General features: G+C 40.1%; 1 long non-coding RNA gene across 1 annotated transcript; it reads left to right on the top strand.

Annotated features, from left to right (window-relative positions):
• The first annotated feature begins 11,409 nt into the window (after positions 1-11,409).
• On the top strand, positions 11,410-50,223 carry LOC137637637 (uncharacterized). The gene is made up of 5 exons (XR_011043735.1): positions 11,410-11,519; positions 14,101-14,319; positions 33,374-33,536; positions 43,456-43,697; positions 49,526-50,223. It is a non-coding gene; the product is annotated as an uncharacterized lncRNA (long non-coding RNA).
• Positions 50,224-71,857: the final 21,634 nt, after the last annotated feature.

Here is a 71,857-nt window from a genome sequence, read left to right as displayed (position 1 = left end):
ACCCTAGTTGGAAAAGCAGGATGCTATAAGTCCAGGGGCCCCAACAGGGAAAATAGCCCAGTGAGGAGAGGAAACCAGGAAAAATACAATATTTTAAGAATAGTAACATTAAAATAAATATTATATATATATATATATATATATATATATATATATATATATATATATATATATATATATATATATATATATATATATATACAATAAAAACTTCAATAAAACAAGAGGAAGAGAAACTAGATAGAACAGTGTGCCCGAGCGTACCCTCAAGCAAGAGAACTCTAACCCAAGACAGTGGAAGACCATGGTACAGAGGCTATGGCACTACCCAAGACTAGAGAACAATGGTTTGATTTTGGAGTGTCCTTCTCCTAGAAGAACTGCTTACCATAGCTAAAGAGTCTCTTCTACCCTTGCCAAGAGGAAAGTGGCCACTGAACAATTACAGTGCAGTAGTTAACCCCTTGGGTGAAGAAGAATTGTTTGGTAATCTCAGTGTTGTCAGGTGTATGAGGACAGAGGAGAATATGTAAAGAATATGTCTGTCTATTCGGTGTGCGTGTGTAGGCAAATGGGAAAATGAACCGTAACCAGAGAAAAGGATCCAATGCAGTACTGTCTGGCCAGTCAAAAGACCCAATAACTCTCTAGCGGTAGTATCTCAAGGGGTGGCTGGTTCCCTGGCCAATTCCTACATCGTTCACATACAAAAGATAAAATACTATGGAAAAAAAAAGAGTCCAAAGAAAGAAAGGTAAACGAGAAGAGAAGCATCACATAGTTTAATCAAAAGGTGAAAAGGTGCAGCTTATGCCAAGGTAACCAAATATAAGTAGATTACAAAATGGAACTCCTTTTCTACTTTACTTTACACACACACACACACACACACACACACACACACACACACACACACATATATATATATATATATATATATATATATATATATATATATATATATATATATATATATATATATATATATAACATCACATATTTATCAAAGAAATTGTAACAAGATACTTTTACATTTCTGTTTTTTTCTTTAAAACCCTAAATACGTTTTTATTATTCAGGTGCAAAAGTGACTTACCAAAGCATTTTATATCTTAGAAAATACGAAGAAGAAGACGAAGTAAGGAAAACAGAGGAGGAGGAAGAGGAGGAATTCCCCGAGGAGGGACAGTTCTTGGCTCAGAGCCCACGAATGCAGTTATGTCTTCCTTGACCTTCCAGAGGCCATCGGCCCCTCTGGAGAAGCTAGTGCATTCCATCAGCGGTTCGGCCACACTCTCCTCCACCTCGAGAGATGCATGGCGACTGGCCAGTGTTGCAAGTGGAAAAAATATAATTGTATCCAAAAACGTATCCAAATAATTTGAAATAGCATCCAAAAGGTATCCAATATATTCTCTTTAAAAAAAATGCATTATAGTTAACACTAGAACGACCAAGCGGTCATTTTGACCGCAATTTGAGTTTCGGATGCATAGAGCTATTATAATCTTTCCCAAACAAACATGATACTCATTGACTTTTCCTAACTTTTCATGATATATAATTATAATAAGTGAAAATTAAAATATGCTATAATTCTTTGAGATATTTTTTTGTAATACCTAGAACGACCGAACGGTCATTTTGACCGCTAGGCAGAAATGCAATGGTAATTATGACAAAACGTTTGGTGGCAAGTATTCTCGGCGCCTGTAAGTCTGGCAGCGTCACGGTGTTATTGTTTTGGTCAGTTTCCCCTGCTGTACTAAAGGGTAAACGTGTCGTACAATCGTTCTCTGTCGAATGATGAAATTGTGACATATTTGTCGACACTATCTGAATCCTAGTCTGAAGGAGATCCAATATCTGAAAGTGAAGAAAAGGAGGATATCCCCAATAAAGAAAGTTCACCTGAATCTGATGATTATCATGAGTATAATGAGTGATGAGTATCATGAGTGATAATGAAAACGAACCGTTGTAAAGCACTGTTGCTCTTGCAAACAAGAAGATGCTGTAGATGTGCAAACAACTTGTACTATTATTCTTAGTGGCAAGGATGGAAAGTTATTGAACAGGATCTTGTCAATGCCGGGAGAATTACCGCCGAGAAATACCGGGACATACATCCTTTGCCAAACGTCAAGTTTTTTTTTCTGGACAAGTTCTGAACGTTTTCAGATTATTGATAGATGACTTCATTATCAAACACATAAAAAAAGTGTACAGAAACTGAAACGAGAATGAAATTGAATGATGAGAATTGGAACATATCATTTGAAGAGATTTATGTTACTGTAGGCATTATGTATGCCAGAAAAGTGCTTCCAAAGGGACAATCTGTTGAAAACCTTTGTTGAATAAAATGGCGGCCTCCCTGTTTCCGAGAGACCCTATCAAGAGCACGTTTCAAGGAAATTATGAAATTCCTAAGTTTTGACATTCGATCATCACGATCCATTCGAATGAAAACTGACTAATTTGCTATGATTTCAGATTTTGTGACAGATTCATCAAAAACAGTATTTCTTGTTTTACGCCAAGTGAAAATATAACCGTAGATGAGCAGTTATTTCTAAAAAAATGCAGGTGTCCTCTTACCCAATATACCAAACGAAAGTGGCGGCTGAGAGAAGCTCTTTTCTCAATGCCTCATATCTACATCAAAATATTTCGGACAGCATACCTTCAAGACCCCCCTCTGAAGATATGAAGAAGAACCTGGCCTGCGTGTCTGTCTTATTAGTTTGACCTAAGAAAAATCTTCTCTCCACTGCATCAGAAGAATGAGGCAAAACTAAAAGACAACATAAAATTTGACAGATTTGGGAACAAATGTGTTCTAAGTGTTTGAACTGAACACCAAAACTCAGTGGGGTTATTGGAAGTAGTCAATTATTCTGTGCAGATCTGGTATTATTATTACTACTTGCTAAGCTACAACCCTAGTTGGAAAAGCAGCATGCTATGAGCCCTAGGACTCCAACAAGGAAAATAGCCCAATGAGGAAAGGATACAAAGAAAAATAAAATTCTTAAGAAGAGTAACAACATTAGAATAAATATCTCCTATATAAACTATAAAAAGTTTAACTAAACAAGAAGGAGAAAAACAAGACAAAACAGCGTGCCCGAGTGTACCCTCAAGTAAGAGAACTCTAACCCAAGACAGTGGAGAACCATGGTACAGAAGCTATGGCACTACCCAAGACTAGAGAACAATGGTTTGATTTTGGAGTGTCCTTCTCTTAGAAGAGCTGCTTACCATAGCTAAAGAGTCTCTTCTAACCTTACCAAGAGGAAAGTAGCCACTGAACAATTACAGTGCTGTATTTAACCCCTTGGGTGAAGAAGAATTGTCTGATAATCTATGTTGTCAGGTGTATGAGGACAGAGACGAATATGTAAAGAATAGGCCAGACTATTCTGTGTATGTGTAGGCAGATGGAAAATGAACTGTAACCAGAGAGAAGGATCCAATGTATTGGCCAGTCAAAGAACCCCATAACTCTCTAGTGGTAGGATCTCAACGGGTGGCTGGTGCCCTGGCCAACCTACTACCTACTTAGACTCTTTCTATCTTGGATTGGTACTTCACACTTTAGAATCCAAAAGATGATGGGGGATTTGAATAGGGAAAGCTGAAATGTAGGAATGAAAATTGATCCGAGTAAAACTAAGATAATGTTGAATGAAAATTCAGAGAGACAACAAATAAGGGTTATGGGTGAGCATCCAGAGATCGTTAATGAATATACATACTTAGGACAGACAGCAAGTGTTTCCCCAGGACACGAGACCGAAAATAAAAGTTGGATAAGCAGGGAATGGAGAGCTTTTGGTAAATAAGACGAAAACATAGAAATTGTCTTTACAGACGAAGATTAAATTGAAAATACAATGAAATAAACTTAAAAAGAAAACTAAAAAAGGCAAAACAATATAAGGATAAGGAATATGGATGAGTATTCCCCGTAGATGGAACAGATGTTGCCATTAACAAATTAGGCCCAACATCTGATTAGGCCTACCACACGACGTAGGGGCGAATAAGGACGAGGAGAACGTAGATATAATGTTGGTAGGAATTGCTTGTGTCAACAATATTAAGAAGAAGAGACAAAGCAAAACAAAAGAAGAAGAAGAAGAAGGAATCGAAGAATAGGAAGGATTCCTCTTCTCTAGTCTCCATGGAAAAGGAGCGGTGGGGGAGGTGTGGGCAGCCTGGCGGAGTTCAGCAACCCCTGGAGACTTCTAGCAGACAATTGCTTCGTTTTTACGAACAATTTAGCGTGAGATGATTTAAGGTTTCAGTGTAGCATAATTATGAACGGAGTGCAGTCCCAACGGTCACCCTAATAAAATTTATCAATTTCAAAATGAGATGTATCATCTTTAGATATTTGGCAAATTGAAAAGGACCAAAGAATGGATAGTCGAAGACTACTATCGTTTCCAGAGGCCGTGTAATAGTGTTTTTCCCAAATATCTAACAAACCGGCTTATGAATTTCCATGAAACTACAGCAATGAATGTTTCAAACATTGGCCTAATTTTTGGTGGTACAATGAACTGACAGATGTGCTTAATTAACCCGTTTACTCTTAGAAAAAAAGAGGAACTTCTTCCCTTCCTTCAGAGCGTTTCGAAGAAGTGTTACTTAATCACGTAACTGTGACGCAGAGGTTCCCTCAACACTCCTTCGGTGTTTACACCTATGGCTATCCTAGTACTCCCCCCCCCCCTCCCTTCTTGCCTTCTTTCCTTCATTCCCATTGTTATTAGGCTACCGAGTAAATCCCTGTTAGGAAAGACTGTGTACTGCACATATAAAATGAGCCGGAAGAGCAATAAAATGTTTTATGGTGGTAGATAATGATTAGATGGTTAACACAAATTATCAAACATAATAGAAGAGGTTTAAACCAGGGGTGTGGAATCGCACTGAGAGATATTCTACTCGGACTCCTGCAAATTTTAGATTTGCGACTAAAAAATAAAATAAAATAAACAAGTAAAATAAAAACATTAGTAGAAATAGAAAGCAATTTTTTTCCTTGAGAGTGATGATGAGTAAAATGTATAAGTGTCCATTTCTTGTTTTTTTATTTCATCCCTCATAAATCTATGGTTTCCAGCAATTGGTGATATCATTATTTTGGAAAAGCAAAGCTAATGAATACTTTGATACGAGTATATCAGCTTGGCATGTTGACAATGTCAATGGATTTCTCAAAGTAAGGTTGATTGGTTCATTAATTGAAGTCTGGTATAATTCCAGTGACAAAGTCACAATGATATTTGTCACATACCTTTTAAGTAACAAAAATAGGTACTGGTACTTATAACGTGAATAAATATATAAAACTATAGGTTGAAATATAATAAATCTTATGTATGTATGAACACACCACACACACACACACACACACACACACACACACATATATATATATATATATATATATATATATATATATATATATATATATATATATATATATATATATATATATATATATATATATGATTTCAAAACTTATCAAATGGCCGATGTCAATGCCCTTATATGAAACATCTTTTAGAAGTCTACCTTCTAAGGAATTCAAGCTACTCTCTCTGGTGAAATTGATATGATAAATTATATCAAACAATGCTCTCTGTCATTTTCTTCCTGGCAATTGATGTATCGAGTAACCTGTGTTGTATGGAAGAATGAGTCCTACGGCTTAATCTAAAGAAAACTATATTTCTATTGCTTTACCAACACTCGCTTGAAGTGCGAAGTGTAGGGTTAGCATGGCTTCTTTCGTCTCCTGTCATAAGTCTCATTCCTGATCTTCAATGTAAGTGAGTGGGTAAGATATAAAACGTTAGTCTTGTGTTTAGGTAAAGTCTAAAGTCACGAATCACATTACCAGGTATGCTGAACTTTTACTGACAAAGAATTTCGTATTGCTTGGGGTAGGTCATATGACAATTATCTATTGAGTTAAACAGACGTTTAACAATTCGGGGGATGGGAGGTACAGGGGAAGAAACGTTATAACAACGTCACTGAGGGACGTCATCACTTTAGCGAATGTGTGGGTGGCTAAGACTGGCTTTAGCCTCAGTTTCTTAAGTAAAAAAGTTAATGAAACGTAATTGGCAATGCACAGTATTTCCCAAAATTAGGCCATTGTATGAAGCGCTCCCTGCTTTGATATCATGGAAATCCATCAGTTATTTTAGGAGTTATTTAAAAAAAAAACACTATCACACGGCCTCTGGAAACGATAGTAGGAAGGTTTCCTCTTCTTCGGCCTCCAGGGGTGTAGGCCAAGAGATGGTGGGGGGGGGGGGGGGGGAGTGCTGGGAGCCCAGGTGGAGTCGAGCTTCGCTGTAAGGCGAATTTTTCTTTCCTAAAACGGGACTGGAGTGAAACCGTTGGGACAGAAAACTGATTTGACTAGGAACTGCTTCATTAAATATACGATCAGTAACTGCATTCGTAAGGAACTAAACTTTTTATAAACTACTTATTGATAATAACAACAGCAACAACAACAACAACAACAACAACAATAATAATAATAATAATAATAATAATAATAATAATAATAATAATAATAATAATAATAATAATAATAATAAATTTTTAAGCATTAAACAATATCAAAGGGCTACAGCATTGACATTTTGTGAGGTTTCCGAATAAGAGAGATGGTCTGTTTGGACCTTTGATCTCCTGAAGGAAGATCTTCGGTATGATTAGTTTGAAACACAAACGCAAATGTTATTCCAATTGAAAACTTCGAAAGGTTAGAGGAGTAAGATGCTCTGAAATGGATAAGTAACAACTTCTTTATCAAGAATGTATTACATTGATTAAGGTACTTTTTAAAAGAAAAGTTGAATTTTTGTATATATATATATATATATATATATATATATATATATATATATATATATATATATATATATGTATATATATATATATATATATATATATATATATATATATATATATATATATATATATATATATATTCATATAGACACAAGCATACACAAGTAACAATAAGCAACACGGATACGAGAGCAAACTATATTCGAGAACATTGTCACAAGTAAGAATAAGAAATGTACATTGGCAGGATATAGAATGAGAATGACAGATAATAGATAGACATTAAGAACAATAACAAATTGGGTTCCTAGAGATTGCAAAAGAACCAGGGGAAGGAAGAGAAGTCGATGGATTGACGAGCTAAGAAAATTTGCATAAAAAGACCATAAACAAAATCGTGTCGTCCCAAATGGGAAAAGGAACTGACTCTCAGAAATGTCTATAACTGCAAATTCAAAGACTTTTTATTTGGTTTTAAATAATAATTGCTGAAGTCATCGAAAATCAGTTAGAGTCAAATGGTGATCATTACTTTAGACCAATTGAAATCACTTCTCTAATGATTTCAAAGTAACACAATAACTATATTAATATTCCCAAAAATGCCTGGAGTCTGCATCCCAGAATCATGTGCTTCTGGTGTGAGATTTACTCCTTATTCATTGTAGGCAATTAAAGCACTTGTATCCATGACTCTCATTTCCTTGAAATCACAAACGGACACGAGGAAGAATACCAAATCAGTGCTTTTAGAACAACGAGAAACGTGGACTAATTTCTTGTCTGCAAACAGATCTTGGCTTGCCTAATAAAACCAACAGTTTATCTTTAGACTGGAATAATTATCTTGTAAATAAGATGGTAATATTGATCAGTTTCTGATAAGCCAGACGTCCAAAGAAATTCGGATAAAAATATCAACAGTGCAACAAGAAGAGAAAGACATTATAAAAAGGTTTGTTTTTTCTTCAAACAATATTTGAAATGAACCCACCTCTCTCTCTCCCTCTCTCTCTCTCTCTCTCTCTCTCTCTCTCTCTCTCTCTCTCTCTCTCTCTCTCTCTCTCTCTCTCTCAGCCATATCCATTGTAAAAATGAGACCGAGAATGTGGTTATTGTTAATATCATGAGGTAATTTCTTCAAAGAAGTCAGAATAAACATTGAATGAATGTTTTCTATTAATTTTCCCAAACTTTTTCTTCACTGAATTTATTTACAAACTAACAAAAGACCTTAATTTTTTAAAAATTTGAAATTTATATTTTCATAATTTTTTTTTAATCAAAATCAAACTTCGATAAAATCTACGGTAATTACACTGAAAATTTCACTATGTTTTATCCAAATATGCCTTTTCATTTTTTACCATGTGTTCTTGCTAAAAAGTCAGCTGATTTTTATTTCACCAATTGATATTTGCAATGTACCTTTAATAAATCGTGTTTTTAAGGTAAACAGAGAATTATTGGAATAGAATATATAATAATACAAATTTTTAAGATTCATATACTACATATCCTATAAAATAAACATTTATTATTATTATTATTATTATTATTATTATTATTATTATTATTATTATTATTATTATTATTATTATTATCCGACAATAAATTTAATTTTAAAATCAAATTTTGTATAAGATTGATTTGAATTAAAATTACTAGTGAGAGAGAGAGAGAGAGAGAGAGAGAGAGAGAGAGAGAGAGAGAGAGAGAGAGAGAGAGAGAGAGAGAGAGAGAGAGAGAGAATATATATATATATATATATATATATATATATATATATATATATATATATATATATATTTGTGTGTGTATATATATACATACTGTATATATATGTGTGTATGTATGTATATATATGTGTATATGCATATTTATATACATATATATACCATGTATATATATAATTATATATATATACATATACTAGGTGTATAATATATATATATATATATATATATATATATATATATATATATATATATATATGCATACATATGTGTGTATGTGCACATATATATATATATATATATATATATATATATATATATATATATATATATACATATATATATATATATATATATATATATATATATATGTGTGTGTGTGTGTGTGTGTGTGTGTATGAGTGTGTGTGTGGGTGTATGTGCATATATATATATATATATATATATATATATATATATATATATATATATATACTGGGTGTGTAAATATATATATATATATATATATATATATATATATGTACTGTATATATTTACATATATATATATATATATATATATATATATATATATATATATATATATATATACCTACATACATATATATGTATGTGTGTGTGTGTAAATATCAACCCAATGGCATTTAATACCGAATTCTATCTTGGGAATTTATATCCACTGGAATTAATTCCATGGTAATAGCATCAGGCAGGGCAGATATTCGAACCCCTGCCTAATCAGACGAAACCATGCCAGCATGGTTTCGGCTGATTAGGCAAGGGTTCGAATCTCTGCCCTGCCTGATGCTATTACCATAACAGCGGGCCCGACTGTACCCTCGAGTAAGAGAACTCTAACCCAAGACAGTGGAAGACCATGGTACAAAGGCTATGGCACTACCCAAGACTAGAGAACAATGGTTTGATTTTGTAGAATCCTTCTAGAAGAGCTGCTGACCATAGCCAGAAAGTCTCTTCTACCCTTACTAAGAGAAAAGTAACCACTGAACAATTGCAGTGCAGTAGTTAACCTCTTGGGCGAATAGAATTGTTAGGTAATCTCAGTGTTGTCGGGTGTATGAGGACAGAGAAGAATGTGGAAAGAATGGGACTATCCAATGTCTGTGTAAGCAAGGAAAAATAAGCCGTAACCAGAGAGAGAAATCTAATGTAGTAATGTCTGGTTAGTCAAAAGACCCAATAACTCTCTAGTGGTAGTATCTCAACTGGTGGCGGTGCCCTGGCCAACATACTACCTAGAATTTTTATTTGGATGTCTTTTAAGTTTCTTTAGCTTATTTTTTTTTTTACCTCCCAATCGCCATAAACTTAGTTTTATTTTCATTTAATTTTAGTTAGTTATCTATTATCTATTCCATAAACTAATAAGAATTTGGTTTGAAGTTTCAACAGTATCGTCTATGTCATTTATGTAGAAGTAAATTTGTGTATCATCCGCAAATAGTTTAAACATCACTTTATATATATTTGGTACTTTTTTATAGACCTTTAGTATAGACACAAAATAAGATAGGGCCTGGTACACTTCCCTGAGGTACCCCTCTGTTTCCAATTCGTACAGAGTAGTTTCTGTAAACCAGGTAGTCTTTTAAGCAACAGTTCATGCACAATTATATCTAAAGTAACACTAAAATCGAGTAATATCAAAATGCACTTGTTCTCATCTATCATTTCTAGTAGATATTTTACAATAGAGCAAATTGCTGTCTCCTTAGAATATAATTATATGCATGCTGACTAGCTGTTCAATAATTCTTCTAAGTGGCTAATTAGCTGTTCAAGAATTATATATCTATAGGAGTTTAATTCCTGCTCATTTAGAGCTCTAGTCTCATATGGAATAATTAGACATAACTATAAATGAAAAATTTTATTGGCCATACAGTATAAGTTTACATTTATTTGCCTTTTTAGCCTCGTTTTTCATTTAATTAATTACTTAAATACCTTACACAATTGAGCAATCATGAAATCTATGGGTTTATTTAGATAAAAATAGGCCTAGAAATGCATAAAGTCATTAGTTCATGGTATTATAATTGATAAAGTATCATGAAAAGTTTAGTTCAATTAAAATGAAATATGAATATCGACAAAGAAAGGTCCAGTAAAATCTATCGAAGTCTACCATAAATCGTTTTCTTTAAAAGAATCAAGATGTCAAAAGTTCTTGGTCAGACGTACGATAAAAAATAGTTTCAAAATTCTAAATAACAAAATATCAGATTTAATTAATATGAAATTGATAAAATATGTATATATTTTACATCTTATATAAGAATTATTGTAATTTAAAAGCAATTCTATACCGAGTTTAATATTTTAGATTTGACAATGTACGATAACTTTTAATTTTCTTCAACCCGAAATGTCAAGAATTCTTTGTCAGACGTACGATAAAAAGTTTTCAAAATTTAAAATAACAAAATATAAAATTTTACTAATATAAAATTGATAAATTATGAATATTTTACATTTTATATATGAATAGATATAATTGAAAAGCAATTCTATACCGAGTTTCGTATATTAGTTTTGACATTATACGATATCGAATGTCAAGAATTCATTGTCAGACGTACGATAACTAATAGTTTCAAAATCCTAAATAACAAAATAACAGATTTTATCGATGTAGAATTAATATAAAATGTATATTTTACATTTTATATTAGAATTATTATAATTTAAAAGCATTTCTTTACCGAGTTTCGTTTATTAGTTTTGACATTGTACAAATGTACGATAGTTTCTCATTTTCTCCAATCAGCTGCTGATGTAAACAAACATGGCGGCCTTCTTGAATCGCCCTCATGTTAATTCTTCGATTTTCGTCAATTCTTCGTTAATTCCTCCTTTATTATCTACAAAAGTAAGTTTATATTGTAAATAAATCTCTTTATTGTTGTTTATAGTTAATTAAATACGTTTTCTAATGTACAAGTTCATTTTATGACAGGACCGGCTGAAGCCCTTCCGGTGACCCTAAGCAAGAATGGATTTGTGGCGTCCATTGGTCCACACCATCACCTTTGCTTAGTTATGACTTGTGATTGATTGTTTCATACAATTTAAAGTCATGAATAACCGAATGGAGGTTGTGAATTCACAATATACTCCAGAATTAATTTTTCACAATTGATATAATTAATTCGTATTGTGTACATATTGTAGTTTAGTACAATATCAATTAGAACATTGGAACTTACATAATATAATAGATCTCTCGAAATACAGCATTTTGAATCCCATGGCCTACTGTCGGCGGCTACTCTTAATGTAGATACAGAATTTAATAAAAAAAATGTTTTAATTCATTAGGTTTATTTTCCATTAACACAATTTTCCCAAAACTTTTTCAATAAATCATTTAAACCGATAACCATGAATCTTTTGGTTATAATTATCGAGGTAATCAAATTTAAGTTTCTATAATTGATAACGCCGAAATACTACCCCACTGGGCTGACACGGGTAGCGATACGTTCCGCTTGCCAGAACATTCGAGCAATGAAGTCATGTTTAACCACTAGCAAAGCGAGCTTGCAGCAGAGTAAAAAACGGTAGAATTATAGTTATGGACGGGACAACATTTTGAACGAAAAGTAGATTTTCCTGTAGTGAATAATGTGATTTCAATGAATACGACATTAATTTCAACAGCAAATAAACCAATATCCCGTTGGACTGTCTAAGGAGAAGGATATTTTTATAGAAATTTAATGTTTTTTGCTACGTCGTGCGATCGCTCCGCTCGCGGAAAAAGAATAACATGAAGCTCCTATGTACTGGCAAGCGGTACATGCTGAACTGCGCAGGGTAAACCAATTGATTATTATTTCTTAGTTAATGATGTATTTATTTTCAGTGAAAATAAGTGTCATTTTCAAAGAAAACAGATGTTTTTCTATAGGAAACATCAATTTTTTGGTAGAAAAGCTTTTTCCATCCGTATCTATAATGAAACCACAAAAACTAATAAATCATTAGCTTGCTCAAGTAAGGAGGTATTTGTAGTACGATGAAGACTCACGAACGACTCCAATGAAAATGGGATGGAAAGTCACGTTTTCTATGCGTCCAGGTGTCTGGGCGAACAAAAACTCCTGCGTTTCATTAATTTTACTCTGATTTTGATTATGACGACAGGTGTTTCACGAATACGAAGTTTAAAAGATTGAGATGATCATTGGGTGTGAACTCGAGTGTCCAGATAATATTCTGCCCTTGAGTCAGACTTCTCAGATTTTCCAACACCGACGAGTACAAAAAGAAGACTGTATTGGGAGACACAAGGTCTCCCTTCCCAGAAGAGTCCATAGTCCTTCTGTGTTTGTTTTATGTCATTGATACTAATTTGTTTAAACTTGTTAGTTTCCGGAAATTTTTGTCATGAAAGACGTTCAAGACAATGGGGCCTTTGTCGGCAATACATTCTGAATGCACTGAAAATATGGATTTCCTTCTCATTTGGTAGACAATCATTTGAAGCTCTTAAAACAGCCCTTACACGTACACTGAATAGTCTGGTGTGTTCCTTACACATTCTCCTCTGTCCTCATACACCTGACAACACTGACATTACTAAACAATTCTTCTTCGTTCAAGGGGTTAACTACTGCACTGTAATCGTTCAGTGGCTACTTTCCTCTTGGTAAGGGTAAAAGAAACTCTTTAGGCATGGTAAGCAGCTCTTCTAGGAGAAGGACACTCCAGAATCAAACCATTGTTCTCTAGTTTTGGATAGTGCCATAGCCTCTGTACCATGGTCTTCCACTGTCTTGGGTTAGAGTTCTCTTGCTTGAGGGTACACTCGGACACACTATAGTATCGGTTTCCTTATTTCCTTTTTTCACGGGCTTATAGTATCCGGTATTTCCAAATAGGGTTGTAGCTTAGCTTGGAATAATAATAATGTCTTTGGGTAGTGTTTTCTTGTTTGAGGGTACACTCAGACACACTATTCTATCCGTAAACTTATTTCCTTTCCTCACTGGGCCATTTTCCCTGTTGCAGACCTCATAGGGCTTATTGCATCCTGCTTTTCCGACTGTAGCTTAGTTTGTAATAATAATAGTCAGATAAAAGAACAATTAAGAAAAGATTAAAACCTTGGAAATGGAACTGTACACATTTATATCATGACCTTGGATAACTGAAGATTAAAAAATGAAATTATGAAACATCCAATAATTTAAACTTTTCCATATGATATTTATAGCAATGTATCTTAATACATATGTGGCTAGATTATATTAGTGGATCTTTGGGAACACTGATCTCATTATTTATAGGCATTGCATGTACTGTGTGGCTTGTGGTATGGATTCTGGTCATTTGACATTATCCTGGGGATTGGATACCGGATTTTCACACTTTCAGTTTATAGGTATGATTAACAAAGTGATGGTTTTATTACCAGCAGTTTTTGATTTTATTTATCCTTTTTTCAGATATCACAGTAAATTGGATCGTTTAAGTGATTCTCGTCAGGTGATGTTCGACGGGGAGTTTGAAAGTCTGAAGGCCATGAATGCGATGGGGAGGGTGAAGTTCAGCATTCCACACACAGTCGTAGATAACCCCACCGGTGGAGCTGTGCTATGCATGGAATACTTTGACATGCGCATTTTGAATTGACGGAGGGGAATGCTCGGAAAAAAGTTAGCCGAGTGAGTATTTCCTGCGTTGGAAACTTGAATGTTTTCATTATTTGTTCCATAACTGGAATACAAACCTTAGCCATTTATTTAGGGTTATTACTTTCTACGTAGCTGAAATGACGAGCCATTAAAATTTAGCGAGGGTTAACTACCCATACCGCTAGTTAGCGGGGGTAGGGGGTTAGCTTGCTACCGCTCCCACTCGCACACCGATTATTTAGCTCACTTTGCTTTTGGCTCGGATGGTGTACGGTCATTGCCATTCCTCATTTGGACTTCCATTAATTCTTTTTTCCTTTTTCTTTGTGTAAGTGTATGTACAGTATTGACTTCTGTGAACATGCGCACCTGTCCTGGACTCGATGGACGGCCCTGCGGAACCTATATGTCGGCGGTGGAGACTGATCACCACACCCTTTGTCCCGTCTGCAGAGGTCAACGGTGTGATAGCAACAACCAGTGTAGTGAGTGTTGGGAGTGGTTTGCCTCCCAGTTGGAGAGGTTTGGTAACGGCGGAGGGAGTAGTCTAAGCGGGATATTCGAAGGGGGAAAACCCAAGGCCTCCTCTTCCGTCTCCTGACCTTCCTCTAAAGCTCCTACTCGTTCGGTCTCTTCCGAGAGACCGTCGATTAGTAGCGTAGACCCTTTTAATTTCGGCCAACCCCGGTCCTCGAGAGATGGTGTTGCTTCCCCTAGTGAAGCTGCCCCACCTCTCCCCCCAGGTGAGGCCTTGTCTATGTCTTCTGTGTTACAGGTATGGTCGTCCTTGGGGCTTCCGGGTCCGCCCTCCAATGACTCCTTGCTGCAGCTCATCCTCCGGGGTGCAAGTGTGCAGCCTTCGTCGTCGACTTTGGAGGTAGATCCTCTTGCGCTCGTCGACGTCTTGGTGTCAGAGGTGTCTTCTGTGGTTTCTGCCGACACCCCTCCCCCTCCAGACTTTCCAGTTGTTCCTGCCGACTTAGTTTTCCCCGGTCCTGATCATCCTTCGAGGGGGAAACTTAGTCCTACGTCTCTCTCCTGCGAGTGTTTCTCCCTCTCGGGGGAGTTCACTCATAGAGACTCTTCTTCGGAGGACTGCTGCTGCTCATGATCAGCTTGCTGATCCAACGGCCCCTAGAGGGCGTCTCTGTCGCAGAGCTCGCACGCCGCTTTGCCTTAGAGGTCGTCCTTCACCATCGGTGAAAAGGCGCCTCTTCGGCACTTCAGCCTCGTCATCGCAGCCGTCCCCCGCAGAGTAGTCTCCGCTTCAGTCGTCTCTTGGCCCTAGACCTTTGCCCGTTCCTGGACCTTCTCCCGACAATGCTGCTGCTAGTCCTCGGACTTCGGTCTGTGAATATTCGACCTTCCAAAGGGCACATCCCTGTTCCTGTGCTACCTACCAGCAGACCTGGTGACCTACCATCACCGTTCCTGTTCCCGGTACAGCCTTCTGAGGCCCAACCTAAGTGTGCAGCTGCGCGCCAATGCTCTTCAGCTCGCCAGCTCCCTGCGGTGCACCAGCGCTCACCAACATCTCGTCAGCGCCAGCCTGCTCCGTCACGCTTTACAGAGTGCCCATGCTCGTCAGCGCTCTACAACACTTTGGCGCGCGCCTTCACCTGCTCACCCTCAGTGCCTTCCAGCTCGCCAACGATCACCGGCGTGACAGAGCGCACCAAAACTTGAACGCTCTCCAAAATCTCAGCGCCTGCAACTTTGATCTCCTGCATGCCAACGCTCTCCTATACGGCAGCTACAGCCTGTGCTCCAGCGATCTCCTGCGTGCCAGTACTCCTCCTATGCACCAACGATCTCCTGCGGGTCATCACTCGCCCACGCGCGCCAATTCTTTCCTACACGCCATCACTCGCCCGCGTGTGCGCCAATCCTCTCCTACACGCCATCACTCGCCCTCATGCACGCCAATCCTCTCCTACGCGCCAACAAACTCCCGCGCGTGCTCGCCAGATCTCGCCCGTGCGCATCCCAACACGCGCCCGCGCTTCAACTCTCGCCTGCTGGCCAGCGCTCACCTGCACATCCGTGCAATAATCAGGAACAGTACATTGACAGGTCACCATCGCCTCATTCCCCTTCCCGCAAACGCTTTTCAGCGTGCCCGCTGGGGAAAGGAGAACGGGCCTCCGCAGAAGGGTTCAGGATTCCAAAACTGCCTTCCTCTGTGGCGGACCCACCTCAGCAGAGACTCCTCGTGGGGAACCTTTTGTCCCTATCCCTTCAGGGTATCTGTCAGACAGTGCGTCAGTCAGTCAACAGTCATGGTTCAGTGCTATAGTCAGAGCAGTGGTACAGGCCTTCAATCCTGCTCTGTCTGGCTACTCTTTGGAGCAGCCTATAGCTCCAACAGATCATTCGCAAGGAACGATGACTTCTTCCTCTCCCCTGAAGAGGAAAAGAGGAGTCTCAGATGCGGTCACTTCCTCGAGGGTAAAGCTGACTCCGGTTAGACCATCAAGGCCAGCTACTCCTGTATCTTCCTCGGGGTACTCTCCCACCTCACCTTTGCCAAGGGAGTCCTGTGAGGAAAGGACCTCCTCCCTTCCACCTTCGGAGGAAGCCTCCCCTCACACGGAGAATTTCCCACCACCAATAGAAATCAGGAGTGACACATCATCTCGGCCTTCGATGCTGGAGTCCTACCTCCTTCCTCGGAAGGAGTCAAAAGACTCCAAGACTCTGCAAAAGTCCTCTTCTAGGACCACCAAGTCTACAGAGACAGCCAGTCACTCAAGGGATGTCCCGTGACCCACCCCGGGAAGATCTCTCGGTGGTGGAAGAAGGAGACTTCGCTGCAAGTCGGACGTCGGAAGGAGATCAAAAAGTCAGAACATGCATTCTGGCAGGTTCTGACTCTAAGGGTTCTCAATGGGTTTACCGACCCAGAGATATCCCCACGGGAGGGTGAGGACACGGTCTTAGACCGTGTCTTTGGCACCCAGAAACCCTCAAAGACCAGTGCAGCCTTGCCTTGGTCTCAAGGGCTGAAGGGTGCCAGGGCTAAGATTGCCCTACAGATCGCCGAATATGCCTCCTCCCATCGTTCTGGCTCTACCATTAAGCTTCTCCCATCTCCTCGTGTTCAACAGAGGAGGTATTTTGAAATTCAGGAGGAGCCTCGTCCAGCTCTTCCTCTCCACCACTCCTTGGAAGAGCTCACCAAGGGAATCTCTCCAGAGAGACACTCCAATCGACAGGTCTCTTTCTCGGCAACCGAGATCCTTAACCAGGAGAAGGTTCACGAAGTACGTCATGCAAGCTACTTCATGGCCACATATCTGGTTAGGGACCTTGGGAATCCTGGTACGAACTGAGGATTTCTCCAAGGAACGTACCAGGAAAGCAATGGAGACTTTCCTGCTCTCAGGCACTCGCACGATCGAGTTTCTCGCCCACTAAGTTTCAAACTTGTGGGTGAATACCATCCAGAAACATCGGGACGGGGTGTCTGAGAGGTTCTATCAACAAATACCTAAGGCTGAGACCATCTATTCGAGCCTAAAGAAGTGGAAAATGCCGCTGAGAGATGGATGAAGTCCCATCAGGACTCCCTCCTCCATTGGGCTTTGACTTCCATGCCCTATAAACCACCAGCTCCTCAGCAGTTCGCTCCAGTCAAGATCACGATGACCAAGACAGCAGTGAAGACTACGGTATCTAAGAAGCCTTTTCTTGCCAAGGACAGGAAAGGCACTAAGTCCTCCAAGGGAGGAAAATATCCTAGAGGGAGCAGCCAAGGCCGCAAATGCTAGGATAGGCACTCCCCCTGCTTGTCCACCATTAGGGGGATGCTTACAAAGTTGCTCGGACAGGGGAAGCAACTCTGGGCCGAACCCTGGACAATCTCTGTGATTCGTCTAGGATATCGCGTCCCGTTCATAACATCTCTCCCTCCCCTGACCAGGAATCCAGTGTCTATAGACTCCTTTGCCATGGGATCAGCAGAGGGGCTGGCTCTTCGGGCAGAAGTGCAGACCCTGTTGAAGAAGGGCGCTCACCAGGAGGTTCTCGACGGGTCTCCAGGCTTCTTCAGTCGACTTTCTTTTAAAAAAGGTGTCTGGAGACTGGAGACCAGTCATCGACCTCTCAGCTCTGAACAAGTTTGTCAAACAAACTCCTTTCAGCATGGAGGCTGCAGACACGGTCAGACTAGCGGTAAGACCACAGGACTTCATGTACACACTGGACCTAAAGGACGCGTACTTCCAGATCCCAGTCCATCCGTCTTCAAGGAAGTACTTGAGATTCAACCTAGACAACAGGAAATACCAGTTCAAGGTGCTGTGCTTTGGTCTTTCCACAGCACCTCAAGTTTTCACCAGAGTGTTTGTCTTGGTGTCATCTTGGGCTCACAGGATTGGCATCCGTCTCCTTCGTTATCTGTACGACTGGCTAATCCTAGCAGACTCGGTGTTAACTCTTCTTCAACATCAAGACAAACTTCTGAGGCTTTGCCAAGATCTGGGGATTATGGTAAATCTCGATAAGTCCTCCCTGCTTCCTACGCAGAGACTGGTGTACCTAGGCATGATACTAGACACCAATCTCCACAAAGCCTTCCTATCAGATGACAGAATAGCAAGGCTGAGGAAGGTCGCAAGACCCTTTCTCAGACGAAAAGAACTTCCAGCCCAGACATGATTACGTCTCCTCGGTCACCGTTCATCACTGGCCCGTCTAGTTCCCAACAGCCACCTCAGGATGAGATCTCTCCAGTGGCGACTCAAGTCCTGGTGGATTCAGACACTCAATTCCAAGGACATCCAGATCAGCAGAACAGACGGACATCGAGTGGTGGGTGGCAGACGAGAATCTACGATAGGGAGTGGATCTTCCCGTCCTCCCCCCGGATTAGATGGTGGGGGGCTCACTTTCTGCACCACACGACCTCAGGCCTCTGGTCAGAGTAAGAAGAGTACCTCCACATAAATCTCCTAGAGATGAAGGCTGTCTTTCTGGCCCTTCAACAGTTCCTGGCGGGCCACTCAGTGGTAGTGATGAGCGACAACACCACAGTAGTGGTTTACATCAACAGGCAAGGAGGTACTTTTTTGCAGCCCTTATCCCATCTAGCAGTAGAGATACCGAGATGGGCTGAGATCCACTCGATACCACTATCGGCACGATTCACTCCGGGCAAGAGGAATGTGCTCACCGACAACTTGAGCAGAGCATCTCAGATAGTTAGTACGGTGTGGTCTTTGGATCATCCAGTAGCCAACACAGTCCTGACTTTGTGGGGTTCTCCGACGGTGGACCTCTTCGCAACGCCCCTGAACTTCAGGCTCCCGTTATACTGTTCCCCAGTCCCAGACCCCAAGGCTCTCTGGCAAGATGCATTCCAACAACAGTGGGACAACATCGATGTTTACGCCTTTCCCCCGTTCTGTCGGATGAGGAGAGTGCTCAACAAGGCCAGAACATCGGTCAACCTTTCAATGACCCTCATAGCTCCGCTATGGCATCACGGGGAATGGTTTTCAGGCATTCTTCAATTCCTGACGGAGCCTCCAAGAAAACTCCCTCCACGACACGATCTACTCAAACAGCCACATGCCAACATATTCGCTACGACTTCACGCCTGGAGACTATCCAGCATCTCCTCTCTCAGAGAGGATTTTCGCAACAAGTTGCAATCAGGATGTCTGAACACCTGTGAAAGTCATCAGCAGCAGTCTACCAGGCAAAGTGGAAGGTCTTCTGTGGTTGGTGTCGTGGAAGGGGTATCTCCTCTCGATGCCACTATTCCAGCAATAGCGGAGTTCCTCGTATATTTGAAAGAAGAAATGCACCTGTCAGTCTCGGTGGTAAAATGCTATCGCTCAGCCTTAAGCCTCGACTTTATACTTAACGGAATGGACATTTCTTCATCGCTAGAACTTTCCTTACTCATACGAAGTTATGAACCTACCTGTCATCAGTCTGAAGTGAGACCTCCCCCATGGAAGGTGGTTCGAGTTCTCAGGTCTTTTAAGAGACCTCCCTATGAACCATTATGCCAGGCAACAGATCGCCATGTAACTTGGAAGACGGTATTCCTGCTAGCTATGGCTTCGGCCGAGGGAGTCGGTGAACTTCATGGTCTCTCATACGACATCGCCCATTCAAGGGGATGGGGAGAGGTAACGTTCAGCTTCGTCCCCTAGTTTATTGCTAAGAATCAGAACCCGGGAGTATCGGATCCAAGATTCGACTCCTGGATTTCAAGTCTTTGTAGTGTAACAGATGACCCAGACCATCTTTTACTATGCCCAGTGAGGAGTTTGAGGCTGTACCTTAAGAAAACAGCCACAGCCCGTCCTCGTGTGCCTGCACTCTTCTTCAGCACAGGAAGGACCAAGAGGAGGGTCACCAAGAACATAATCTCAGCATGGATTTGCAAGGTCATAGATCACTCATTGAATCCAGGCCCTCCTCCTTCACGTCGCCCCAGAGCTCATGATGTCAGGGTCGTAGCTACGTCCCTGGCCTTCAAGAGGACTTCTCAGTGACGAAGGTTCTTCAGGCTGGGGTGTGGAAACGACAAACTACATTCACATCTCACTACCTGCAAGACGTGACCCACAGGAGAGGCTGTATGTTTTCTATCGGTCCTGTGGTGGCTGCACAACAGCTGTTTTAATACCTCAAGTTCCTTATTGGACAAGTAGCAGACGGTTGAGGGCACTGTTACCCAGTTTTAGTCTGCATGAATGGAAAGATTTGACTGGCTCTTATTCTTTTCTTCATCCTCCCCTCTCTTGGGGAAAGCAGCATCCTGGGTTCTCTGCACAAGCTGACCTCAAACCACTGTAGGTAAACCATGCTTCCTTGTGTACCTAGTATTAAAACTAATACTGATGCGTCCCCATACCCAGGCAAGGTGGTATTGGGAAAGTCTTGGTTACAAAAGTTTTTCCTACTAAAGACACTGAATAACTTTACCTGGACGGTCACACTTCTATATATCTCAACACACAGCTTGTGTAGGCCGCGGACCTTTCGTAGCAAGGTTTTAAAGAGGCGCAAGGACCCCTTATTTTTGAGTACTAACATACTCGGATAAGGAGCCCCCAGGTAAAAGCCAAAAAGCCAGATTGGCAGGGACGTCCACCCTTCCTAATGGGTGAGTCACCCCTAAATAAATAGCATAGGTTTGTATTCCAGTTACGGAACTAATGACAGATTCCTAGATAATTTGTATTTTTCCTAACGATACAAAACTTAGCTATTTATACAAACTTGCCCACCACCCCTATCCCCCTTGAAGTTCTAACTCCAAGTAAAGTGAGCTAAATCAATGGTGTGTTAGTGGGAGCGGTAGCAAGCTACCCCCCCCTACCCATGCTAACTAGCGGTATGGGTGGTTAACCCTCGCTAAATTTTAATGGCTCGTCATTTCAGCTACACAGAAAGTAATACCCCTAAATAAATATCTAAGGTTTTTATTGTTAGTAAAAATACAATTTTCAATATCAAACTTACCCGATGATCATATAGCTGCATCCCTGCTGCCCGACAGAAAAAACCTACGGGAGGAATACGCCAGCGATCGCTATACAGGTGGGGGTGTACATCAACAGTGCCATCTGTCAAGTAGGTACTCAAGTACTCGATGTCAACAACGAACCAATTTTCCCTCTGTCGTGCCACAGGCAAGACCTACTAAATACGCCGTCCCTAACTGGATTTGTTTTCACAACGTTTTGGTGAAGTACACTATTCCAGTTTTGAGCTTTCGCTATGCAGGGGTTTTATCTTCATTTCAAAACTTGAACTCGTTTTGGATAGATTTAATTTTGGTGACGAAGAGAGTATGGACTCTCTTTCACTTTTAAATGGCCGACCCTTCCCTTAGACGGAAGTGTGTTTAGGTTTTTGGTAATTTTGCTTAACAAATTATAGATCTATTTATTTTATATCTCTCCGCCTTTATAGGCCTCTTCGATTAACTTTCCATTTATTATAAACTTATAAAAATTAATTTTTATGTTTGTTTATATGCGACCTTTCCTAATAGTAGGCGGTCCTTACTTGGAACCGAAGTTAATTAACATTGAGCCCGTCATATCGTATTTTCCTTTTAAGAATTTATACTTTTTTAATTTTAATGTTTTTGAAAGAATTTCTTTGATAGTCTCGTACTGTTTTCAAAGATGAACTAACGTTTAGTTTAGTCTCCGCAATTGTTGACGTTCAGAACGTTCAACATGCGCTCTATCGTTACGATAGAGAGAGAGTATTTCACGGTTTCACGTTGCAGTAAGAGTAAACCAATTCTAGCGTTTCGTTCATTCTTTCTTAGCTTAAATGGTTTTAATTCTAATAAAGGAACTTTTTATTTGGGAAACCTTTCAGTTTTTTCCTTTAGCAAATAATATGTTTTAACGATATATAATTGGGCTCTTCTCTCAGGTTCTAAGTCTAGAGAGAAGAGAGAGAGAGATAGAGACGGAGGGAGAGAGAGGAGAATAAACGTTTCGTTCAAGCGGGTAACGTTGTTCTCGTTTTTTTTTTACTCTTCTCCCTAGTCGCTGTAGGGGATGAAGGTAAAACGTTTCTAGAGTTTTATTCTTGTTCCCAGGCTTTATGCGGTGAGAGATTTTAAACGTAGTTTATTTGATCTAGTGTTTAGTCTCTTTTCCAGCCACTGAATTCTTTATCTTTCATTATGTTTTTCTGTTGCATTGTAAAACTGTTTTCGCAATTACTGTACTACCTTTTAATGAAGGATAGGATTGCGTGTTTCAGGTACAAATCACTTAAAGTTTCGATTTCAGTGAAATAAGTGCAAACAGAAAATCAAAAGTGATAAAGTGATATGCGCAAAGTGTTACAATGTTGCGTTCGAGGGTTCGTCTGTTCGTGCCAGTTGTTCACCTAGTCCGATACCTCTTACAAGCTCCCAAGCCCAGGGGAGAAGTAATGTCGAAGGACTTATGGGTTCCACAGGCCTTGATCGACGAACAGACGTTTCCCTCGGTGGTTTCGGGTGTATCTACACACGTTGCCGACGTGATCGCCCCACCCACATAAAGACGAGAGAGCCCATTTATTCCTCGTCTGCGGAAGAGGTTTCTCGCAGAAACCATGGACCAAATCTTGCAGCTTTAAGTGCAAGTCGGTCCCTTCCGCGCAAGTCCAACGGCCTAGGTGTAGCCACTGGGTCAGTTCGGACTCGCTGCTGTCATCCGACGACTGCACACCTCCCAAGAGAGGCAAGGTGGTACCGCAACAGGCAGTAACTCCGTCTGTTGCCGCACCAGCTGTTTTAGACCCTCAGTCACAACGGACAGTAGCTCCGTTTGTTGCCGTCTTTGGTAGACCCTAGTGGTCCATGCGGCAGACTATGCAGTCTCAGCTTGCTTCCTTCATGCAGGAGTATCCTGCTGAGAAGGTTGACACTGCACCTGTTAACCTACAACCTGCCACGGTTGTGCGCTCAGCAGATACTGCGGCTGCCAGCTCCCACACTCCACCTGTGAGAGCTCCACCACCGATGCGCAGTCGACCCTGCCAGACGCATGTTCATGCTGCACCCTCCGTTGACATGCGTGAGCTACCGCATCAGCAGTGGGAAGGTGCTGTCAAGCTGCCGTGTTTTGACGCAATGCGGCATGCTCCGCAACCCACAGCAGTCCCTCCCACGCACCAGCACTCCGCTTTTGTTGTTGCCAGCTCCCACACTCCGACTGCGGAGAAGGTTGACGATGCACCCGTTGGCCTACAGCCTACCACGGTTGTGCGCCCGGCATGGCTGCTTGCTCCCACACTCTTGTTGTGAGAGCTCCTCCACCCATGCGCAGTCGACCCTGCCAGACGTATGCTGACTCCCACAGACACATGGAGCACTCCGTTGCCGTGCGTGAGCTACCACAAGCTGCCGTGTTTTGACACGGTGTGTCAGCCTCCGCAACACACTGTGGTTACCGCCACTCGCCCGCAGCAAACTAGTCAGTCAGGAGTTAAGGCTTCCCCACACAGCTTTGGTTGTTGCCAACTCACAGACTGTCAAACAGTTACATGACGTTGCCTTCTGGTCTGCTACTAATACACCAGTGCTGTATGTCCTCACGCACCTGTTGTGGTTGACAGTTCAGTTTTTGACAGTTCACAGACTGTCAAGCAGTTTCATAACGTTGCCTTCTGGTCTGCTGCTTATGCACCAGTGAAACCCTCACTGAGATAACCTAGCTTTTCTCGGACATGGTTCCTGTAGATGAGAAAGTGCTGTTCTCCCTCCTTCTGATATTCCCTTGAGGACTCTGTCATTTGGAGAGGAGCCTTAAGCTGCTTAGCCTCCTATGGACTTTAATTAAAGCATAACATGCTTCCAGGGAGGGTAAATGGTTCCGCTTCAGTCGCTAACCCAGTGTGTTGCCACACCTGCTCCCATAGACCTTGGGCTTTGTTGCAAGACATGCAGTCCAAGCTTAGTCCTTGCTAGAGGATTTTTTACGGAGAAGAACCTTCTTGCCAACAACCTTCCTACCGGTTGGTTGTACGCCCTGTTGACGCTGAGATATCCTACTCACGTCCGCCAGTTGAGATGGTTCCTCCTCCGGTGCGACCCAGTGTGGGTTGCCAGTCGCACGTTGACATTAAACGACTCTCGGAGGTGGTTGTGGACGTTCAGTGTGTCACTAGGAAGACGTTCAACAACCAGCAGAGGTGGCTTGTTGTGACGCAGTGCGGCAACCTCAGCAACCCGATAAGGGGTTGTCTGCACAACCCAGACAGTCTAGACAGTTTCGGGTTGTCGCTGTACTTCCTCGCTTCCCCATGGTTGACAGTTCACAGACTGTGCAGTACCATGATCTTGTGTCCGGCTCCGTCACGCATCCACCAGTGCGACCGGATTCAGCGAGTCAGACGTTGCCCACTCCGTTGCCGTTTCCTCATCAGTTTCGGATGAGGAACCCTCTGATGAGGACATGGCTGAACAAGACGATCAACCCCCAGCCCTGCTATCCATCCAGAAGATGCTGAAGAAGGAATACGGCCCTGTCAGGCTGTGGATGAGTCTGGTTAGGACACTGTCATCCGTGGTTCAATTGGTGTCACTTGGAAGACTACACCTCCGTCCTCTTCGGTTTCATCTAGCTCTTCACTGGAAAAGGACAAGACGCTAGAAGCGGTCTCGATCCCGGTTTCCGTAAGATAAGTCTGGTCTGACTGGATGAAAGGACTTTATCAACCTTTGATAGGGTCTTCCCCTGACTGTTCAGACTCCCAACCACGTTCTCTTCTCAGACGCATCGGACGTAGGCTGGGGTGCGACCTTAGGCGGTAGGGAATGCTCGGGATTATGGAACTCGAGTCAAAGGACAATGCATTTCAACTGCAAGAAGCTTCTGGCAGTACGTCTGACCTGGAAAAGCTTCAGGTCTCTCCTTCAAGGCAAAGTAGTGGAGGTGAACACGGTCAACTCCCTGCTTTGATGTACATCTCCTAGCAAGGAGGGACCTACTCTTTGACATGGTACGAGTTCGCAAGTGACCTCCTCTCCTGTTCAACAGGTCTAGACTTTTCACTAGTAACAAGTTTCTTCCAAGGTAACTTGAATGTCTTAGCAGATTGTCTCAGTAGGAAGGGACAATAATTCCAACATATTGGACCCTCCACAAGGATGTATGCAAGAGACTTTGGGTCACCTGGGGCCAGCCAACCATAGATCTCTTCGCAACCTCGATGTCCAAGAGGCTCTCAATACTTTGCTCACCTATCCCGGACCCAACAGTAGTTCTTTTAGATGCATTTCAACTAGATTGGTCTCATCTAGATCTATATGCATTCCCTCCGTTCTAGATTGTCAACAAGGTACTGCAGAAGTTCGCCTCTCACGAAGGGACAAGTGGACGCTAATTGCTTCCCTCTGGCCCGCGAGAGAATAACTTACCGAGGTACTTCGATGGCTGGTAGACGTTCCCAGAACTCTTCCCCTAAGGGTGGACCTTCTACGTCTGCCACGCGTAAAGAAGGTTCTCCAAGGCCTCCACGCTCTGCGTCTCACTGCCTTCAGAGTATCGAAAGACTCTCGAGAACTAGAGGTTTCTCGAAGGAGGCAACCAGAGCGATTGCTAGAGCAAGGAGAACATCCACCCTTAGAGTCTACCAATCGAAGTGGGAAATCTTTCGAAACTGGTGCAAGTCAGTATCCGTATCCTCGACCAGTACCTCTGTAACTCAAATAGCTGACTTCCTCTTATATCTGAGGAAAGAGCGATCTCTTTCAGCTCCCACTATCAAGGGTTACAGAAGCATGTTGGCATCAGTCTTCCGTCACAGAGGCTTAGATCTTTCCAACAATAAAGATCTACAGGACCTCCTTAAGTCTTTTGAGACCACGAAGGAGCGTCGTTTGGTTACACCTGGTTGGAATTTAGACGTGGTTCTAAGATTCCTTATGTTAGACAGGTTCGAACCACTTCAATCAGCCTCCCTGAAAGATCTCACCTTTAAGACTCTTTTCCTGATATGCTTAACCACAGCTAAAAGAGTCAGTGAGATTCATGCCTTCAGCAAGAACATCGGATTCTCATCCGAAACGGCTACATGTTCTACATCTTGGTTTTCTAGCCAAACACGAGCTGCCTTCTCGGCCTTGACCAATATCGTTCGATATTCCAAACTTATCGTATGGTTGGAAATGTACTAGAAAGAGTATTATGTCCTGTAAGAGCTCTTAAGTTCTATTTTAAAACCTTTACGAGGCCCGTCTGAAGCTTTATGGTGTTCAGTTAAGGATTCATCTTTGCCTATGTCAGAGAATTCTTTATCCTTTTTTTTATCAGACTGTTAATACGAGAAGCTCATTCCCTTCTGAATGAGGAAGACCAAGCTTGGCTGAAGGTAAGGACACACGAAGTTAGAGCTGTCACAACTTCCGTGGCCTTTAAACAAAATAGATCTCTGCAAAATATATTCGACGCAACCTATTGGAAAAGCAAATCAGTGTTCGCGTCTTTTATCTTAAGAATGTCCAGTCTCTTTACGAGAACTGCTACACTCTGGGACCATTCGTAGCAACGAGTGCAGTAGTGGTGGGGGCTCCACCACTACAATTCCCTAATTCCAGAACCTTTTTAATCTTTCTCTTGAAATATTTTTGGGTTGTCCGGAAGGCTAAGAAGCCTTTCGCATCCTACTTGATTTGGCGGGTGGTCAAAATCATTTCTTGAGAAGCGCCTAGATTAAAGGTTTTGATGAGGACCTTTAGTATGGGTTGCAACCCTTCATACTTCAGCTCCTAGGAGTCGCTCAGCATCCTATGAGGATCGCGAGGCTCAGTAAGGAAGACGTACTTAAAAAAGGCAGAGTAATTGTTCAAGTCGTCTTCCTTACCAGGTACTTATTTATTTTATGCTTGTTATTTTGAATAACTGCTAAAATGAAATACGGAATACTTAGCTCATAATGTCAACTTGTTATGCTGGTCTCTACCCACCCCCCTGGGTGTGAATCAGCTATATGATCATCGGGTAAGTTTGATATTGAAAAATGTTATTTTCCTTAGTAAAATAAATTTTTGAATATACTTACCCGATGATCATAAATTAAAGGACCCACCCTTCCTCCCCAATAGAGAACCAGTGGGACAGAGGAGAAAATTGGTTCGTTGTTGACATCGAGTACTTGAGTACCTACTTGACAGATGGCGCTGTTGATGTACACCCCCACCTGTATAGCGATCGCTGGCGTATTCCTCCCGTAGGTTTTTTCTGTCGGGCAGCAGGGATGCAGCTATATGATCATCGGGTAAGTATATTCAAAAATTTATTTTACTAAGGAAAATAACATATTATCTACAAATTTGTCATTTTTCAGTCTTAAATAGCTTCATTGACTTTAATGTATTTCATGAATGGGAATTGAGACTGAGATCTGGTGATAATTGATTTATTTTGAGTTGCACCAGCAGAGAATTCCACAGATAATGATAAGCAGACATCAGCCATGAATGTAGAACACAGTAGACCAAAATGACATCAGATGTTGTGGGACACAAAACAAACCAGATCATAGTTTCTTATCTATTTTGCATATCTTGTATGGAGAGGGACTCACAAGAAATGGTTTTTAGTTTATCTAAGGACATTGAGACAACATGAGTCTGGCTTGAGTTAATAAGTGTTTAAAGGTTTAAAGGTCGCTCATGAATGGCAGAGGCAAGGTACGGGACAATGTCCTAGAGACTGACCATATACGCTTATGATCAGCACCCAGAACCCCTCTCCATCGACATATGATAAATCTCAGAATGTCCACATTTGTTACTTGTTAAGGAATTGTATTGTTAATGTCATTGAATTCATATGTACAATGTAAATACATTTTTCCTGACTGCATGCAACTAATATTTTTAGTCTCTGTTTTGCTGTCAGTTGTAATCTCTTAAGAAAGGAATTTATTCTTCTTTGTTTCAAGTGATAGAAACTTATGACGTTGGTTTGCAGTAAGACATTAGAGGAAGAGGGACGTCTACTAATCTTGAGACAAACATTTAGCTACATGACATTTTGAGCCGGCATTCTTGTCTCTTATTTTGCAAATTATAGAATTTAGAAGGACAGATGATATATGTATATAATTTGATTCTAGTAATTTTTTAGTAAAGGTTATGGATTGGTTGTGATATGACATTAATCCCACTTCAAGTTTGCCCTTTTGCCATGCCTGGGATATTGGTAGCGTGACATCCGAGTCTATCAAATATAAGAAATATAAAGTGCCAGAGTTTCAACCCTTAACTCTGTTGACAATCAGGGGAGATTGTTATTGCCAGTAAATGAACTGAAACTTTCACCATAGGAATAAGTAGAGGAACAACTAAAAGTCTGCTGGGGATGGCTGTATCTTTGCTTGTTTCAGTAAGACAAGCGAAACAGGGGAACTATTTTATGTTTAGATATAGGTGGAGTAAGTTGACCAGGAACTAAGATGAAAATTTTAACTGTTGTTGCATAGGGACCTGTTTATTAGAGACCCCCAAATAATTTCTTTAATGTCATCAACTGTCTTGGGTTAGAGTTCTCTTGCTTGAGGGTACACTCAGGCATACTATTCTATCTAATGTTTCTTCCTCATGTTTTGTTAAAGCTTTTATAGTTTATATAGGAAATATTTATCTTAATGTTGTTACTGCTCTTAAAATATTTAATTTTTTTTTGTTTCCTTTCCTCACTGGGCTATTTTCCCTGTTACTGGGCTCTGGGCTTAGAGCATCCTGCTTTTCCAACTAGAGTTGTAGCTTTGCTAATAATAATAATAATAGTAGTAGTAGTAGTAGTGGCAAAAGTTTCAGTAGACAGTCGTTCTCTTGTTTCCTTTCCTCACTGGACCATTTTCCCTGTTAGAGCCCTTGGGCTTATAGCATCTGGCATTTCCAAGTAGGGCTGTAGCTTAGCTGATAATAATGATAATAATATTGCTCAATGAATAAAATATCTTCACTAAGACTTACTATTATTGCAACAAAAGTTAACCATGAGTTTGAGATAAAGATTTGTCGAAGCTCAAACTCATGATATCAGTAACATCATAAGCAATTATCTTTAGGATGATTTAAATCTTATATAAGTATTTGAAAAGAATGAGATTTGTTTATTAATTTTTCTTAAAGTATGTTATTGGACGTCTTATTACTGGGACAGTCTTAGATTTGATGGCACATTTAATACATTATTGGATTATGAAAATCAGATGAATTATCATAAGAAGTGATATGTGACAGACTTGATTATATGAGGAATGATGATGATGATGAATTTCCAAATCTTCACCATCGAGGATATAACATGTTAGAGAATCTCTCTTGCAAGGTAAGATTAAAGAGCTGATGTTCACTCGTGTTCACTGTTAGAGGACACTCCAAATTTAAAAGTATCCTTCCAGTCGGAGTTTCAGTGTTATTTCCTACAGCTGTCGATTCAACTATGTTTAATTTAGACGGACAAATGTCTAAATCCCCTTGAGACTCACAGACTCGTTCGTACACTTGGCATTTTTATAAGTAGAGTTGACATCTTTTTCTTGAACTAGTGGATCATCCAACAGGGAATAGAAGCCCCTCTTGTTAAGTGTTGGTAAAATTAGAAGAATTTTTCAGAAGGAGTTTCGTATATTGTATTTGATAAAGAAGACCATATAATGTACAGTGTATGAATATGACTCTGCTAACTCCCAATCTAAATTGGAAAAATTCTTTGATGTCCTGCAAAGGATCTTGCTATATAATTCAAACTGAGCTTCTCCCTTTGTATAGTACAGGGTCATCTTGCAAGAGGCTCTGCCAGGAAGCAGAAGTATTATTAACTTTTATAAAACATTTAGACTAACTCTTCTGTCATGAGTCAGTGAAGTTGGCTCCACTGAACAAAGATAAAGTAATTTAAAAACATCTAAGATGTTTTCCAAACGTCGATTGATGACCTTTGACGAGGAATCTTTGCATGGCGTTGCAAGTGAAAACTTTACTGCAACGAACGATTACTTATCATGCGTTTGCAATAGCGAGTCATTTAAAATCCATGCTGAAACATTACAGAGGTTGCGTAGCCTGGATAAGCTTATAAAAGGCAATGAAACAGGTTGTGGTTTGCAGTCCAGTACATAACTTATAAGATGAGAACACTTTGTTATTGTTAACTATAAAAAAAATGTTAAAATCTAAGAGTTTATGTAAAGTAGGAGTCAGATTAAATTGTAGGCGATGAAAATTGGCGAGTTCTTGAGCGAAGATATAAAGTGATTACATTTACGACGACTTCACGTGTCGAGTGAAACATCGTAATGGCCTGGATAATAACAAGTGCCACTTCTTCAAGGAGGGCACTTGAAATAGTGTAAATAACTGTGAAACCGACATTGATTTTGATATATTCCTTTTTACTTAATATTCACTTTTAAGATTTAAGAGTCTCAAAAGGCAATTCAATGGTCTTCATATGCTATTTGTAATAGAAGCATCAATAAGACATTAGTAAACTATTGTTATATATATCAAGGAGTACATTCACTATTTCAAGCAGGTGACTTCTTGGGGAACACAGCTAGTACTTATGAATGGGACTTCTGTATGGTCACCCTTTTTCATGACATGCAAGGATTTCTTTTATTTAAATCATTCTCAATACTTCAAAAACTTTAAAGCAATCATTTTGTCTAAGAAGACCACAACATAACTTTGGAATTCACTTCAAGATTCTGAAGTAAGTAAACCAGACAAAGTTCCTGTGCTGTGTTTAGACTCTGTATCATCATTGTCAAAGGGTTGTACTCTCACAAGTCGTGTTAACAACTTTGTACACAATTATTTACTATCTCCTTTAGCTGTATGATTCTCTTAACGTTTGCTGAAGTTGTTTTTAGAAATACATTTTCTTAGACTTTGTAAGAGTATCGCTTTGGTGTAAACAAGTCACATAACAAACAGTTGCCCAAGATAGGTCAATTGTAGTTGAAATACATTTTCTTAGTCTTGGTAAGAATATCGCTTTGGTGTAAACAATTGCAGAAGATGGGCCAATCGTAGTTGATTTTACTCTACGGTATTTAAGAATCAGTAAAATTGAATGATGATATCCAGTAGGTCATTGGATCTTCAAAACCATTTGAAACTTTTGATTGGATTGTATAAATTGTTTAAGTGATATCCTGGTGACATCCTGTGCCTCCCAACCACACGGCCTCTTTCTTTTATCCCAATCTGTCTTCAAAATGGAAGAAAAAATTTCCCCTCGGGATTTCAGTGAGGTTTGTAAGGAAATGCCTGGGGAGTAAAGAAGTCCGTGCTTTGAACGATCGGATACTTTTCACACCTTGAGGGGTACTGTCGGAGGACTCTTGGGACGATAGCACCTCGTTAGGAGGATTTTTATCATGTTTAGAAACATCTCAAGAACTGGAGACTTCACGTCAGTGCCAATAGTATCGTGAAATCTTTTTCATGCATAATAGAAAATGTCACTCAACTCTAACCACATTTTGTTTGGTTATTGTTGCGACATTTTTGGAGTAGTAAAATGACAAAAGACTTATTCTTATTCATACTTGTAATTAATATTATTGTTTGTTATTCTTATCAAGTTCACTTGCCTCTAGTTGAACTAAAAGTATTGATGACCATGTAACCACCAGTTAAGTATTGACTCATTATAAATTAAGAAAGAATTATATCTACTTGAATATTTACTTAGTTGAGGTGAAGTAAGAATCATATCTATGAAAGTATTTGTTTTTAATAAAAGTAAAGTAAGAATCGCATTTTCATAAGTATTTACTTGGTACTTTATAAAATAAGAATTGTGTCTTTATAAGTATTGAAAGTATTTATTTATTATAAGTAGAGTAGGAGTCATGTATGCTGCAGGGAAGTGCATAGAATTTAGAAATTAACCTTTTTAAGACAAGCCTCATATTTAACAGGAAGGACACTTCTCTGAAGACCTCCAGTTTTCGGCTTTTTTTTCTAGGTGTTCTGGTACAATAAGGCAACAATGCGATATGCAATGCAGAGAGTTAGTGGCTCCCTCTAGTGAAAGATACCAGATAGGATAGCTCAGTACTTCTGTCATACATCGAGGAATGCATTCTTGAAAAAGCACTGCAGTATTACGTGATTGAAATATGTTTATATGTTTGGAATGTAAATATTTTCTATATACAATATTTACAGATTTTTCATCTATTTGTACTTAACCCTTTTACCCCCAGGCTCTTTGGAAATTTCCAACCCTTAACCCCCAAGGGGTTATTTTTTTCCCAGCACATTTTGCAGTATATTTTTTTCAAATTGCTCTAACAGCCTTAATTTTTGTCATGGAGTGGTCAGGTTGGTCTCATTCTCTTGGAAAATGCCTGAATTTTTTAAAAAAATTATCAAAAATATGATAAAAAAAATTTTTATAGCAATTTTTTGCAAAAAAAAAAAAATTATAGCATTTTTTTGCAAGGACGTACCGGTACGTCCATGGGGCTAAAGAGATGGGTTTTGTGAAACGTACCAGTACGTCCTTTGGGGGTAAAAGGGTTAATGTGGCATTCTTGAATCCTATTTCTGTTGAGTAATAGCCATCCTTTCTGCAGGCTCCATCTATACAAAATTGAAGAAGGAAAATAGGCAGAATGGAACGACAACTGTGTCGTCCAGAGCGAGGAGTGCCAGCAATGCATTTCAGAGTTTGGCTTCCACATTGACACCTGCTGTGGGTACCTCTCCCAAGATAACAGTGGATGTGATGATTTGATTGTAAGTATTATTAATTTTGTTCTTTTTCTTGCTCATTTTATTAACCAGCACAGTTTGCAATTTGAGATAGCAGTCCTATTTCTATTTGTATACTGTATTCTTTTCAAACAGGTATGTTGTTGAAGCTTTCTAAAACGACATTAGTTTTCCTTTCATGGTTCCTAATGATAAAGTCAAAGACCACTGATTTGTAAAAACTTTTATCTTCCGGCTGCTCTTACTGACACATGAATCGCTACATTAATTATCAGCCTTCTTGGTTGTTGCAATTTAAAGGGAAATATAACAAGGTCTATCAATTATTTATATTCTGTAACAGTAGCCCAGTCAAGATTATTTTGAATATGGTTTACATGTGGAACCATTTCCCTCCTCTCTCTTTGATTCTCCCAAACTCATATTATTGTTATGTTTTCTTGTATCCCCTTTGACCTTCTTACAGGTCAAGAAGAGGCAACCTCCATGGCTAAACCTCTCCTGACCAACCGTTCCTTGTCCCTTTATGTCCCGTGTCAAAACTTCCCCATTTTTGGAGTACCATTTGGGATTATTTCCTCTGCCAAAGGAGTTACGTCTTTAATCCTTTATTGTTTTGGGTCATTAGTGTAGAGGTACTTTATGGCACAAGAATTTAACCTAATGTTTTCATAATTGACAACAATTGATTAGGATTTTGAAAGCGATTAAAAAGTGATATTCTTGATACTAAAACAGCGGTGGAAAGGAGAATATGATTCACACTGATTTTGTTAAAATCAATGATAACAGCTGAGCAGAGTTTGAGCCCAGTCTTTTAACTCCTTCAAGACGTTAAGGCCATGTTTGGAGTTTCTCCCCGGGATTATAAAAGAGGACGGATAATTCAGGTATGTTTTGTATTTAGATCCATTTGACAGGAGTTATACATTAGATCCGCATCCCATCTCCCGTTTGCAGTAGATATTTCTGGATGACATCTGAATGTTCAATGAGTAGCTTCTTTATGATTAACCTGGTCCTCCTATCAGGGCCATTTGAAATCTGCTAAATAAGTTATGTAGAAAACTGAACTTGAGTTGAACCAGGACAATTGATAGGCCTTAACCAGGTTTGTTGGTTTTAAGATAATGGCAGATGTTGCTTCAAATGTTTCATTCCACCATTATTGGAACATTGTCCGTCTGTCTGCATGTCAGAAGCTACGTTGAATCTTTATCTTTGAAGGCAAACTTGCTTGAGGTTATGATTTTCTTGTTGTGAAATAGTGTCTCAGTTTGCTTGGAAGAGTCCACACGTCTCTTAAGATCACTTCTTCTCCTTCATCACCCAAGTGCAGGCAAGGCCTTAGACTAACCCTATGTAAACCAAGCAAGCCTTTCCAATAATAGTAGTTATGATCTGGGAATAGCTGTCTTTTTCTTTCTCACTGTTATCCCTACATTGTTCTCTAGTGTTGGGTAGCGCCATAGCCTCTGTACCATGGTCTTCCACTGTCTTGGGTTAGAGTTTTCTAGCTTGAGGGTACTCTCGGGCACACTATTCTATCTAATTTCTCTTCCTCTTGTTTTGTTAAAGTATTTATAGTTTATATAGGAAATATTTATTTTAATGTTACTGTCCTTAAGATATTTTATTTTTCCCTGTTTCCTTTCCTCACTGGGCTATTTTCCCTGTTGGGGCCCCTTGGGCTTATAGCATCCTGCTTTTCCCACTAGGGTTGTAGCTTAGCAATTAATAATAATAATAATAAGGGGTCGGTTTCCTGATGCACCCTCTCAAATACCTTCTTTTAAAGGTATCTTCTCCCACCAAACCTCTTCTCTCCATATCATCCTTCACCTTATCTCATCTAGTTCTCTGCCTCCCTCTTGATCTCCTCCCCCTAACAGGTTCCTCCCAAGCCCTCTTCACTCTCTCCCCTCCATCCATCCTCACCACATGCCCATACCATCTCAGTTGTGATACTCTTATCACCTCTGATCTTTACTACGCCTGCCATACTTCCGTGATAGGATCTAATCAAGTAGGGAATATGTCCTTGATGCCTTCAGACTTTTGGGTGTATAGATACCGAAAATTCTTGATTCCCTTTAAAGTTATATAAGGATCTCTGTGGCATTACTTTTGATTTCGAGGCTCACAACTTGAAGAAGAAAAGCCTTGATACTACTTAAAAATGGCCCATTCTTTATCCTATACATCCCCTGAATGTACATTGTAGCAGAAGTAAATTTGTTTGATATATTTATTTTTACTTCTTATTTCTTTGCTTCTATCATCTGGGTATTTTGAGTCTCACAAGGCTTGCTGTACAGACTTGTTTCCTGTGAATTTTGGCTCATTTTGAATGATGGAATTAGTAAAATGGAAACGGTCCTAGTTTATTTCCTTTGGTCAAAACTACTTCACTTAAATCATAATTACCATAAAAATTACTTGATATCTTAATTGATTATTTATCAAGACAATGTTTATACTTTGCCCTGTCTTCAAACCCAGGATACATGTTAATTGAATTATTATCATTTGTATTATTATCATTATTGTTACTATATAAGTTGGAAAAGCAGGCTATTTTCTCTGTTGGAGCTCTCGGGCTTATAGCATCCTGCTTTCCCATCTAGGGTTGTAGCTTAGCAAGTAATATTAATATTACTTGGAGTGGGGGTAGCTTCCTCGCTTACCCTTCAGTAACTACCTCATTATGAATGTTAACCCTTCTACCCCCATGGACGTACTGGTACGTTTCACAAAACTCATCCCTTAACCCCCATGGACATACCGGTACGTCCTTACCAAAAACTGCTATCTGCATTTCTTTTTTGCATATTTTTGATAACTTTATGAGAAACTTCAGGCATTTTCCAAAATAATGAGACCAACCTGACCTCTCTATGACGAAAATTAAGGCTGTCAGCGTAATCTAAAAAAAAGATATTGCAAAAGGTGCTTGAAAAAGAAAAATGCCTGTGGGTTAAGGGTTGGAAGGTTCTAAATGGCCTTGGGGGTAAAAGGGTTAATTAACAGCCCAAGTTCCAGCTGAGCTGAAAGCAGACTCTTATCAAAGGACTCAGGTTTGTGTAGTCAGGAAAAATACAAATTACTTTTAGAATTTGTGATATTTTCTGTTTTATTTTCTATTTAATAAAGCCAATGTTTTGCTTTTCATTATTTCTATATTATGGTGCTGTATTTTCTGTTGTATTTTCTCTTTAATAAAAAATATTTTTCAGCACACTACAGTATACTGTATATAACAATATGTCTGCTGTATGCATTACTTGAAGGTAATTTTTCTTCCTTCTACTCTACTTCCGTGTTCCCTCCTCCTTCCTTCTTTCTTGCTGTCCATCCTCACAACATTCCCTTCATGCTGCAGGTGCTGAATAGCCTCCCTGGGCCCTGTGTTGGGCCATCTGGCCCAAATTCATAAATCCCATGGAACCAGTATATTCTTTTTACTGTTACATTTTTAATTATGGTTTGTTCCAACACGGAGTACTTACCTAGAACTACTTTCTTAGGAGTTACTGGTAACTCTTTCCCAAACGACCAGAATTTTGTGGAGTTTACCCTATTCCCATTTTCTATGGGTGACCTCAGGCGGAGTGATACGCGCCCTGAGGCGACCCTGGGTCGGAGAGCGTGCTAGTTCAGGTCGTGCTCCTCAGTAAGTTTTTGGTCGCGATGTGATTCACATCTTGCTGCGCTTTCTCTTACCCAGTGCGACTCTTTGTGTTCACCACGTAGTTCTTGTGCCCATATCCTTACCCCCTTTCCCTTGTGTCCCTGTGTCTCTTGGTGTGTTAGTGTTTTCATTATGGAGCATCCCCGCCGTTGCCCTGGGCCTGTGGCCGGTAAGTCTTGTGGGGCTTTCCTTTCGAAGCCCGAGGTTGACCCACACTCACGTTGTTCGTCATGTAGGGGCAAGGTATGCTCCCCTACCGCCACGTGCTCGGAGTGCGAGTCTTGGGGCGAAATCCAGTGGGTCCTTTATGGGACTAAGAAGAAGAAGTCGACCAAGAAATCGCCCAAGAAAGCTACCGCGTCCTCTGCTTTGGTGTCTCCAGATGCCTCGTCGGAACGTGGCTCCCTTTCATCTTCCCCTACCCAGAGTAGGGGACAAGGTAAGTCCGTTGCGGGGAATCGGCCCATTGTCCTTCCCCAGGAGTCTGAGTTACCTGTGGGGGAAGCTACTGATGTGATAGAGGCATGTGTGGGGCCTGAGGAAGGTGCGGGAGTGTGTGTGGGAGACGAGGTCCTGGTGCCCGCAGGGCCCGTCTCTACCGAAGACCCGATGTGGGGGAAGTCAGGTACTACCTCTTCTCCCCCATCTTAGGCATGTGTTTCAGGTACTTCGGCCGCCGGGGGGGATGCCGAGAAAGGCCATTCGTCGAATTCAGACCCCGCTGTTTGGGATCTCCCTAGAACACCCTGCAGGTCACCCTTCAGGCTAGAAGAGGAGTTTGACCATTGGATCGCCCGGAAGAACATTCCTCGGTCCCCCCGAGCACCCTTGGCGATGCTCCCGCCCGTCTTCCTGCAGCCTGCGGAACCAGAGATTCGTCATGGAATCCCCCCCGCGGAATTGGACGTCTCAGGTGGTTCGGCTGATTCCCTCTCCTCCTCGTCGTCTTCCTCGTCCGCAGATTCATCGTCATCAGAGGACGATACCAGGTCCACGAGGAGGAAACGCGAGAGGTCCAGGAAAAAGAAGAAGTCCCGCTCCCGTTCAAGACAGAAAAAGGAGTCCAGGACATCTAAGAAGAAGGCGAAGAGGAGTAAGTCGAAGGATTGGGTGAGTATCACGGTGCCCTGGAGCAAGCTGTTTAAGGTGGCTCCCTAGAGCCTCATCCTCACCGTCTCTCCCCTCCTTCTCCTCCTACGGACAAGAACCTCACCGAGGGAGGCCTTTCCAAGCTCCCCGTGATGCGCTTAAGTTGACGAAAGCCTCCGCTGCCCCTACTCTGTGGAGGGAGGCGCGCCATCAGGTGGAAGGCGTTACGCCAGCCACGGGCTCCTTGGCTGACTTCATTAAGCTCCAAGGGCCCCCTACGGCCAGAGATATTCCCACAGATGCGAGGACGCCCGCAGGACAAGGTAATCCCATGACGGATACCTTCGCCTCTGCAGATCCGCCCGTGACACGGGCAGGCCTGTCCAACGTTACACCCCCCCCCCCCCCCCCCCCCCCCGTTCACCGATGATACTCATGCGGAGGGACTGGTGGCAGAGGCCCTGGTTGAGGGAGGAGAGTGCTCGTCCGATGACATCTCCTCCTACCGCTAGGTGTTGGCCCTCATAAGGCGGAACCATCGGCTGGATGAACCCATGCCCACCACTGAACAGGCCTGGCTCTCCGGACTTAGCAGGTTGGTGGAGAACCCTATACGGCAAAAGCCCTCCTTAGCTCTACCCTTAGCTCCTGACGTAAAGCTGGGTATGGAGCATATTGACAAATTCTTGGACGGCCTGGCGGACGCCCCTAGGAGACAAAGTGCCTCGAAGCTGCTTCCAGGACTGAGGGCACAGAAGAGGTTTTACGTGCCGGAAGGTCGTCGGGGAAGACCCCGCGCAACGGAGACAGCCATCACCTCGTTGAACCAGGGTGCCGCTGGAGACAGAGCATCCACGGCCCCTGTGTGTTTTTCCCCTTCGGAGACCTCCATGATGGAGGACATGGCCCAGGACTTAGTTTACGTGTCCTCCTGGTTTGACTGGTGGTCCTGCACGTTGGTTGGCTTTCAGTCCTCTCATGATTTGTCCCTACCAGAAAATCAAATCTTATTGAGAGCTGATTAGCTCAGGGGGCAAAGCCCTAAAATTCTTATCCTATCAATCCCTCTCCCAGGCTACCAATTGGGTCCTGAGGAAGAGAGACACTATACTCAGCAAATTAGTGAGAAAACCCCCTGACCGGGAAGCAAGAAAATTGAGAAATTCCTCGATCTGGGACGAGGCAATCTTTCCCCTTGAGTTAGTGGACGAGACGATGGAACGGGTGAGGAAGATGAAGGACATGGGAGACCATAGACCTCCCTCAATGAGGCGCCCACCTCACAGGAGACCCTCCGTGGACGCCCCTCACCCTTCCCATTCATCCCCGGCCCAACCTAGAGGAGAACCCCCTTCGGCTCCCTTGCTGCAAACAACTCAGCCCCCCCGGTAGAGGTACCACAGCACCCCAGTCTAACTTTAGACCGTCCTTCGGGAACTCAAGAAGAGTTCGGTCCGGACGCCCCTCCAGAAGGAGATAGGAGGCGAGGCCCCCTACTCCTACAGGAGCCTCAAGTAGGGGGATGCCTCAGACACTCTTGGCAAGCATGGCGGGATTACGGTGCGGATCCCTGGACGGTGACAATCCTGAGGGAAGGTTACAGGCTACCCTTCTTAGCAGAACCTCCCCCGCTTATTCCAGCCCTTCAGGCGGAGTGGTTGATACCCAAGGACCCCTTGAAACGGGCAGCTCTGCAGGAACAAGTGTCGTCCATGATCTCCAAGGGAGCGTTGGAACTAGTCGAAGAGCCCGGCCCAGGATTCTACAGCAGGCTCTTCCTGGTGGAGGCCGGTAATAGACCTGTCGACCCTCAACAAGTTTGTGGCGAAAACCGAGTTCAAGGTGGACACTGCCAAGACAGTGTTGGCCGCCTTGAGGGAAGGGGACTTCATGATATCCCTGGACCTCAATGACGCCTACTTCCAAATCCCCGTCCATCCCTCCAGCAGGAAGTTTCTCAGGATAAAGTGGGATTCCCGAGTGCTACAATTCAAGACCGTTTGCTTCGGACTGTCGATGGCTCCTCAAGTGTTTACAAGAGTCTTCACGACGGTCTCCGTATGGGCACACGTGCAGGGCATCCGTCTGATCCGGTACCTGGACGATTGGTTGCTTCTTTCAGCCTCAAAGGAAGAATTGATTGCAGGAACAGGGTGCGAGGTTACTTTGTCTCTGCGAGGAGTTGGGCATCACGGTCAACGTAGAGAAGTCCCAACTGATCCCCTCCACCAGGATGACCTACTTGGGGATGGTCCTGGACACCCGACTAGTGAGAGCCTTCCCCTCGTTGGAGAGATTGGAGAACCTAGTGCGAGTTCTGCAACCCTTTCTGTTGGACCAACCCAGGAGGGCCAAGGATTGGTAAAGGTTGCTTGGCCACCTAGTGTCCTTGGAAAAGTTAGTGCCACAAGGGAGACTCAAACTTCGAGCGGTGCAGTGGGACCTGAAGGAACACTGGACCCAGGGGAGAAATCCCCACAAACTGGTTCTGGTCTCCCCAGAAACGAAGGTAGTCTTGCAGTGGTGGCACGACAGGAGGAACACCGAGATGGGGATGCCCTTCGCACCCGACCCTCCGGAAGTCCTATTGTTTACGGATGCGTCGAAGGAAGGTTGGGGCGCTCACCTACTCGACCAATCGACAAAGGGAAAATGGTCGAGCGAGGAAGCAAAGCACCACATAAACGTGCTAGAGATGATGGCTGTGCTGAGGGCGAGTCAAGAATTCGTTCATCTCCTCCGGGGGAACACAGTGGCGTTGATGTGCGACAACGCCACAGTAGTAGCCTACGTAAAGAAGAAAGGGGGTCTAAAGTCGAAAGAACTATGCTCGTTATCGACAGAACTTCTAGAATGGGTGGCAGAAGAAGGGATCGAGTTCACAGCAAGGTTCATCCTGGGAAAGAGGAACGTCCTGGTGGACGGCCTCAGCAGAGTAGGCCAGGTAATAGGGTCAGAGTGGACTCTACACCTAAAGGATAGCTCAGTCAGTCATACTGAAGTGGGGTTCCCCAGTAGTAGACCTTTTCGCCACACGTCTGTACGCCCAACTCCCCGTGTTCTGTTTACCAGTCCCAGATCCGTCAGCGGCGTTCGAGGACGCTTTCCAACACCCTTGGGACGGCCTCAATGTGTACGCCTTCCCCCCCTTCGGAATGATACGACAAGTCCTCAACAGAGTGAGGACAACAGCCAACCTTCAGATGTCTTTGGTCGCGCCTTGGTGACCGGAGAGGGATTGGTTCGCAGACCTAAAAGAACTGGCCCTTCTTCCTCCTTGGCCGCTCCCGGACAGGCCAGACCTTCTTCATTAACCCCACTTCCAAAGGTTTCACGAAAACCCTCGGTCCCTCCGCCTTCACGCGTGGAGGTTATCGAGCGGCTTCTGAAGAAAGATGGATTCTCATTGAGGACCGCGACGAGGATGTCGGGTTACTTAAGGCGGTCCTCTTCCGCTGTCTACCAAGCGAAATGGGCAGTCTTCTCGAAATGGTGCGCTTCCCGGAATATCAAACCCTTGGGGGCCTCGATCCACGACGTGGCGGACTTCCTAGTGTATCTCAGGGACGATTTGGGCTCTTCCATTCCAGCAATAAAAGGAGTGAGGGCAGCGTTAGGTCAAGTCTTCCTCCCGAAGGGCATTGACCTGGGAACCTCCCGGCACATCTCGATGCTCATCAGGAGCTTTGAGCAGTCATACCCCCCACAGGAGGTGAGGGTACCGCAGTGGGACCTAGCCATAGTACTCAAAGCCCTGTCAGAACCTCCCTTTGAGCCCCTCAAGGACATCCTGGATAAGGAGCTCACCCTCAAAACGGTCTTCCCCTGGCTTCGGCGAAGAGGGTTAGTGAGTTGCACGGATTATCGTACGAGGTTTCACACTCAAAAGGATGGCGGGAGGCCTCATTTAGGTTCGTCCCTAACTTTGTGGCCAAAACGCAAAACCCAGCCTGTTGGGACCCTCGGTTCGAGGGCTTTTCGGTCCCAGCGATCCCTCGATCGGACAACCCTAAAGACTTACTCTTATGCCCGGTCAGAGCAGTAAGAAAACACCTTGAATGGACTTCCTGACTCCGACCTGAGATCAAGAGTTTATTTGTCTCGACCGGTCAGATGAAGAAACCTGTCTCCAAGAACTCAATCTCCTTCTGGTTATGACAGGTGATCAAGAGAGCTTACGATGCTTCGGGAACCCCTCTCCCAGGCAGGCCAAGGCCTCATGATATTAGGGGTCTAGGCACCTCCCTAACGTTTGAGAAGAACATGGCCATGGGCCAAATTCTGAAAGCAGGTACCTGGTCCAGACAGTCCACTTTCACGGAACATTACCTGAAGGACTGTTCTAAGATATCCTTGGACGGGTTCGCCCTTGGCCCAGTCATATTGGCCCTGCAAAAGATTTGAAGGTCATGGCCCCAGGGAAACCGGGGGTGGTAAGCCATGAGACACACGTTCATCCCTTACCTTTCCCCCTTATCATCCTTCCCCTTACCCTTAATCCCCGACGTGGGCGTGACTCTAGAGGCCCTGGCGGCCAGGATATACGTCTTCAGCAAGGAATACGTCTCAGAAGTAATGGTACAGAGGTAAGCCACTTAGACACTAAGTTAGTTTTTTGGGTAGTTTTCCCCTATTTTCATTCAGTTTTCTGGTAGGGGTCATCGGAACCTAGTTCCCCTTCGAGGTGCCCCCTTTTTCGCCCGCTCGTGCTCCTAACCTTCAGACCCTAGTCCCTGCAGGACACTCCCTCCTCCTAAAGTTTGTCTCCTAAGAAAGTAGTTCTAGGTAAGTACTCTGTGTTGGAACAAATCACAAATTTTTAAGTAATTTGTATTTTTCCTAAGATACTTACCTAGAAATACTTTCAGGTTATGGCCCGCCCATCCTTCCCCGAGGGTCCTGCAGGGTTGAGGAGAACCCTTTTTGCTACGAAACTTACTGAGGAGCACGACCTGAACTAGCACGCTCTCCGACCCCAGGTCGCCTCAGGGCGCGTATCACTCCGCCTGAGGTCACCCATAGAAAATGGGAATAGGGTAAACTACACAAAATTCTGGTCGGTTGGGAAAGTTACCAGTAACTCCTAAGAAAGTAGTTCTAGGTAAGTATGTTAGGAAAAATACAAATTACTCAAAACTTTGTGATATTTTTAATTCACCACAGAGACGTTGAAATGTTAATGGAGATCATAGATGAATCCAGCCATGACAGACCAAGGAGGCAGCTGCCGATGACCTCGGATTACATAGCAGCCCAGTCTGCCCTACCTGAACCTCGACGTGTCACGTGGAGGACGACCCAAAGTGTAGACATTTTGCCATCGTGAACCTTAACAAGTCTGAGTACTTAAAAGATGCTTCTCAAGTCATGCCGTGTCCTGTCCTTCCTCTGGCCAGCGTCAGTGTGTGAGTATCACCAGGTCGTCTTATGACTGTATTCAAACCTTACACTTTCTAGAGCTCATGTTTCCATCTCATGTTAAGCATGAAGGTTGTTTGTTTGTTTGTTCCTACACAAATACAAACCTCATACTTCAACAGAAGTATACTTTCAGGGAAGGTGGATGATACGGCTGTTTGAACTTCATTGAGGTGGAGGTAGTTACTGCTGGGTGGTGGGGAAGCCCCTCCCATCTGACGGGCCACTGAGCCCCTGCTTTGTTTTCAGCTGCTGTAGAGTACAGGTGAGCTTCTGTTTCTCTTTCCCTTAGATAATTTCGTTGGCAGATCATTGTGCGAGAGGAATGTTTGAAAGGAACAATGGATTTGTAGTGGTTTCCTGATAACTGTGTGACAGGTGTCTGTTCAAACCTGCCAATATCCGCATTCTTGTTTCTGTTAGACAGCATTCCTCTTTGCTTTTTATCCCCTCACTCGTATGGCCGATGACGTGTGACGACAAAGTATTCCTTGGAAGGAGGGCGTTCATAGTTTTTCTTTGATTTTTTCACAAAGACAATATTAATAGATCCTGAATTATTATGGATATTGATAAATGAAAACAAAGTTATTCATCATAATTTACTCATAAACGAAGATCCTTTTGTTCAATATCTTGCTGCTTTTGCTAGTTTTAGACAAGGCTCTCTCTCATCTCTCTCCTCTCTCTCTCTCTCTCTCCTCTCTCTCTCTCTCTCTCTCTCTCTTCTCTCTCTCTCTCTCTCTCTCTCTCTCCTCTCTCTCTCTCTCTCTCTCTCTCTCTCCTCTCTCTCTCTCTCTCTCTCTCTGCTACCCCTATATTACCCCTCTTCTGAACTCTTAATAGAGCAAACTTTCTTCTTCCTTTTTAGCAAGATCTTGAAATTGTCTGTTCCTCTTTGAAATGATAAAATTCTTACCGAAAACGAGAAAAACTAACGTAAAATGAGAATGTCAGAGGTCAAACTCAAGCATGTTCTCTCTATGAGGTTTGTGGTAGGACTGAAGGTCGAAGGGTGTAATTTAACCTGACTCATGAAAGCTATACAGATGCCATTGTTCACAATTTCTTTAACATTAAAATGTGATAATTATCAAAATTTACGATAACAGAAAAAATACTGCATTTTCTTATAGGGGACAATGTTTTTGGTTTATTGAGTTACTTTTACTAATTATCCTGTAACTATGAAAGTAAGAGGAATTTTGACAAAATATTTCGTATACGCATTCTCTGTTGCCATATGAAGTTCAGTGAATTTTTTCAAGATTTTGTGTTTTTCTTCCTATTACCCCCCATATATTGGCATTCTGGCTGGCCCCCTTTATAGACGATGAGTAGACAATTAATGAAGAATGGTGTGATATTAAGAACACATATTAGAAGTTTTGAGACATGCAGATACAAGGAGAAAGCCATGGATATCAAATGATACATGGGATAATATAAAAAGGAGACAAACAGAAATTGATTGTTGAAAGTTTTCAAGGAAGTGATGAAAATTACAAGGTAGAGCATGCTAAGTATTCCAGTATTGATAGTGAGGTCAAAAGAAAAGCCAGGAATGACTGGAGAGAATATTTAGACAAGAAAGTAGATGATGCTGACAAAGCACTAGCTATGGTGTAAGAATTGCTCTACCGGGAAGGCCAAGAAGAAGTCCCTTTTCTTTGGAGGGATGTACTGTATAGGCAATAGTGGTGGAAGGCTCCCCATGGCTCTCATCCACTGTGCAGTTATCGTCATGGGCCCAGGCCCTTCGAAGACGCTGCAGCGAGACTTTTGGTATCTGCCACACACTTCAGTATCATCTTTGAAGAAGCTCTGTCTGCCTCCAAAATAGGATCAGGACCTCCGGCTGCTTCTTCCGTCCCTGATCTGGCAGTTCAGGAGGGCTGGTAGAGGTAAGAAGTAAGTTAAGAGGACTCGTAAGTCGACAGTCCCCTTTTCCAAGTGCAGAGAGTGCGGATGCTCGTCTTCACATCGGGCAACCTGGAGCAGAGCAGAAAGAAAGAAGAGAGAGAGACTGTGTGCGTTTGGTGGACCTGAAGGACGCTTATTCTCAAAGACCCGTTCGTCAGTCTTACAGGAAGTACCTCTGCTTCATCCTCAGGAGATTAGTAGACCAGTTCAAAGCTTTGTGCTTCGGACTGTGCACTGCTTACGTAAGTGGTCACTTTGGTCTCATTTTGTGACTCGGATGTGATATGGCTTTTGAGGAGTTTTGTCGCCTGTCTGATCCTGGCTTCTTCCAAAAGGCAGTTGCTTGAGGATTGAGACCGACTACCCTCTTTTATCGCAATCTGGGGTTCGTGATGAATTTGAAAAAGTAGTCTCTCCCACCTCAACCGAGGCTCAAGTGCCTTGGCATGGAGATAGATATGATAGTCTTTCACCCAGAATATCTCATTAACATGATCAGAGAGGTGGTGCTCCCATTCCCATTCTAGCGAGAATCCCAGCTTGACGGTGGTAATGTCATCTGGGACATCTACCTCATTTGAAAAGCTTATTCAACATATGTGGCTTCACTTGCAAACTCTTCATTAGTGTCTGAGGTATCACTGGATGTTGTCCAGCAATCTCTTGTGGAGTAAGATGTGTTGGATAATCTTAACTGGTGGCTGGACAATACAAACCCCACCAAGAGTGCTTCAGGGAAATGGGTCTCAGAAGAAAAGCACCTCAAAATCAACTTGTGTAAATGAATGCTGCATTCATTTACACAATAACCTTTCCAACACAGTTTAATAGGGTACTCAGTAGTGTTGATGAGCGACAACGCTACGGTAATAGCATATGTTATGAGGAGCAACTGTCTCGCACAGTCTTGTGAGTTGACAAGTCTGTTTCACATCTGGGGAGTGGTCAATCCTTTAGATCTATCAGCAAGGTGTCCTACACCAATGGGATCTCTTGTACTCTACGTCTTTCCCTCTTTTCAACCTGATATCCCGGTGGATCAACAGAGTTCTGATTATGCCCAGGTGTCAGGAGTACCATGGCGGCTCCCAAATTACCACAAGATGAGCTTGATTCTGATCTGTTAGCACATTGAGGCAAGTATCCCCAGAAAACTGTGAATACTTCCTCTAATATGTGAAGTCGTTTATGGTTAAAGACTGTACAGTATCTCCTCCGAGCATGTGTTGAAAGCTACAATGGGCCTCTTCAGTTATCTAAGGAAGAGAACCTTTTTTCTGCTATTGTTGTCGTAGAAGGGACACTCCTCCAATCGTCATTGCTCTAGCGCATGCTATGGTCATCCTTGTCTTTGCTAAGAGAAGTGCCTCTCAGTCGTTCTGGGGAAGGCTATTTCTCAGCTTTAAGCGAAGTCCTCCAACTGAGAAGCTAGTTCTATTCTCCTCTTGGAAGTTGTCTCTGTTCATGAAGAGCTTCAAGTAGCCTAGTTGTGCCCATCCCTGGAATGTGGACTGTGATTAATATTCTCAAGTTTCTTATGAACCTTTGAGATAAGTGACAGACAAAGATCTGACTCTGTACATTGTCTCTCAGCCACCGTAGCTTTGCCAAAGTGAATTGGTGAACTTTTGACATCTTGCATATTCCCAGTCATTCCGAAAGATGAAAGGAGTTTGCCTTCTCTGGTTCCTGGGTTAGTGGCCAAGACCCAGCTGCCCACGATACTAAGTTCAACTCCTCCTCCATCTCTTCTCTGGAGGCATCCAGGGGCCATCAGAGTTAGTCTCTCTCTCCTGCTGGTTTACTCTTGGTGTGGGTCTGAGTCCTCTCTCAAAGACTACAAGTTCCAGGTCTAAGGTTCAAAGTGTGTGTCTAGCTGACCGACTGAGAGAGAGCTTCCCTTGCCACCTGTCAGTAGTTCTAACTACCTCGTTTGATATTAAAGAATAACCCTCACGTTGCTGAATCATACTTTATGTAAAGGACAAAGGTTTGTATAGTTAGGAGAAATACAAATTACTTGAAACTTTTTTGAATTTTCGGCTGGAGAGAAAATGTTGATATTATTTATGGTTACATAAAACCAAATAGAAATTATTAAAAGCTGGTATAGTATTATAAGAAGACTTGAAAATTTATTTGTATAAGAAATTCAGTGTCATCTCATTTTCCACAGGTATATAACTGAATTTACTTTACAGTTTATGGTCTTATATAACTTGATAGTGCTCATTTCACTTATTGTGCATTTACAATTATACAAAGGTGAAAGTACCTGGACTGGAAAGACGTAATAGCGCAGAGTTACATAGTGTAATGTCCCTCGTTACGTCTGTTTAAAATACTGTACGTCATTTCTGACATCCAACTTACTTTGTTTTGTCTCACGTTGCATCAATCTCTAAGTCAAGATAATTAAGTAGTGTACTTCAGATGGAAGCTTAATAATTTTGATGTCTTGTTTTTATAAAACGAAAGCTGGTTATAAGTACTTGTTCATGTTCAGAACAAACATACAAACACAAATCCAACCGAAAATAACAAAGATAAGATATAGAAATAACGTAATGAAACAATACTATATCATTTAATACAGTAAGCGCGATGACGTTTGTCATAACCTGATATATATTTTAGATGAAACCCGACTATTTGCTGACTTTTGCAGCTAAAAATCATAGGCATGGGATTCAAGCTTGGTCTACCCTAGGCCAAAATAAATCAAAATGACTTACAAACAATTCGACTTACAAAAAGCTTCGTGGAACCAACCAAGTTTGTAAGTTGAGGACCTATATAGGGAACCTTCTGAGTCACCTTATAGGAACCAATTAAGGACGTTGGGTGTGGTACTTCTGCAAACTCAGACAAGAGTAAGTTGAGAATTATTCTCTTATATTAGGTAATTTCCAACCACTTTTGTAATATTGTGATTGGTTGATTTCTATATTTGCTGTTATATGATTGAATAGATAACCATTGATATCGCTTAGTGGAATACTTGGCTCTTCCTGAGAATAGTAAGATTTGCAAATAGAGAAGCAGTTACTGTATAGGGTGATTTTGTTGACTCTTAAGATCTCAACTAATTGCCTTTTTCTGTTGTATCGTCTGTTTATACTCAATGTATGATCAATGGGACTGTTAACAGTAGCAACCTTTATATATGCATTCTTAACTGCCTTTCATTTAGTATTTATTACAATAGTTCTGTAAAGTACAAGGTTATTTTAGCATTCTCTCTCTCTCTCTCTCTCTCTCTCTCTCTCTCTCTCTCTCTCTCTCTCTCTCTCTCTCTCTCTCTCTCTCTCTCTCTCTCTCTCTCAGCATGTAAATTCTTTTGATTTAAAAATGGTTATCTAGCATTTAGTGGCTGACGAGTTAGTTTTTTCTTGCAGAAAAAGATTCATCGAAGGTTTCCTAAACCTAACCTGTGTATTTTATCAACCTATATTAGAGAAATTTTCAGCATCTGTTAAATTTATGAAGTATTTTTATTGATATCAGAATTGTAGAAATGTATACACTAGAAAGGGACAATTCGTAATATTGATCTTCTAGTGATTTGTTGAGGCTAATGAATGCAGTTGGCAGCACAGTCCTCTCCCGTTCCTTTGAGCCTTATCATTTGCCGTGTTCTTGCCAAGCCGTTTGGTTTCTTTAACTTGGTGTTGCCTTGATGTCCACCTTCCATTCAAGGAAAATATTAATAGCATATAAAAGTATAATTGTTTGGTCTGTCTAAAACTATATCCAGTAAATTCTCTAGAGTTCATATTGAGTAAACTCTTCAATATCTCAAGGTTTTTTACATTGTAAATGTTCTGTTGTCATCAATGTGTTCGTCAACTTTGTGATAACATTGGTATATTTATCCTCTCATATCTTTCAGGTACATTTGCTTCTCTTTTACTTGATGGAAGGAGCGATATCATTCTCCAGTCACAAGTGGAATATTCGTAAGAACTAAGCAGGAAGAAAATATGCGTTGGAGCCAGCCAGCCTTCATCTTTAGGTCTAAATCTACACTTCTTGGAAGAAAGATATATCAGTCAAGGATGGAAAATACATTCTTCAAATACCCTAGAATTGCTGAGAAAGTTTAAATATTAGATGTTTTGTTTATTTGTATGGTAATATTCAGCTGGTTACTCCAAATCTCATTCATAAAGACTATCTTTGTTTAATCACTGTTAGATACTTTACTGTATTTTGTTAGCACCGTTGTAAGCAACTGGTCTTCAGATTTAGACCCTCTATCAGTTTACCTCGAACTTTGCCTCATTGAAAAGTTTTTAATATTTTTCAAAGAAAATCGTGAATCTTCAACTAAACATTGGTCATAGCATCAGTTCGTTTGCCCCTAACAGTTGCAACATTTTCCTCAACTTTCCAACTTCTCTTACTCTGTCTTGTTCAAGTTGTCTTCCCACTTATGAGAACAGATCCTCCAGCTCAGGCATAGGATATCACAGAGATGAGAGTTGATAGTATAGTCAGGCTCTCTTAGAAAATAAATGAATAAATGACTGAAATTTACATATAGTTAGCCCTCTGTCTATTTAAGATGAAATCCTTGAAGGTATTGGTTAGTAGAGGGCAGAGGTCATTGGAGGAGCTCCTCTCCAAAAAGGGTGTAATTGGGTAAGCATACTTTGTACCTTCAAATTCCCTGTGTTAATACAAACTGTGTTGATGAAGATCTTAGATTCCTTAGAAAAAAAAGTCTAGTTAAGCAGAGTAATATATTTTATATAAGAGTTCAATAAGCAGATTTAATTCATTTGATTACTCCACAAAACCTCTACAGTACTGAAGCATAATGTTGATCAAGACATAAGTTAAGATTCTTGAGTTATTGGTCAGCCTTTTTACTTATATCACTACACAGGCAGTAATTCTAGTGTGATTTGGGTTTTGTAGATTCAAAGTATTGATAATACTTTATAAAGTATACTATAAATGATAAACATCATCATAAACACTAAATATTTCAGTGAAATTCTCGTGTAGGTTACTACGTATTGTAAACCTTTAGTTGAACAGAGTCATCTTGACCGTTGTTCCATTTCCCAACAAGAGGTGAATCGCTCAGCCAATTGGCTCTCAGTGTTGAGGCTGTTTACTTAGCTAACGTTGATCATTGATTATAATGTGAAACTAAGTCTGTCAAAGGAGTTGGAGAGCTAACTGAGCATTGACTGAAGGATGTCGATAAGAGAAGGCAAGTCATCAAAGGGTTACTAGATAGAATCTTTAAGTTGCATACAGTTCCCTTTGCAAGGCCAACTGTAGTTAGTACTTTGTGGGGAGGTTTGTGATGTATATAGTATAGACAGGTTACTTATATTTATACAGTATTGTGTACTTGAGATACATAAACCATTTTGACAGATTTTGTCGGCTCCAAACTTGAAACCAGTTTACCATAAAAACAGACTTTTTGTCCCCCATAATATCAACATTGTGTCACATATTGTGTCTTATTATTTACAAAAGCAGTGAATCAGTAAACCTTTCATTCATTGTGTATAATGAAGGACAGACTTTATTTTACACAACTTTTATAATTGATTAAACTTCCCTCTTTGGTATTTTCCATTTCATGGACTTACATTCTGTCATGTGACTTCGTCCCTCTTAAAATCAATTCTTAAAATTTTCTATAATTATTTGTTACTTGCTTATGAATTTATTAAGATATTCTGTGGCTGACTACAGCACAATAACACTTATATATATACATACATACAATCGCTCTTTCAAAAATCATGAAAAGACAACTCCAGTTTTGGAATTAATATCTTTCTCTTTCTCAAGAACATTTCTTAAATAGGGCATTTGAAATGCTAGACCGTTTTCCCTAACTGCAAGGAGGCTACTAAATTACCTTTACAATATGTTAATGATTTAGTAAAATATCTTGTTCACAGTCTGATCTCTTTTTTCACATTCATGTTCAGACTAATGTTCCACTGGATAACATTAGGGCTTTGTGTAATTTTGCTTATATTTCATTAATGTCTTTACACTGGGAGAATTTAGTATTTTCTAATTTTGATAAAATACTCTTTATTAGAGTAGTTTTATTGGTACAGAAATTTTAAGCTTCCTTTCGATACTACAAAAGTTTTACCTGAATGTATTTGAATGACAGAATTCATTAATAGAGATCTCTTTTGCTTAGTATTACGCCCTTACCAGAAGACCTTTGTCCTTTTGACGTTCCATCCACAAATTTACATCTTAGTCTTCTCACTACCTATCTTTAGCCCTGTTGGTGTCTGTAAATTACTTATCCAGGGAACCTTAGACTTCAGACTGGTTCACTTAAGTATACTATACAAAACCTCTTGAAGGTTTGATTGCAAACTATTAACTTGAAAAGTTAAAAGTATAAATATACTTTCAACAGAATCCATAAGATTCCACTTACAGTATATTATTTACATGATTTTATTCATGACCGACACATTATCCAAAGAAAGGAATGTGAGAGATAGCGTACTACTGACGACCAACACAAGCACGCACTGCAAACTCCAACGGAAATTTCCCTTGTCTAAGTACGGTGATTGAACTCGACTACATAAGACACTTATTATCCTGCAGTTTGAACAATTCATACACTATTCCTGTATCACCTTTACTTTTAATTTGATTGTATGCATAAGGTCCTTTTCTTTAGAACTTTTAAATCTTTCTTATGGTCTTTTAATTGTGTTTGTTTGCTGATAACCACTTTTGAACTTTGCTTGCTTTATAGTCCAACATTCACTTCAGATGAACTTTGAAATATAGATGTCAGTCATATATTTAAGGCTTCAAAATAGTCTAACAACCAAATGTTTTCAATAGCAACATCAGAGATTTGTTTGTAACACTTTCAACAGCTTCTTAAAATTATGTCGTTTTTGTACATTATTTTTCTGAAACTTCTGCTCGGCTGAATCCCGTTTTGCAAACGGTGTCATGGAATGAAGAATAAGAGTATTGATGTTGAAGTTGTGATGTAGATAAAAGATTGCTTTAATGTTTATTAACCTTTACAGTGAAGAAAATTTATTTTTACTCTGCCATGACAAAATCATATGTTTGAAGGAGAGAGAGAATTGTGGTTTATATCGAAGTGAGATGTTGTTCTGTGGTTTAGGTTTGGTTTGAACTGAAGCGGATTTAATTTTCACGATGAGGTTAGATATGGAGACATTGGTATTTTAAATATTGAGATTTTGGTAAGAATCTTTATTGACTTAGTGATTTGACGCAAGAACCATTATAGGTATGTTCAGGAATATCAGATAAAATTGTATAGACTGTTTATAGAATTGCCTCTGTGTGGGAGTAACATAGTTTAATGGAATTGCCTTTAGTGGAATAAATTGTTTTAGGATTTTGTATAGAGTATTTGTTTAAATCCAGTTTTAGATTTGTATTATGTTAAAATGTATGAGCATTGTTAAAAAGACAATTTTAAAACTTATCTCTATTATGTTAAACAGGTGTAACAAAGATAAAATTTTTAGAAGTAGTCTTGATAATTTGGAGTGGACTGTTTTGTCTAATGTTCTGTCAAACTGAAAAGGAAATTACTTAGTTTTTTCATAACTGTCTACCTCTCCATTAAGTCACAGAACTCTCTTCTCTTCTTTGTTTTCCTAAAACTATTTCACCTGAATACTACTACAAAATTAAGGGATTTTGACGAAGGAAAAATCTATTTCTGGGTCGAACCTGTGACGGCCGGCGAAAAAGTCCTTCTTTGTACTTTTTCTGATATAAATCTTCCAAATATACCAGAGAAAATTAAAAGCATGGAATGCAGAGGTTACAACCCTCGCGCGAGCACCTTGTTGGTGTCGTATATCTAACAAGGGCGTTTGTAAAACACTATTCACAGGCTGTCTTCCATTTAGATAATCCCTTCATCAAAGGGGGAGGGCCGTGACAGGCCCTAGAGAATACAGTTGGGTTACCCTACCGACACCCACCACTCGCGCTCACTAGGTCATCCTTCTACATCCTTCTATTTTGGACTAGCCAGCAAAGTTGATAAGTGTTTTGCCCAGTGTTTTTCGAAGTGATTGTCGTTAATTCAACATGACTGACGTTGATACTTCACCCTTACCAATGTTAAGTACCATAGTTTGTTTTGGCAGCTTTTGACAGTACCGGGCATTTGTTCTGTTTCCAATATGGTGGTTTTTAGTTTTGGAAGCGATTGTCTTGCCGAGGTATCGGCAGCCATTTTGGGTTATGTTCGCTTCGGTAAATATTCTAGTTAATTTTGCCCATCTGGTACTCTGTCATCTTGGTTATATCACTTACGTTTTATGGCCTTTTAGTGTTATCATTAATTTTTACTATGGTATTTATTTGCTTGCAAGTCCAATTTGGACCTACGAAGAATAGCGATTTAAAGAATAGCGAATTAAAGTTTAGCGATTTAGTCTGTTAGTTTGTTCTCGCCTCAGAGGCTTCGATTTAGACTATATCCTTGTTTTTTTGTTACGTTATTCTTCGTTCTTGGTTATTACTAAGAAAAGCAATCAATTTTATTAATGTTCTTGTTTTATTGTGTGATGTTAGTTTTTTATTATGTAACCTTGAGAGCGAAAACAGAGACTGCTCGTTCCCTGTTCTACAGATATGAGTTATCCTTCTCTCGTTTTCTTTGTTAGCTCGAGTAAGAGAGGTGAATTTCCCGTTCTCCGTTTTTATACGATCACGAGTTATTCAAGCCTCCTCTTAGTATCAGAGTTGATGATAGTACGTTTAATATTATAAACGTTTTTATTGATGTGGTTACTGTTAATATAGCTAACAATATTAATAGGTACGTTAGTGTATGAGTCATTAATTGGGGTCGTTTTATACCGACACCCTTAGCTCCGAAGTTATGCTTAGCTCCGCCTTGAGTTATGCTCCGTTATATGGATACTCATTGGGTGAGAACTAGTTAACGTTCAGGAGCAGATTTTGGAGTGCAACGGTGTAATCCGGCACTCGGACTCCGGCTGAAGCCTTTTACACACGAACCTTTGTCATGTTTGATCATAATTACACCGTTACGGCCGGCTTCACGGGAGATAACACATTATCATCATCGACTTTAATTCTCATTAATTTTTGAAATGTAAAGTCATTTTTTCATCGCTTACTGAACGGGATGTTGTAAAACCTTTTTTTGTTGCCGATTTGGTTTATTTTTAGCTCGACAGAACATTGGTCAAAATGCGGTAGTATTTGTAGTTAGGTCAAATTTTAATCTGGACTTAATAAGTTGTGTAATATTAACAGCATAGATAAATCCATTGATAGTTTTAAAAGCAATTAGCATTTCTTCAAGTGTAAATTAGTTAATTATACTGTTCAAATGTTTAGTTATGCTCATTGTGTCAGTTATTTTTATTATACTTTTGGCTCCAAGTTTTAAATTTTATTGTCTTATGGAAGAGTTTCATGGTTAGTCAAATCAAATGGCAGAAGAAAGATTTCAAGATAAATTGTATTTTTGTGTCATTTGGGAAGGAAAGATTTAATGGATGTACCTGGAAGCAGTTAGTCATGAGGTTATACCATATTATACCAAGAAATAATTGTTTGGTTGGCTTTTGTGTATGGCCATAATATTGATTTTGTAAGGTGATAAGAGACTTGATCCAACCCAACTAATATTGACTGTTCCTCTGGGCTGTATTGCAAGCACAACTGCTTATCTGTGTCCCCAAACTATCACAGATTTGAGAGACTAAATGTTACTTGCATCCAAGTCCTTTATATTGGTCGCTGGTTCAAGTTGATATTAATTGTCTAGTTCATTTGATTCTCAAGAACAGTTTGATAATGTTTACGCAGTTTTGTTTGACCTCGTAAAAATTATTTAATCTTTTCCTTTAGATTTTGTACAATGGTTTTCCTGGTCTTGTTTTTCTTGACTATTTTCAATCAACTGATAATTTCATGATGTCATCCATCCTTTTAAGATCATTCTCCAAACCCTGCGAGTGACCTGGTTGCCTAATGTGTACATCTGAACTGGTTTGATCCTGCCTTTATTTTGCCCTTTTGCTCAGTAATGACAATCTTTTACATTGAGCCAAATGTTTGAATGTTGAAACTGTCTTTTGTCAACAACTGACATTATTACAGTCAAAGTTTCGGGTTCTTTGTTCCAACTTATTCAACGTGTTTATGTCATGTTGTTCTGAAGAGGATCCTGTACAATACTTGGAATGCTTTCCAAAGTTTTCTTTCTTTTGAATTTTCCCATAATTTCAATTATTTATTACATGGCTTAAATGTCAACTGTCCCCTGGGAAATTCTTGTGTAGTCCATTGGATATTTAAAGTACTGTAGTTCTAGGTGGTCTTTCCAAGATTATCTCAAGTCCTGGATTATAATTTGTAAATAAAATTTGGTGAATTTCCTTAAAATTTAATATAACAACTTTTCCCTATTCACTAACATTTCTATCTACTTCCTGTTCTTTGGGAGAGATTGTATTCATTGCTTCTCTTCAAGTGCAACTGCTTTGTTGTTACATGATATTCTGGAGTTTGCCATGAGATTTCCCTGATGTAAAATGGCCGTACCACAAACATTGGAAACATTTGGTCACGTACTTTAGCTGTTGACGTTTCCTGTTGTCTTTTGCAACAGAATTTAATTGTCGTTATGCCAATCCATCTCTTTTGAGGAAGGCCAATGACATCAAAATTTGTATTCATAAGATGCTCTTCTTTTAAATCTTAGTTGGGAAGTTTCTGTCTTGGGTTTTCCACAGAATTTCCTGCTCATTTCAAAGAAGCAGTATAAAGTAGCTGGTAGGATACCAACATGATGTTCCACGAGTTAAAGGTGAGAAACACTAAGTGAAAGTACTTCCTGTTTCAGCTGGAAATCGGTTCCAGGTTCTGGACTTGAAAATCTTTGCTGTATCCAGTTGGATGCGACTTGTTATCTTGCTGTCTGCATTGCATTTGATAAGCAAGAAATGTTGTACTTTACCCTTTTGACCTGATCAACACAACACATTCCTTTGCATTAATTTCATTGTGATCTGTTTTTCTGTTTTGTTACAATCCGACAATATTGGTTCTTGCTGTCTGCATTGTGTTCTCTGCATTGCATTTGATAAGCAAGAAATATTGTTCTTTGCTTTATCCTTCGGACCTGATTTGCACAACTTGATCCTTCGCATTATTTCCATTGAAATTTGTTTTTCTATTTTTGTCCCAATACAATATTGGCCATTGTCAAGGAACAAATTAATTCTGATGGCCACAATTTGGTTGATGAATTGGTAAAAGAGATAGTTTCAAATTGTATTGATATCCATATCTTTATAAGTTTTTTTCTTTATAACTCAAACTATTTTTCTGCGGCCCTCGGTCTTCTAGCAATCTGCTTTTCCCAGTATCACTTGTAATTGCCTGATTTTTCTCCTGTGGCTCACTTTATCTGTGAACTATTTCAGAGATGTTAAAACCGATCGCTGGAATTTGTAGCCTTGTTGCTACACTTCTGTTTTAGTCACTTTTCTTCTGTTGGAGTGTCCAACCTCTTGACCTTTACTCTGTAGTGCAACTGCAGTGTTGTCCCCTTTGTTGCAACTATGGCGAATGTCTTAACACTACCATATTGATCAAATGAGCAATGTTGGAGAGATTTTTGTCAAGGTGATTCTATCTTCGTCCATTCATGTTTCAGTTACTTTTCCCCCAATAATTTTGTAGCCATCTTTTTATGGGCTACCAACGCAGGAGCCCATATCTTGCATAAGGCATTCTTAAACAACCGAACAAAGCTATTTAATTGTAAGGAGAGCTTCCTCGCCTCTCAGGCTAACTGCCCAGATGCATTAAGGTAATGTTCTGTCATCCAATATACTCTGGATGTGTAGAGTTGAAAGTATAAAAACCACAGATGGACATTTTCCAAACAGTTAAGACTTTACCAGTAATAATGGTATGGTTTACTGAATACCCACAAAGATGATAGCTATGATAAAGAATTTAGTGTTAGCAGTTTATTTCAAAATTAATTATTGAGGCTTTTCAAAGTTGATTTGCAAGATGGTGTAGGAAAAATTATAGATTGAAGCAAATTTTGCAACAAAATATTGCGTAGATTTTTCAAGGGGTAGAGTAATAAATGAATAATGAGCAAGAAAAAAAAATTGAAAATGTATAGAGGAGGATACAATAAAATTTCATATAAAGAGACTAATTTTATTAACCCTTAATACCTTTACATCAGTAAAGATGCCTAAAAGGACCTCTTGGGTTGCATGGGGCAGGGAGTGCAGTGTGGCCACCCACCTGAAGAGGAGGAAAAAGGAAAGAAGATGAAAAAGAGTTGGTGGGAAGGAGGTATGGGATCCCAGACACTTCTTTTTCATTCCCCCTTCTCTCTCTCCCTCATTCTCCCTCCCCCTTTCCTTGGTGACTTTGTGAGTTACTCTTATTCTTTTCCTCAGTGTCTCATTCTCTCTCTGTCTCTCACCCAAGTCTCTGTTTCAACCATTTTCCTCCAGATGTTCAGTTCTGTAACTTTGGTCTGAAATATGATGACTTCTTAGTATTTGCCTCATCAGTCAAATTGACCTGAAGGAATATTTCATTCATGAAGGACCCTTAAATAGTTCTTGCCAGTAAGTTTGTTCATTTGTAAAGGGACTTTTAATGTTCTTTATGAAAAATAAGTGGTTCACTGAAGTTAGTATTACATTTATCAAAATCATTTGTCTGTTACTCATTGTGTTTGGTGTTATTTTGATCCAATTATTTTTGTACCTAACTTCTCTAATGAATACATATCAGTTTACCCTGTGTGATATTTCTGTTTTTTTTAAAGCAAATTTAGAAATGATTATGCACGTTATTTGATGTGTATTGTATGAGAAAATATGACTTATTTTTGGTGCACAAGTTTGAATGCAAATCTAGAAATGGTGAGTGACTGAAACACAAGTACATGATTTGATGTATATTTATATGAGAAAATAACTCTTAAAAGACTTTACATGGATAAGGAATTATTTAAAATCCTTCTTGTTTCCCAAAGGAACAGGAAATCACCGTCCCAAAAACTTTGCAAGATTTTCTTTGAGATAAAAAGAGAAAATGAAAACCCAACCAAGGCCCTCCCCAAGTCCCACCTAGTAACAAATGATTAAAGCAGTTTCTATTCTTTAATGAAAGGTGTTACTAAGTCCTTGAATGTTTTCATTTTCTCTTTTCATCTTTTTTTCTTTTTCAATTTATTTTCATATACAGTTTTACATTAATGTATAAGATTAAACTGCTTAATTTACTGCTTACATTCTGACCTTCAATCTCCCTGGTTGAACAATCTTATGAGAAATTCTTTAACAAGACAAAGTACAATTTTTATATTTATTTGTCTAAAAATTTCTTTGGTTGCTAAAACGCCGCAATACGTTCAGACGAGATGAGATACCTAAATCTTTATTTAAAATATCATCTCCGGTCAAATGCAAGTAAAAGTCACTTCAATAAAATGGTATCAAAAGACATTAAGGCCATTCTCGCATCGGCAATAATTGCGGAAATATTTCTATTAAAATTCCATTAAAAATTACACGGGAACCATAAACACCAAATTGTGCAGACAAAGACACAGAATACTTCATGGGTTACACGCTTCCATCTCTTGAGCCAAAGACAATTTTCCAAAGAAAACCACAGCCTGTAGTCGACCGAATCCTATGCGAACCTCTTACACTAGACTTGTAACAAATCCTGAATAGAAGAACCATGGTATCCCCAAGCGCTTGTCAGAGCTATGTGAGGAAAACATTATCGGCTGAATATGGAACACTTGCGTAGGTTAAGTATAGTTAATCAGCATCTTAACTGTCTTCCAGTCTTTTAAACTGGAATGCTGATGTCCAGAGTATTTGAGTCGCCTCTCTTCAACCAGTGACGTGTTTCTGAACCAACCTCAGAAACACACTTCTGAGTATCAATGCACCAAATGAATTCAGGATAAATCAATCAAATTTGATTTTGGATCATCATTGAAATACAATGCTTTTTGGAATGTCAAGCAATGTATGTTCCAAAGAAGAAAAATACGGTACTTTACAGTTCCTGAAGGTACAGGAATGCACAGTAATTTCATCAGAGTACAGAAAGCTCCTGTAACATCTCAAATGTTTGATTGCAAAACAGAGGATCTGCTTCAAACAATTCACTGGAAGTAGTTTCATTATAAAGTACCATATTTCAATGGCATTCAGTTGCCTCTACCAAAAATTGAGCAAACAATTTATTACTCTATGGTGGACAAGTCCAAAATTTAGGAGTGAAACTGTACCAAAGAGATTTAACTGCAAAATACAGTCATAGAATCACCAATATTGACAAAAAGTCCTTATAAACGACATACAAATAACATCTATTAGAACAAGTATTTTCTTAAGAGTATCTGCCCAGCAGAGAAAGGGCTTCACGCCAACTTGTCTAAGATGTGATCTTCCTTCCAGATTAGAAATAATCTTCGCAAAGATGGAAAGTCAACTTAGTCGCACTTGAGACAAAGATCGAAAAAATGGTTGACATTTCATTGCAGCAAAAGCTGGAGTTAGATCATAAAGAAGAGAGAATGTTATATCCAAATTAAAGGAAAGAAAAATGTGGATATAATACCAGAGGTTTTCTGAGGTAATCCCACAAGAATATGAGGATGATTGAAGACAAAACTTGTACCCGGATATATAGGAACAACACTTTCTCAGAGTCATAATCTATCACTATGTCCTTCTCTATCAATATTCTCCTCCCAAACCTCTATTAGGAAAAACAAAAAAGACTTCTCAAACACCACAAAACAAATTAAAAACTAATGTACATTGCCAACAGTGAGCCAAACTAGAAGAGGACTACCAACCTCCCATCACTGAACCGGGCAAATGCGGTCAACTTGGATAAATTTGACAAGTTCCTCCGACACCTGAAATGACCTGAAGGTCTTCTGGTACCTTCAATTATCCACAAACTAAAATGACTCCACCAACATAAAAGGATAAATGTCTAATATCTCCTCTCTCTGCATTTTTATAATTCAAAATTTTAACTATGGAACATTTGGTATCCTTAAGGTTCCAGATGCAAATCAAAGGAGCAAATGACCATAAAACAATTTCCAGATGATGTGAATCACCTCATCATTATTGGAGATTTGAACACAGATGTCAACCAACAATACCTGGTTTCTCAGCTTCCTTTTCAACATGAAAAACAATTCATTAAAGATTATCTTCTTGATCAAAAAGATCTACAAAGACACTTCTACTTTCACTACTTCCTTTCCAGGGATCATTGTTTCTAACCAATTCAAAACAGCAGGAAAACAGACACAGAACTAATATAAAGGTTTACAGGCCGCTCATGAATTGCAGTTAAAATGCCCTGGCTAGTAGGGCAATGCACTAGAGACTGACCTTATAGACATACGGTCAGTACCAAAGCCCCCTCTCCAACCTAGTTAGGACAAGGGAGGGGTAGGCAATGGCTGATGATGACTCAGTAGGTATGCCTAGAGGCTCCCCAAAACCTCCCATCCTTAGCTCACAAGGATGGTGAGGTTGCAGACACTACAAGAAAATATCGAGCATGAGCGGAACTTGAACACCACAAGGAAAAAAATGCAGATGAGATTAAACTTATTGTCAGAAGCTCAACACAAAAGACTGTCTGTCAATAGAATCCATTTAGGAAAAGTGCCAACAAGAAAGACAATTCCATCAAAGAATACAGAAACGAACAGACTTCAAAGATAATGTTCTTAACATCCTGATATGAATAGAATTTCATCATTTCCTTCTGCCCTTTGTACACAAGGCTATCCAGTGACCAGTCTTTTCTTGCTATAGATTTCATCTCTCAATAAAGAACACATGCTGCTCCACTACAGATGAGAGAAAGAAGGAATCTGACATATGATAGTCAGGAGGAAAAAATCTAATATAATATCTAAATAGATGGTATTTTTAATCAACTTCAATCAAACGGCAGAAGGCAGAAGATCGCCACCAATCTTCAGATTAAAATGGTCAATAAACAGGACTCATAACCATTGTCTGATTCCATTTCAAATCAAAATCACTGAAGGCATATTTTGACCTTCCTCATTTATTGGATAAAAATAACATTGGTTTTTCTTTGGAGCTCAACATATTGGTCATGGTAATAGAACTCATCAGATGAGCAAAGTTCTTTTAGAGGAAACTCCCAAACAGAGGAAAGAAATCCTTTTCTATCATCCAAGACTCGGCTTCAACCAATAAAGCTCTCGTGAAACTGACTCGCACAAGCCTGTCTCAAAAGACTGTGTAACACTTCTGAAACCTGAAATCTGTATTAGGGACGAGAAAAGGATGACGTATGACACCTAGAGGATTTCTTTGAGTGCATGAGGCATAAGCGGAGCACCCTCGTCTCATAAATCAATACTCAGAAGCTTTTAAGAGAGACCCTAGAAGGTTTGAAAAGCCAGCATACGATGCAATTGTCAAAGCAAGGTAATGGACAGTCCATGAACATGAGTACCGAGTACTATACACTTGACAATGCATTTAAAAAATCCATTGGCAATAAAGATTGCATATTAGAGGTGTGACAAAAAGGTACCATCATATACAAAATAAATGAGTCATTTATGATCTTTTTATAGAGAGCTACAATCTTTTATCTTTGTGCTTATTGTATACAGTAGACACCTTTCAAAGTCAGCAGTTCATTTCAGTTAATCATTGTTCACTGATTGCTTCCTCTGGGTATTTTCATTAACGTTTTGCTGTTGCTGCAATCTTATCACAAACAGAAAGGTTTGTTTATTAACTCAAAGAGACTTTTTAGTTTGGTCAGCAGTTTTCTTCACCTCCAAGTGTACATAAATAAGTCCAAATTGTGACAAGAAATAGGTATGTGGCCACTTCTTTTGATTCTAAGATTCTTGAAGACAATGTTCAGGTAACAAATAATGCATTTCATTATTTGATTCTGGCTTAACTTCATTCAGATGCTGACCTGTTCAGACACCAAAGCCTGCATCAACACTCGAAACATAAGTTATGCTGGAAATTGGAATACTATACATTCTTGTGGCTTCTTTCTCCGGAGAGAGAGAGAGAGAGAGAGAGAGAGAGAGAGAGAGAGAGAGAGAGAGAGAGAGAGAGAGAGAGATATGCTCTTTTTATATTCAGTCATACCAAGATGAGTGTTTAAATAACTCTCATTCTCAGTGATAACAGATGAGCTTCTTCGAAAGGATTTCAGAATCATGAGACGAATTTTTTAATAAAGTTTGCTCAAACAACTGCTTGATTCCTCTTTGAGGATTGATGCTTCTTTTTAGTTTGAGAATTTGAACGAGATACTTGTGCCGACCGTATTTCAAGATAAAACTCATGGTGCTGCAAGAAGCAACTGAAGACCTTTACCTAACCTTAGGTCTTCAGAAACAAGAAGGAAGAAAAAATACGCTTTATTGCAACCACCTTTTTCCTCAAATTCAAAGGTTGATGGAAATTGTAACCTTTCAGAGCTCGGATCAAAAAGAAAGCAAGAAAAATTAAAAGAAAGAATGAATGGTCAAGGGAACTTGAACCATTATGGAAAAGACAGACCTCTGTGCGTCTTGAAGGAAGAAAAGCTATAGTCTCCTTCAATCAATTCCATCTCCTGAATGTATATCTGGGGTTACTGAATCCCTTGATAGAGATCTTGCTAAAGTTAGCGCATGATGCGATTTATGAGGCATGAAGTTGAACCCCAAAATCTCAAAGCATGATTGTAAGTTGGTTGAGGACAGTGGCTCCTCAACTTCTGGATCTTTGAATTGATGTCTCTTTAACAATATAGAATTCATCTAAAATTCTACATGTGATTTTTTTATTGCAAATCTACTTTTGAGAAACACATTCAATCTGTTTCCTCTTTAATTACACAAAAAATTTGCTTATTGAGAAAGTCTTTTAAGATTTTCAGTGATCAGCCTATCATGGAGAAATTTTTTCTTTCATTCTTCATTATTTCGAGTATTGCTCTCCCGTCTGGTCTTCAGCTGCTGACTCTCGTCTTAATTTGTCGGACAAAAACTTGGTCTATTAAATTCCTAATCTTAAATCTCATTCTATAGTCTGTTGTGCATGTTGCATAATATTGGTCATAATTCTGACCATCCTTTCCATTTAGATCTTCCCAGACTGTACCAAAATGAACGTTGCACTATGTATGCAATTAATTCTTACATTCTTGCCTTCTTTATCATAAGAATTAATGCTACACAGTATTCTAGAACTTTTATTCCAGCTGTGACAGACAGTTGAATTGGTGGAACTTCAGAAGCTCAAACTTGTTGCAAATGTTTTCTGTTGAACAGGTTAACTTAATCTCTTTTCATAGATTATAGAACAGATCTATTTTAAGATTGTTACTGATCACTGTTGGAGCACTTAAGCTTATAGCATCCTGGCTAGTAATTGTAATACGTCATGAAAATCACGGAAGAGAATTTCGCACTTGTATTTGTCTTGAAATATGACCAGACACAGGAGACAGGAGAGAGATCATCTGAGCAACTAGATCTTTCAGGTAGATTTCAAAGCTTCCATTGTCATACTGAACATAAATTTCTAAGGATATCATTGTCCTTTAATTAATTTGTGACAATTTCTAAACTTGAACCTTCTATGATTTGCTGAATGCTATAATATATTGCACAGTGCAGTACAGTAATGTAAAGTGATGTTCCATTTGGCTTGAAGTTTTCCCTAATTTCATTGACTGGGTATGAAAATATTCCTTTCTCTTTTTTAAAATGAGGACATACAATATTGAAGATTCCATCCCAAAGAAAGACCTTATTTAGTGGAACTGTGTGGATATTCTGAATTCTTGTCCCATATTCAAAATAAGAATATGATCTTCTTTGGTCCAAAATGAACTACTTCTTATGCATTTTAAAAAAGAAGAAATCCCACTGAGTATATTCTTTGAGACAACTCAAAACACATTCCACAGTCTGGATGTGAATGGTAAAGAAGAAAGCTCCAATGTATAAGTGAGCTTTTAGGGATATGGATTGTCAAAATTGAGGTTCTCACTTATTTTCTATCCTGAAACACCAAGTCTTCAAAAATCAGTTTAATGAAGACATCTTCAAGTCATCATCATGAAATGGGGACTGTCCAAAATATTTCCTGAAAATGTCTTACCACAATCTCAACGTATTTTCATTTCCATATTTCCATGAACTTTCCAAAAGTCCTTTGTTAATATTACAGTTGCTTCATTGACTTTCATTTATCCCTTTATTGTGAATTTCAAAACTGCATGTTTCTTTAGTCCAATGGGTCATTCCTTGAAGGGGATCAGCTGACTGAGAATTAAAGCCAGACAAAATTTGCTCTTCTAGAAAAGTGAGAGATGACCCTCAATTGGGTTAGTAGTACACGATGCTTGTTTTTATTGTTCACACAGCCCTCCGTACATTAGGCTCTTTCAAGAACAAATTTGAACCCTCAGTTTTGAATGGTCTTCCTCTCTCTTCATCCTGTCTGGTTGCATTTCCACATAGCTGTGAACCTTCTCCAACTCTGCATCGTTCCAGTGCTCACATTTTATTTCTAAAATTCCATGGATCCACTCGAGTATCTAATTCAACTACGATAGAATACTGCAACAGTATTAAACAATCTCAAATCAATACCAACCGTGGAAGGAGCATAAATCATAGGCTTCTGACTGTAAAAAAGTTTAGGCAACTACCACCAGAGAGTTATTGGGTACTTTGAATGGCCAGACAGTACTACATTAGATCCCTCTCTGGTTAAGGCTATTTTTTCTTTTGCCTACACATACACCAAATAGTCTGGCCTATTCTTTCCACATTCTCCTCTGTCCTCATACACCTGACAATACTGAGATTACCAAACAGTTCTCCCTTGCTCAAGGGGTTAACTACTGCCCTTTAAATGTTAAATGGCTATTTTGAACTTGGTAAGGGTAGAAGACTCTTTAGCTATGGTAAGCAGATCTTCTAAGAGGACTCTTCAAAATCAAACCATTGTTCTCTAGTCTTGGGTAGTACTTAGCCTCTGTACCATTGGCTTCCCCTGTCTTGGATTAGAGTTCTCTTGCTTGAGGGTGCAGTCAGGCACACTGTTCTTTCTTCATGACAGATCTCTTTTAACATTATTACTAATCTTACGATATTTTATCTTGTCATTCATTACTTCTTATAACGTATATAGATTATAAATTTCCTTATCTCCTTTCCTCACTGGGCTATTTTTCCTGTTGGAGCCCTCGGGCTTATAGCATCTTGCTTTTCCAAATAGGGTTGTAGCTGAGCAAGTAATAATAATAATATACGCCAAGCACTAGGACCAGTAAAGTCATCCAGCACCATCACTACCTTAGTAAAAGAAAGGTTCTTCTGGAAATATCTTTTACACAATATCAGGAGATAAATAAAAGTTTCTAAGGCCAAATGCAAACAGTGAGCCAGAGTTAATAAGAGGTACAATTTTCACAGCAGTGAAAACTGCTTTTTATTTTGTCCATTATCTCTCGCCAAAATTGTTCAAAACATGGAAAAGTAAATTGAAGGAACTTTTACAATGGACCAAGTTTACCTCACAACTTGAGCCACATAAAAAATAAATTTATGTATGTTTATATAACATTTCCATTCGTAGTTTATTCCTAACCTCGAGTCTTTATTTGTCTTAAGACATATGGGGTGGAAGGATGAAGGATTAGCTTCTTTGCGAGTAATATTATCAATTATCTCCTAAAAATCTGGTAACAAAGCACCAAACATTCTTCAAATGCAACAAATAAGAATGAGTAAAACATCCAGAACTTTAAATGTTCCTGGAACAGAAACAGGAACAGAAGGACAAAAGCCTTTTTTGGGATACACAGAACAAAACCAGCGATCCCTATGACTCCTCCCAAGGTCCATATTCATCCAACAATGCTTCCAAGATTTCCAGACATCTGGAAACCCACCTTTTCAGTGACATAGCAAAGACAAGAACAAGACGACAACATGACACCCCTATCCAGAATTTCCTACAGGGTCGCCAAAGGTCTAAACGGCACTACTCTGCCTGTGGCCCTCTCTGTACGATCCCCTTTGGACCAAGAGATCTAAACGCACCCGCAATATCAATGCGTCTGTCTGCACAAATGGTGAATACAGTTGACGTGTAATCCTAATGACAATTTAAAAGCACTTCAATTCAATTACTGCAGCATAAGAATGCTATACATAGTCTTTTAAGACCATTACACAAAAGTGACTTTTACATTTCATGTGACTCTTACTTGAATGATACTTTACATTTCATTCTGCATCTCAATTCAACTGAAAATAAGTGACATTTATAACAGCTAAAGAAATTAAGAATTTTACGATGACATTTAATTTTTTTAATTTAATAATTTTCCAAAAATTGTAAATATTGTCAACCAGATATCTTATGTCAGAATGTAAGTAGTAATTACAATCTTGCTACCCAGTTATAGGAGACAGTAATTGGTTTCCATATTCCTAAATGAAAACAAGAAGTATTTGAAACGTAACCTTGAGTTAAGCACTACAGTACATGTTAAGTCATATTTTTTCATACAATACACATCAAATAATGTACATAATCATTTCTACATTTGCTTAAATAAACAGAAATATCAGACAGGGAAAAAACTGATATTTATTCATTAGAAAAGTTAGGTACTAAAATAATTGGATCAAAATAGCACCAAACACAATGAGTAACAGACAAATGATTTTGATAAATGCAATACTAACTTCAGTGAACCACTTATTTTTCATAAAGAACATTAAAAGTCCCTTTACAAATGAACAAAATTACTGGCGAGAACTATTTAAGGGTCACTCATAAATGAAATATTCCTTCAGGTCAATTTAACTGATGAGGCAAATACTAGGAAGTCATCATATTTCAGACCAAAGTTACAGAACTGAACATCTGGAGGAAAATGGTTGAAACAGAGACTTGGGTGAGAGACAGAGAGAGAGAGAGACACTGAGGAAAAGAATCAGATAAACTCACAAAGTCAACAAGGAAAGGGCGAGGGGGAGTGAGGGAGAGAGAGAGAGAGAAAGGGGAATGAAAAAGAAGTGTCTGGGATCCCATACCTCCTCCCCACCAACTCTTCTTCATCTTCTTTCCTTTTTTCCTCCTCTTCAGGTGGGTGGCCACACTGCACTCCCTGCCCCATGCAACCCAAGAGGTGCCAGAAGGCAAAGTAATAAGTTAATCTTTCCAAATTCTGTTGGGAAAAAAATGGTTACAGTTAAGATTCCAAAATCTATCACAATAGATGACGTACTTAGGACACAACAAAATAGCTTAAAACATTCCTAATGGGTGGCCATGATCCAAGATTAAAACATGCAGGCTCTCAAAGATGTTTATAAAGGAGCTTAGCAATAGCAAAAGAATTTGATGGACTTTGACTCCTTCAAACTTGATAACAATATCAAAATAACATTGTAACTTCAATAAATGTTCAACTAATTTTTTCATTAATAATTATATTACAATATTTTCATGGTCAAAGCTTTGCAAATGGATTCTATACTACCTATAAATAGTAAAATTAATTCTTGAAAAATCTATAAAATTCAGCATAAAGTAAAAAAAGAAATGTACAGTATTCCCAAATTCTTCTATATCAAAAAAATTCCGTCATTAAGGTTTTATGGCATTGTTCGAAGGATGCTGAATTTTCTATTGGATAAAATGCAAAATACTTTTCCTTAATAAAAACAAATCTATTCAGGAGTGATACTGAAAATGTGCAAGACCAGTAAATACTACAAATTCTATATAATTTGTACAGTATTTTTCCTAGCTGTACAAACTCAAGTCATTTATATGGGGATACTTCTGGTTTCGTTTTCTACGGCCAGACAATCAAAAAGAAATTGGTAGATTATGTCATGTTGCGTTGTTCGGCAACTGCTGTGCATGACGTGCTCTGCTTGTATCAAGATCTTACTCACACCACTCTTCTGGTCAAAGACTTGACGGGTGGCTGAAGCGGGACCTTTGGTAAATGCTCGGGTTTTTATGGCTAGGAAAAATACAAATTATATAAGATTTGTAGTTTATTCCTATGCGGATAAAAACTTCCGAGTCTTCCTTAGGTGGGAGGAAGTCTCCGTGAAGTAGGGAGGTCTGCCCTTCTCTCTCAAGATACAATGACTATAGTAATAGCAAGAGATCGAAGTGAATTATTTTTGAACAGTGCAGCGAGCTCGTTCGAGGCAAGGCTTTCTGTTCCATTCTAGAGAACTCTGCCAGGGTGAAGTGATAAGAACATCAAGTGGCTTGTAATATATTCAATATATCACCAAACAAACAAAAACGAAAACTTGCATTAGGGAGATTTTTAAGTCAGGGCTACAAGTCCGACCATAAACACCCTTGTAATGCAGAGAATAACTGATGCTAAGGATAGGTGCGGTTACTTGTCCCCTGAGAGCTTAGGTTAGGCTATTTGTTGTGCAGCAACAATAGGTCCTATGGAAAAGGTGTCTCAGGACCTGTGAGTAACGTGGTTCATCTCTTTTAGACTCCTGCTTTTAGAACTTGAGCTACTTGCTTTTAGAACTTGAGCTACTAAGTCGTTTTTGCAGAACAATAAGGCTACGGCAAGCCCACATATATCATGTGCTCATGGAGAACCCCTGAGGATTTATAGGCTCTCATGATAGTTTCTCTCAGCCTTAAAGAATTGGTGTTTCTGAAAACATTTTTTTTGGAGCAGCCAGAACTCACAAACAGATTGGAGATTTTAGGACTAAGATACTGCGTCCTCTTTAGATATTTACGTTCAGCTCTTATAGAACATGGTAACATGTCATCGGGTCATCAGTTGTCTCTTTGAAAGACAAGATCACTATCAAGATCATTATCAACCAGATTTTGGGTTTTAGCCACAAATTCAGGAACAAAAGACAAAGATAGTCCTATCCAGCCTCTGGAATGAGACATAAGATGAGATATACCCTGCAGTTCACTCACTCTCATGGCTGAAGCTAAGGCAAGGAGGAAGACTGTGTTTTCTTTAATGTAAGGTCTCTGTCTAAGGCTTTATGCATAGATTCACACAGGGCTATTTTCAAGGCCCGTAGGACCTCAGTCACATAAGTCCTTGAGGAGGGAAAGACTGCTCAAAACTTCTAATCAAGGCTGAGAGTCCCCAAGAGTTTGAGAGATCCAGTCCTCTCAGTTTGAATACTTGGCTCAATGCCGTCGAGCGGTAGTCTTTTCCCCCAGTGACTGAAAAGGCCTTCTTGTTTCTTAGGCACACTAAAAAGTCTACAATCAGGGCTTTGAGTGGGGCAATATTCCCCTAACGACACCAATCACAGAAGATTTTCCACTTTTCCTGGTAAACTGCTCCATAAGACTTTCGGAAGTACTGTATCCGGAGAGTTGCTTCGCAGTTGGTTTTGAAAAACTTTTTTTTTCGGAGAAACGCTGGATAGTCCGCAGTCATGAAGGGATTGGCAATGTATTGTATTGAGGAATTTTCTTATGTGAAGTTGGTGTAACAGGTTTGGCCATTCTAGAAGTTCTCTTGGTATTTCCATGAGAAGTTCCAGTAGGTCTGAATACCATTCCACTGCTGGCCACCTTGGGGCCACTAGTGTTACTCTGACTCCCTTGGTTATTCTGATTAAGTTCAGTGTCTGACGAATCAGACAGAACAGTGGGAAGGCGTAGAAGTCTAGTCCATCCCAAAGGTGTTGAAATGCGCCTTCCATCGGCCTGGTCTGGGACTGGAGAGCAATACACCTGGAGTCTGTGATTCAGGTGGGTGGTGAACATGTCCAGAGACAGGGAACCCCACAAATTCACAAGTCTCTTCGCCACTAGAGGAAGCAAAGACCATTCTGAACCAATTGTCTGACATCCCCTGATAGCTCAGATGGTCTGTAACGACGTTTCTCTTTCCAGGGATAAACCTGGCCAAGAGAGAGATCGCCTAGGGCTGTGTCCACTTGAGAATCTCATAATGCATTTTATTAACACTTGGTGATGAAGGTTATGAAATTACAACCATCGTCTTCCATGACAGAAACCTCAGAGGTCTCCTGACACAAAGAACTAAGTGGGGAGATAACGTCCGTTGCCTAACCTACCTTATGCTTCTTCTCACTGCTCACAGAAGGCGAAAGAGGAGAACGCTCTCTCTTGGCTCCCTTCTTACATCGAGAATGATATTTATCCCACTGGGAGGATGACTACTCGCTACAATACTCACAAGGGAATTCCACCAAACATCTTTTCCCTCGGCACGACGAACATACCGGGTGAGGATCCACTGCTACCTGGCTCACGAAGGTACCAGGGACGGCCATTACGGCCCGGGCAGATACACATTGAATTCGACAAGGTCAAAAGGCACATACTCTTTACTCATAAATAATGACTAAAGCAAGTGACAAGGAATCTCAAAGACACAAGAACAAGCACAAAAAGGGCGAGAGTAGGCGATTTGGTTGTCTGATCGTAGAGTGATGGCAGGCACGTCCAACTACCTTCAAAGTCAGTAGTGTTATGAGTAAGCCCTTGAGACAAGCAGGACACTTCGTGTGCAGCAGTTGCCTACCAATGCAACATGACGTAATCTACTGATTTCTTTTTTATTGTCTGGCCGTAAATAAGGAAATCAGAAGTAACCCCATATAAATGACTCGGAAGTTTGTATCTGTGTAGGAATAAACTGATGGCAACATAAAAAAAGTACCTAAACTTCCAGCAGAATGCAGAAGCACGGAAAACAATGTCAATAAAATTAGAAATGAATCAAAGAAATATTTGATGAGTTGGAATTACGAGAGAAATGCAATTGCAGATGAAATAAAGATGGTAAGCGTTATAAACCTTTGACAGTTAATTACCACTCAAGTCTATCACTCGCTCAGTTACAACTCACCAACCCAGAGGTTCCGATACTTAAGAAGTTAGAATCTCAACAAGAACTATCAAACAACACTAAATATTAACTGGCTTCAAGTAATTGTAAATGTATAATATTATCATTAAGATTATGTTACAATAATCTATTTTGGTATTCAAAACTATTTGTGATTGACACTGGTCTTTAAGCGATTCTATCTCCCTGACTGTAGCAGTAATAAAAG

This window comes from Palaemon carinicauda, unplaced genomic scaffold, assembly GCF_036898095.1.
Source record: "Palaemon carinicauda isolate YSFRI2023 unplaced genomic scaffold, ASM3689809v2 scaffold9, whole genome shotgun sequence".
NCBI classification, from domain to species: Eukaryota; Metazoa; Arthropoda; class Malacostraca; order Decapoda; family Palaemonidae; genus Palaemon; species Palaemon carinicauda.
Note: the sequence above shows the minus strand (reverse complement) of the source record. Positions and strands in the feature narration are given on the sequence as shown.